Genomic DNA, 72,089 nt, shown 5'->3' on the forward strand with positions numbered 1-72,089 from the left:
GGGCATTGTAGTTTCAAATGAATGTTGTAAATGATCAACCAATACATCTGCTCTATGAGAGTGAAGGTGTCCAGGTATATTGTTTACTGTTGAACATGCTAGTCTCGTGTTCCTCGTGCTTTTGGTTCGTGAATGTGTTTACAGTACGTACCAGGTTTTACCATAATAAATTGCACACTCAGAAAAATATTAATAATCATCAGTAATGTACAATACTTCCGTGGCTCAGGTGGCAGCACATCGTCCTCTCACCGCTGAGTTCCGTGATTCAAATCCCGGTCATTTCATGTGAGATTTATGCCGGACAAAGCGGAGGTAGGACAGGTTTTTCTCCGGGTATTCAGCCTTTCCCTGTCATCTTTCATTTCAGGAACACTCTCCAATATAATTTCATTTCATCTGTCAGTCATTAACCATTACCCCAGAAGAGTGCGACAGGCTTCGGCGGCCGGCACAATTCCTATCCTTGCCGCTAGATGGGGACTTAATTCCATTTCTGATCCGGTCGAATGGCTTGAAACAGGCTATGAGTTCTTAGTTTCATTTCATTAATAATGTAAAATGCAGTGTGTACTTGGTGTGCATTTTACTTTTACAATCATGGTTCCAAATATGAATATTTCAAGCTGTTTATTAAGATGGATTGGATATTTTATAATGACTATAAATAATTGTGTGACATGATCGGAAATCTACACAGGCTGTCCCCCTCTCTATTTTCAGTTTCAATGGGCAGAAGTTCCTGAAGAATGCGTCATTTAACACAAATAAACACCACAATTGACTTCTAGGCCTGCCAGTAAAATGTTTCTATTTACGTTTCACCTCACTATAAATACATTTTTACCGTCCGCCCTCTCCCCTACTGTTTATTTTTTCGCTCGGATGTAGTCGTAAGTAAAATATGGCATTGCGATTGGAAATGTTGACCTTCGACAGCGAATTAACAACGGAGTGAACGGGGTGGGTTGAGCGTGTGCATAAATCAAACAGTTGCACACAATAAATTGAAATGTACATTCATATTATTACAGTCCGTCTGGTACCACAGAGGCATGTCACGTAATGTAGTCCATGTACAATTATACTGAATTACGTGTGAATTTGTAACCGTCTGCCATGGCAGTAATATTGGAGTCAGTTGTACAGAGGTCTGACTCGTAAAAATCCAAAAATAGTCCTTCATAGACCGTCCGATATATGAAATGTGTGTACCATTTGAGGGCAATAGGATTAACATAGCATGCTACGTAAATGTGCATGAGGACCTGGCAAGAGACGAACATTTCCTGCACTTCTCTTTACTCCGTGTAGTGTTCTTTCACGGTCCAAACCTCAACAACTTGAGCATGTAGTTTATCATTTTATTTCATGATAACGTCCAATTTTATACATTTTCTTTCTTTCCTTCCTTCTTTCCGTTTACCGTGCAGGGTTTGCTTCTCCCTCGGACTCTGCGGGTGATCTCACCTCTACAGCCTCAAGGGCAGTGTCCTGGAGCGTAGAGTTTGGGTCGGGGATACAACTGGGAAGAAGGACCAGTACATCGCCCAGGCGGCCTCACTTGCTATACTGAACAGGTGCCTTGTCGGGAAATGGGAAGACTGGAAGGAATAAGCCTGGAATAGGGAAGGAAGCGGCCGTGGCCTTAAGTTAGGTACCATCCCGGCATTTGCTTGGAGAAGTGGGAAAGTACGGAAAACCACTTTGAGGATGGCTGAGGTGGGATTCGAAACCCCCACCCCTACACAGTTGGTTGCCGGACAATTGCGGTCACGGACATTTGCGGTCGCCGGACATTTGCGGTCACTGAGATAAACTTGTGCCCACTCACAGAAATTCCCCAGTTGTCACAGGACATTTGCGGTCACTGCAGCAGGGGTTGGGCCTCATTAGCTTAATCTGCAGATCAACATTTTTAATTGAGTGAGAGTGTGTTTGTGTATTTCCTAAATTTCTCATTAAGCTTGAAAAGCGACTTAAGTATGATTATCTTGTACAAAGGAACTAAATTATAACGACGCTTACCTAAAAGCGACAAAAATAATTGACGAAGCTTTAGTTCAGATAATTTTAAACACGCCAACATTATTTCAATACAATAATTATTCCAATCTAAAGCCTGGATAAAGTGTGATGGGAATCAGCATTTTAAAACATATAATTTACTGTCGACCAAGTTATTGTATGTACCGGTACTCGAATTTGGAGGTTGTGCCCCCTGTGGGTCGGGGACGCAGACGAAGAATACATCCACGGTATCCCCTGCCTATCGTAAGAGGCGACTAAATGGGGCCCCGGGCGCTCACAACTTGGGAGCGTGGGATGGCAGGATCGAACCTGCCAGTTGTGGCCAGAAGATCAGCGCCTCAACCGTGTGAGTCACTGAGTCTAATTCTTTCCCATCGCATTTTCTCCGAAAAATATGTTAGCGTGACGTTAGACTACCAGAAATCAGTAAATAAATAATGAAAATCCACAGCCTGATTCCAGTCATTTGACCGGGTCAGGGATGGAATGAACGAAGCTCCCATCTAGCGGTGAGGATAGGAATTGTGCCGGCTGCCGAAGCCTGTCGCACTCCTCTGGGGTAATGATTAATGACTGACAGATGAAATGAAATTATATTGGGGAGTGTTGCTGGAATGAAACATGACAGGGAAATCCGGAGTACCCGGAGAAGAACCTGTCCCGCCTCCACTTCGTCCAGCACAAACCTCACATGGAGTGACCGGGATTTGAACCACGGAACCCAGCGGTGAGAGTCCGGTGCGCTGCCACCTAGCCACGGAGGCCAGTAAATAAATAAATAAATAAATTCATTTAATTAATTACGATGAATTAACTTTTGTTTTTCTAAAAATGAAGGACTGGTGCGGAATAAAACAGTGTTTTTTACCTTGGCCTACCTTTAATTATTCCACGATAAATAAATATTAAACTTATTTTTTGAATTAGCCTCTGATGTTTGTATATAAAAATTCACTTTGTTGAGTATTAGAGTTTAAATATCAAATATACGAGCTTGTGAAAAATGACAAAGCCTTGGAACAAAATCTTTAGGCCTGCAAATAAAATTATTATTTTCTGTGTGTACTTCAAATTTTTTACTCATATTTCGTTTTTATATTAGCTAAATGATTGGCGTCAAGGTATTCGAATCATAGGTTCTGGGTTCGATTCCAGGACGGGTCGGGGATTTTAATCGCATCTGGTTAACGCACTACACTAACAAATACCGCAGAAAATCACCATAGTGAATGCATCCCTCCATACAGGGTTAAAATCAGGAAGGGTCTCCACACAGGGTTGAAATTAGGAAGGGTATCCGGGAAAAAAAAGAGGGCCAAGTCAACATGTGTACAACACCGTTCACACCGCCGGCGATAGGGAAACAACAGATAGGGAATCTGCCACCTGGGCGACTGCACTAAATGCAGATCAGTAGTGACTGATTGATTGATTGATTGATTGATTGATTGATTGATTGATTGATTGATTGATTGATTGATTGATTGATTGATTGATTGATTGATTGATTGATTGATTGATTGATTGATTGATTGATTGATTGATTGATTGATTGATTGATTGATTGATTGATTGATTGATTGATTGATTGATTGATTGATTGATTGATTGATTGATTGATTGATTGATTGATTGATTGATTGATTGATTGATTGATTGATTATTTCGTTTTCGTGATGGTGGTGATTACTGCTTTTGTGAGAAATTAGAACGGTGCCACCATCCTCCTTTAAAAATAAACAGAAAAATTCGAATAGGTGCGACTCCCTTTTAGGGGAAAAAAGAAGGGAAAGGTCACGAAGGACGTGAAAATGAAAGACTGCCTGGGCTTGCTAAACATCGTACCGTGGGATCGGAAGAGAACAAGAGTTGACCAAGAGAGGCCGGATATGAAATAGAATATATTTATTTATCATCTACAGAATTGTATGTTACCAAAAAGATGACTTGTTCTCCTCCTCCAGACACACCCAGGTGACGATTTCATGTTGACCTTCCCTATACTTTCTGTACATAAGGCCAGTTGCCTTATCTATTAGTGAATGTCAAATCCATTACAGCACACACCAGTACTGTAAATACTTACACCAGGAAGTTTCGATATAGAATTGTGTTTGTGTCTGAAGGTATCATTCACTAAACAATGCCGGCGAGAGAAAAATGTTGATCTGCAAGGAGGGAACAGTACATAGCTCAGGCAGGTTAGCGGGGATGCCCGGAGATTAAGCTAATGAGGCCCACCCACTGCTGCAATGACCGCAAATGTCCTGTGACAACTGGGAAATTTCTGTGCGTGCGCACAAGTTTATCTCAGTGACCGCAAATGTCCGTGATTTTGTGATGACCGCAATTGTCCGTGACCGCAAATGTCCGGACACCACACAGTTGACCTCCAGAGGCTGAATGAATCCGCCCCCCCCCCCCCGTTCCATTCCTCATACCTCTTTTCAAATTGTGTGATAGAGCCAGGAATCGAACCCGAGCCTCCGGGGGTGGCAGCTAATCACACTAACCACTACACCACAGTGGTGGACTTTTATACATTTGCCTTCTTCAAAATAATGTGGTACATAGAACTTTATGATAATTTAGTTGCCGGCTGCACTCAACTTCTACCGTACCGTCAGAAATGTTCTCTCAATGCTTATGAAAGAGTTACGCAAAGTCTGTAACCTTGTGAATGCAAAGTATACTACCCTCAACGCAGGGGTAATTTTCAATGCCTTCAAAATATTTTGTTCTTATTTCTCAAACACCGAACGAGTTGGTCGCGCGGTTAGGGTCTCGCAGCTGTGAGGTTGTACTCGGCAGATGGTGGATTCAAATCCCACCGTCGACAGGCCTGAAGACTTTTTTCCGTGGGTTCTAATTTTCACACCAGGGAAATGCTGGGGCTGTACCTTAATTAAGGCCGCGGCTGCCTTGTGTCCAGTCATAGCGCTTTCCTATTCTTGCATCGCCGAAAACCTAGAATGTGCCAGCGCACCGTTAAACCACTAGCAAAATAAAATTTAAAAATATTTCAAACACCAAAGGGATATCGTGTTTTGGACGCGTTTATCTTTTGCACTAAATTCATATATTTTGACATTATATGATATAAAAAATTATAATAATTACATATTTATTTCAAAAATGTTTAGTTTGTTAAATTTATTTCCAACATAAACACAGGGAAAGAGGGAAGTTACACACCGGGCACAATACTCACATCCGCTATACACTACCCAGATTCATCAGTCGGATGATTTTTTTTTCTGCCAGGCCACATAGGTCACCAAGAAATGCTCCAATTTGTGGAAATACCTTTGGTAAACTCCCACAGTTCCAAAGGTTAATTAGGGTACAGCAGGCAGCATAATTCAGGTGTGAAAATGGGAAACCATGGAACACCCTGCAGTTACTAACCAACTCGGGACAAAAAAAAAGAAACGTTTCCTTTGCGGAAAGCTAATGATCATGATTATGTGTTTCAATAAATGAAAATGTTATATCAAGGCGAACTGAAATTCTACGTTAAAGGAACTTAACTTGTAGCCGCAGAATTTCTGGCGATTAAGTCCTACGGTAACAACTAATGTGATGTCACTGACGGTACACACTCTACTTATACAACCCACAGCCACAACATCGTTGGCGAACAAGGCCTACGGTAACAACTAATGTGACGTCACTAACGGTACACACACTACTTATACAAGTCACAGCCACAGCATCGTTGGCGAACAAGGCCTACGGTAACAACTAATGTGACGTCACTAACGGTACACACTGATATGTCTTCAGTTCTGTCACCTATTTTATCGCGTCACATTACAGAAATTTTCGGATGACCCCAGTCGGTATGACATATCCACGTTAAAAGGCTGACTTCGCAAGTTGACGACCCTTTCCAGATCTATATGAAGACCTAATTCTTCAGCATTCATGTCATATTTAATATGAATGAATTACTAAAAGACTAATGGCACACATATCCGTGGCTCGGGCGGCAGCGCACCTGTTTCTTACCTCTGATTATGCTGGCCAAAGCGGAGGCAGGGCAGGCTTTCCTTCTGGTACGGCGGTGTTCCCTCTGTCATCATTCCTTCCAGGAACTTTCTCCAATATCATTTCATTTCATCTGTCAGTCATTAACTATTACCCAAGACGAGTGCGACAGGCTTCTGCAGCCGGCACAGTTCCTACCCTTGCCGCTAGATGGAGCTTCAGTCATTCCATACCAACCCGAAAAATGAAACAGTATGAGGAGTTTCATTTTTCACCTGTATAATCTAGAACCCTGCGTACTTGAAATATGATACATTTTCAATGGTGTTTCCGTTCAAATTGATAAGAGAATTGGTGGTTGTTAACTAACATGCTTTTTTTTTCTGAATGTATATTTGAGACGAAACTCATTGCTAACTTCCTTCATCCTGTTCAAAAAGAATTGAGGTTCTCTAAACTGTCAACGACTAACACGAGGTGACCTACATAGCGGATAGTATTCATTCCGCTCACATTGATCTTCATTCCGTTTTGAAGTTCATCAAGGGCGATTCGAAAAATTAGCTCCAGAGTGTGTTGAAATGATTTGGAGACCGAATACGGCCTTGCCTCAACCCTTTTGTGTCCTGAGTTGTATAGTAACACTAGATATGGCACTTTCCTCGCTATTCCCGTCAACCACCCTTCAATATATGATAGATCCTTCGTTGTGGCGGGGGCAGGACTTTGGAATTCATTTCCAGCTTCATGTAGAGATTACCTGCTGAATACCGCTGATTATTTCGTGTGATTGGTGACGTGTGATTATGGTAGATAGGCTGTTTCTGTTTTGCTGTTTCTTAATTAATAATTATTTTTAATTATTAATAACAATTTAATAATTATTAATTATTAATAATTAATTTATTATTATTATTATTATTATTATTATTATTATTATTATTATTATTATTATTATTATCATTATTATTATTATTATTATTATTATTATTATTATTATTATTATTATTATTATTATTATTATAGTGTAAATGTACATAACATTTAGCTTTTAACTAATGTACATATATAATATTTTATGGACATACTTATATTTCCATTACTTTAGTACGTGTTGTGTTCTCTTTATGCATTGCTTATATTTTTCAGTTTGTATCTTACTTTTTCATTATAATTTTGCCTCTTTCTTTTTACCTTTACTGTCCGGATTTATGTTTATTTTATTTTATTTTATTTTATTTTTAATTTTTTATTTGTTAAGCTTTGCTTTCTTTGTTCGTTATATCTTCTCCCAGTCTTTAATTTTTAGCTTAGTTATCCTTGATTTTATAATAGAACTAGCTGATGTACCCGTGCTTCGCTAAGGAATTCTACATTGTATACAGAATTCTAGGTTAGGTAGTGTACATGTTGTGAGCAAGATTGTCATAAATTGTAGAGCTCTTAACGTTACCCTAGAAACGCGACGGGAGGTCACCAAACATCTTTTCTCATATGAAGACTGAGGGAATTTTCACTGTAATGGTAGACCCAATTTCATGCCATCAGTCACAATCAGGTTGGGATGTTTTCATTATAATGCCTTTTTACATCCTCAGAAAGACTGTCTTAGTGGTTTTCCTAACTGAAATGTACATACAATGACGTCAACAGGAATGGCGCTATTAAAAGCAATGCGTTCATATTACGAAATACTCGTTCAAATGAAACACCACACATTTTCTCACTTTTAACGAACAGGACTACGCTGCCTATCTAACAGTCCAAAGCTCCCGACCTGAAATGACCAAACCGCAGACAGCCGTGATCCGTGAACAATCTTCGGCTTTCTTCGGCGGGGAGAGGATCGAATAGTGGAGACTCCCAGGGCAAAAACTATGCCCAATTACTATTCTGTTTTCTAGGAGTACCCGATGAATCGGAAAATATCAATTCACTACACTGGCGGTGGAAAAATCTCTCTGACTTGAAGGCAAATTTGTCCTGCTAGTTTGGAATAAATTGAATGTAGAATTTAATAAAAGTGAGGAGAAAGAAACTTTCTTAAGAAACGGCTCTTTTCAGAGTTGAATTTTGAGTTATTTAGTGAATATTGTGGTGCTATAATTTGGAAAAGGCCTAAATTGTTATTTTAGACCAGGCCATACTAAGGCTCTGCCTTAAGTATTCACACTGCTCATTCAAAACAGCGCGTCAGAGTAGGGATCGAATAGCTGAAATACTATGATGATCCAGTGTGTTACGTACCAGCTGTATCAGAAAATGTATGAACCAGAGGAATGGCATGCTAAAGAAGAAAGTTTTCTAACTCCGCGGCTATTTCCCGCCAATATTCAGTCAGGCTGTTATACTCGGTACGCAGCAGTAATCCCATCTATCGGAGTTGAGAGGCAGCATAAGAGACAAAGAGCATCACAATAAACAATGGTCAATGTAATGTTATTGTTGATCAATGTTATGCACTTTAGATATTATAGGTCTTCACATTTCGTTTTCTTCGACTCTGAAATACCACTCTTATCATAGTCGGTACGGTAAAACTGAATAAAAGATAAATGATCGGAAATTGTATTCTCTATAACTTTTTATATAGTACTTTTCTATACGACCAATAACATTGGTATTTAAAAATTACATTTTAGGCACCTTCCCCTAAACCACAATTTCATCCAGGATGAATAAAATTGTTTATAGCTTAGACTGTAGCTTTTTATTCCCTGACTCTATATACCGATTTTCATTAAATTCTGTTAACCCATTTTCTCGTGGCTCGGCGTTGATATGGACTTAGCAACAAAAATACAAATTCATGAATATCTGTGTTATCATAGCCGGTACGATAAAAATGTATAAGACATAAATGGTCGTAAATTTAATTCTCTATAACTTTGGTTATGTAGTATTTATCGATACGACAACTAATAATATAAATATTTGAGAATTACATTTAGGCCTTCCCCTAAACTACCATTTTACTCGGCGTAAATAAAATTACTTATAGCTTAAATTATAGTGGCTCATTCTCCTACTTTGTATACCAATTTTTCAACGCAATAGGATCACTAATAACGTAAATATTTAAAAATTAAATTTTAGGACTTCCCCTAAACTACCATTTCACTCAGCGTGAATAAAATTATTCATAGGTTAGATTGTAGCGACGTATTTCTCGACTTTTCATACCAATTTTTATGAAGATAGGACTACTAAAATATAAATATTTTAAAATTAAATTTTAGGCCTTCCCCTAAACTACCATTCTATCAGCGTGAATAAAATTATTTATAGCCTAGATTGTAGCGACTTATTCTCCGACTTTGTATACCGATTTTCATTAAATTCTCTTTGGCCGTTTTCTAGTGATGCGTGTACATACAGACAGACAGACAGACAGACAGACAGACAGACAGACAGACAGACAGACAGACAGACAGACAGACAGACAGACAGACAGACATTACGGAAAAGTAAAAATTGCATTTCCTGGTTACTGTGGACATGATCGATACAGAAATACCATTCTTTTCAAATTCTGAGCAATGCACAGACAAAACTCTTATTTTATATATATAGATAGTTCATTTCTTTTATATATGTTTTATCTTGTAATTTACGTGGTTAAGAGTAAGAGAGGGCCACGATCCCTAACTTCGCCACTGCTAAAGTCAAATAAATAAATAAATGAAATAAATAAGTAGTTCAATTACGTGAACTATCTGATTCCGTCACAGTTTCTTGATGATGTTCACATCTTTAACTGTGAAGTATTTTTCAGCTGATACAGAATATCATTATTGAATGTGGTCGAATGCTTTCTCATAATCAATGAAGCAAATGAAGACAGTTTATCAAGACATTATTAAACTAAAACTTGGATATACATCGGGCACCTAGATCCAAACATAGTTCAACTGATTTCTTCATCTGTTTTTGTTTGTAATACAGAATGTAGAATACCTGAAGTAACTCATCCAAAGTATCAATCTGAAGCCACTACATCGTTTGTAATTCTATTTCTTTGGCAGGCTGTGATGTACTTACGTGAGTTATAAATTAGCAACAGTTGTAAACCGTGCTACTTCCCTTTAAAGCAATCTCTTTTGCGTTCCTAACTTGCTCTGATATTTTTCTTTCTTGCTCTAAGTGAAGGGTAGAGAAGAAAGTTACAAGTAATCTTCTTTTATTTTTTTTGTGTACGCAAGCCTCCTTCTGCTAACGCAAGCCTTTAGATGCGGTTCAGATCGATTTAAAATGCATTTTGTAATCTGAGCTCTATTGTGTGTGTGTGGTTTAAAGACAAGCAGTTTGAGTCTACCTCTCTCAGAGGAGGACAAACAGAGTATGCCTTATCATTCTGTGTATTTCACACACTGTACGATGGACTAAAGTGGATCTTATGATACAGAAGCAATTGAAATGAATAAGAACACTGATTTCAGTCTTCTTCAGAACTCCGAACCAAACGCCATGGCGCAATAGCCCGGAAGATCCATGGCCTAACAAGTGAATGTAGCTCAGCCCGAAGACCTGCAGATTATGAGGTGTCGCGTGGTTAGCACGATGAATCCTCTCGGCCGTTATTCTTTTATTCTTAGCTTCCTAGATCTGGGCCGCCATCTTACCGTCAGATAGCTCCTCAATCACGTAGGCTGAGTGGCCATCGAACCAGTCGTCAGATACAGGTAAAAGTCATTGACCTAGCTGGGAATCGAACCCGGGGCCTCCGGATAAAAGTCAGGCACACTACCCATACACCGCCGTTCAGAACTCAGAAGAAACGAAATTTTAATTTTAAATTGTTAGTAGATAAACAAATAAAAAGTTGCAAAGTTATATGCTTGAATAACTGAATTTCGAAATAGAGTATACAGAATCAAGCTTGGTCCGATGCCCACTATATCAGCACTACCTCGATTACGACAAAATGTTGACTTACCTTGACTTGACGTTTTCGTCAAGCAATCGAGAACAAACAATGATGTTGCGAGGTAATGTTAGGCCAAGAACAGCTAACTTGGCTGTAGGAGGTGTACTGAAGTTCATTTTACCACTTTCTTCCTATTTCGGATCTTTCGCCATGTTTGGTGTACAACGGAAGAAGCTGAAAGGCACTGATATGCTACAGGTGTAGACGTCGAGAATATTCTCCCTCAGCTGCCAAGGAACTTTGTGAACGTGGATTACGACACTATTCACACAGTGGAACCGATGTCTAATTGATGGAAGTGTATATTTACAATTAGTTGCTTCCTAGCCGACGCGTTTAAGGTTTGATTGTTTCATCTGGAAGGATGTGGTTCAATTCCGCACGACGAAGCCGAAAAATCATGAAATGAGACTTTTACGTTTAGAGAAATACATGGTTCTTAGATTCTCTCAGCCTACACCAGAAATGTCTAACAGGTGGCAGAGCATAGAGCTTAGAACTCAATTCAACTTACACAGAAACTGTCTGGATTAGATGAGTTAATAATCAATTATCATAGTCATTATCATAGGCTAGTAACATTGGCATTTTATTGTACCGCTGAAGAACACTGTTTTTCTTATAAGTATTATTAGGTTGTTATTAAATTTTTATAATTATAAAGTAAATATACATGATATTTAGCTTTTAACTCATGTACATATATCAATGTTTATTGCCACACTTGTATTTCCGTTAATTTATTATGTATTGCGTTCTGTTTATGCACTGCTTTTCAGTTTGTATGTTGTATGTAACTTTTTCATTATGAAATTTTCTCAATCTATTTTTTTTTTTACTTTTATGTTCTGGATTTCTTGTTATCTTGTTTTATTTGTAGAACTTTGCTTTCATTCTTCTTTATATGTTCTCCATATGTGTTATTTACTTTAGTTATCGTTCATTTTATAATAAATAAATAAATAAATAAATAAATAAATAAATAAATAAATAAATAAATAAATAAATAAATAAATAAATAAATAAAATAAATAGTGATAAAATATTGAAGTAAAATCAATGGAAATGTTAAAATTAACTGCTTATGATGTTGGGGTGAAGGGGCGTAGTGTTACTGACGAAATCTTTATCACTCTTTCCTCTCACAGAAACTCCTACAGTATTCCTGAAGCATTGCCAGTACATGTGGTATTTTCGAAGTGAGAAGTCTTGAACTTGTGATTCGTATTACACTGAATATTATGATCTCTAGGCTGTAATCACGATATGAACAGTCGTGCAGAATTACAAGTTTCTCTTTACGCCGAAAGAACGAACTTTCGTGATGTATCAGCTTTTAAAATGACAAAACGTCATGACAACCAACTAGCGTTAAATTTAAAAAAGAAAAACAATAAACATGTGTTAACTCTGTAAATTGTCCATATTCTACAGGAATTTATACAACTCTCACAGCATAACTGTTGTGCAGGATAGAATATAGCCTACTTCTTATTCGCTTTTTGCTGCCTACAAATCCGGGTTCTACCGATGAATTTATATAAAATCAAGAGGACGTATGTAGTTGCAATAATACGAATCCATAAATGTGTCCCGAAGTAGAGCTGTTGATGGGTTATAGTTCCTTATATTCTTATATCGGATTGGTTATTGGAGCCATCAGCTAAATAGTCTCAGAATTAAACTCCGTGAATTGTCATTGTCAGTATTCATATTATTATTATAGACAAACTATTACCCAAAACCGTTTTATATAGTTTTTCATAGTTTAGACATTTGGAATAAATAATTTTTTTACTTTAGTTGGCTCTTAAGGGATAAAATAAGACAAATCTGCTAAAATATTTTTGGTGGCGACAAAATTTTCTCCATAGGGACTTTTCAGGGTTCTGTGGGTAGATTTAGACATTAACCTTTTTTCTGTTTAGTTTGAACTTAAGAGGCAAACTACGACATACATGTAAAATCAATAGTTTTGGAAATAGTTTCAGAGGGAGGCGTTACTAGTATTACTTTTGGGATGTATTACATATGACACGTCCGGGACTATAGCTTTCAATAGGAAACAACATACAAATTAGAATCATACACAAGTTACACTAATTGTCTGACGTATCATATATGATACATGGGATCGCCAGAGGTTAACAGTCGATGAGCGGTATTATTATTATTATTAATAATAATAATAATAATAATAATAATAATAATAATAATAATAATAACATTGTCATTATCACAAAATGTAAGTTTTACTTTGCGGTATATTGATGACAGGTCAATATTTATTTCCATCAATTTCAATGAAATGTTAATTACTACCTATGGGGCTATAAATTATATCAAAATATTCCCCTTCCCCATCATCTCCGTCTCTCTGTCGTATTAACTGCGATATAATACCCACCCGCTGGAGAGCGTAACTGGCTCGGAACATCTGCGGATAAATTTAGAAATGAATAGATATTTAATACCGCACAGTAGATTTGAAAATATAAGTTTTGCTTATGTGGATAGAATTGATCTTCGGTTCGGAGGTCGAGTGTTAATGATAAAAGCTGTGTCTCTTCTTCCTCTTAAAGAATACATTCCTGAAGAACGACTATTATCATTATTACTTGTATGACTTCTCAGTACAATGGTAAGGTAAGGTAAGGTAAGGGTGTATTCTGCCCGAAGGCAGGTCGAACCTCCGCAGAGGTGTGCATGAGCCGGAGTTTACGTACGGTAGAGTGGCCAGTTCCTTTCCGCTCCTCCATTTCCTTACTCCCCACCAACAGCGGGTGGCAACCCATCCACTTCTAGACCAGGCCCAATGTTGCTTAACTTCGAAGATCCCACGGGATCCGGTGTGTCAACGTGGCTACTGCTCAATACAATGAATACAAGGTAAAATCAGTAACTACAATTTAAACTGTTAGAGCCTCCGTGGCTCAGACGGCAGCACGTCGGCCTCTCACCGCCGGGTTCCGTGGTTCAAATCCCGGTCACTCCATGTGAGATTTGTGCTGGAAAAAGCGGAGGCGGTAAATGTATTTCTCCGGGTACTCCGGTTTTCCTTGTCATCTTTCATTCCAGCAACACTCTCCATTATCATTTCATTTCATCTGTCAGTCATTAATCATTGCCCCAGAGGAGTGCGACAGACGTCGGCAGTCGACACAATTCCTATCCTCGCCGCAAGATGGGGGCTTCATTCATTCTATCCCTGAGCCGTTCAGTGACTGGAAAACAGGTCGTAGTTTTTCATTTTCAGTTTCAAATTTACATTCTGGATATATTCAGTTATTTAAGGTGTTAAGGGGAGTCGTAACTGTAATGTTGATATTTTGTACAAAAAAGTCGGTTTCTATTTTAACCTAAAAAATCCCCCTCTTTCAGTCCTATTATCAGCTTTTCCCTAATAAGGGGAGTCGTGACTGTAATGTTGAGATTTTTGACAAAAAAGTCAGTTTCTATTTTAACATAAAATCCCCCTCTTTCAGTCCTATTATCAGTTTTTTCCTAATAAGGGGAGTCGTGACTGTAATGTTGAGATTTTTGACAAAAAAGTCAGTTTCTATTTTAACATAAAATCCCCCTCTTTCAGTCCTTTTATCAGTTTTTTCCTAATAAGGGGAGTCGTGACTGTAATGTTGAGATTTTTGGCAAAAGAGTCAGTTTCTATTTTAACATAAAATCCCCCTCTTTCAGTCCTATTATCAGTTTTCCCCTAAGGCCGTCTTTACAGCCCCAAATGCCGTATTTAAAGAGAAGCGGTAGGGCGTATATACAACAAGCCCACGCCCCTCTCTCTGAAACTGTGAGACAAAATTAGCCTCAAAGTTCTTTCGATGTACCGTTTCAATAATCCCTCTTGTAGTGGACCTACGCTAAGCAAAAGAGGAGAAAAACAACTGAGGGAGTAAGTTAGAGTCGAGGTCAGTTTTAAACCAAGTATGTCTCTTAAAACTTTCAATTGTTTTCTTTGAGCCTAAAACTTTTTCAGCATTTTACCATGCGTAAAATTCTCCTTGCGACAGTGTTCTTATAAGATTTGCCTAAAATTTTCAGAGAATATTTCAATATGAAAAGGGATTAGATATAGTTCTTCATTTTATGATCACTTGAATTCTATTACCTTCATATTTTTGCTCCTAAATTACCACGAAACTAAATTTTTGTTTATTGAATGAATAATTGAACAAATGATTTCTCTAATAGTTTATATCTGACAGGAAAACCCGAAGTTAGTGTTAAATATATGAGTATTTTCGACAAGTCTCCTAAATTATAGCCTATAAAAATGCGAACTGTGGCTCATGGAGTATTTTATATTCAAGATAAAAAATATTCCTTAAACTTTACAATAAGTTAACTCATTCATCCTCAAATTTTATGTGGGGCTATTTCTTTTTAATATGTGCCTGTATTTTAAATGTCATTGTCATTAGTGGTCAATTGAAGAGGTTCAGCATTTCAGTAGTGACTCCCCTTAAGAATACGAAGTGTTTGGGATCCCCTGAGAAAGCATTTAGGTCACACTGTTGGCTGATGTGCCGAACAGATTATCTATCAGCGCTACATTCACAACGTCAGAAGAAATGTTCTTCCATTTGAACAGGATTTGCCTATATTTTCCAGGGTTACTTCATGTACGATTGAGGGGCGGCTGGAAAAGGCAGCTGTTCTCCAGGTTAGGGCTAGTCTCACTAAATAAGGACAATCTATATACTACTGTAAACGAGTTTACTAAGAACAGCATTGGCAAATCCTTCCATCCGTTCTACAGAACCGATTTGCTTCGTATTTTATATTCTCTCCGGAATCCCCTGACGGTGAATCATGAGGCACTGATAGCTATGTTCAGTCAACTTGATGTAATTAAATCAGATCATTAAACGATCACTGCAAAAATTGCAGGCGAAGGCTTACCCTAACCCGCAATACATTCTGTACTCAGCAGGTTACTAAGCGAAACTGTCATTAATCCTTAGTAATGTTATTGCATGCAGCCTAGTTTGATTACTACTTGTCAAGCTATGGAGTATACACTTTCTCTGTGCTGCATACTCTTTGATTCTATGACCTTTCTCAGCTTCTAAATATACTCAACAGATGGCAGAACTTTCCTAATAACTGCTAACAGAAAACATCGACGTACGCACAAACGGGAAGGTATCAAGTCGACTAGCCCAGGGTCAGCCAACTGCGTGTACGTGTGATGTCAGGTAACACGTCGCACACTCTGCTCGGGCAGCTAAACGAAGTAATTAGTACTGTAACTGAGAAGTGAAGGCTAGAGGGGTGAGGGGAAACACAACGTCATTCGCAGGGTGAGGCCCAAGGGCTGCAGGTACAATGCGGTATGTGTAGTACATATTTCTCTCTACATACTTTATTGTAACGTAACTTTGTTATGAAGTAGCATAAGAGTTATAAAGCAACTTCATTTCTACATATACAAACTAAACATTTAGCTGTAGCATTCCTATCATTTTCAACAAATAAATATAGATCTTCCCATAAGGATAAAAAGATAGGAGGGTAGGTAGCTTGTCGCACCGTGATGTGCCCGGTTCATCCATACGTACTGTACTACTACCACCACCACTACGTATGGCAACGTGTTTACTACAAAGCGAGGCTGTCTCTTCGTATCACTCTACGACAGCGTCTCCCCACCTTCTGCTACCATATGTCACATGTGCTCTCCGACGTCACACCACACGCCAGCCAGTTGGCTGACCCTGGACTAGCCTGTATGATTATTACCAGTAATAAAGCGCAGGGACAAACTCTTGAAAAGTGGGTGTTTACCTACCCGGACCAGAATTCAGTCATGGCCAATTGTCTGTTGCACTATATTGGGCAAAATTATTTGAAAATATTAAGATCCAGAAACGTCCGAGTGGTCGAAACACAGTGAATAGTGTATGGAAAGAACTGTTATAAACTGCATTACGAATGAGTCATTTATTATATATATTAAATGTTCATAAAATTATTTAAAATGGCAGGCATAACAATATGACTACAACAGGTATATCAAGACGGGTTATTTGATCTATTTATAAGGAAAGCTGTGGAGCAGAATGGACCTACTAGTTGGGTATAAAATGACTCTGAGTGGGGTGAGCCCCTCGGAATAATAGGCAGTATTAAACGTCAAAGTTTATTAGAACAAAGATCTAACGAGTATCCCAGAAGCGACATGCATTTCTTACCGCCTTGAGAGGAGCTCCCTGGATAAGGGTGACGCGAGCAGAAGAGGACTCCTCTAGGTTGTTCAAAAGAAGGAGTTCGTTCTGTGATGCAAGGAAAACCACGAAGGTGTAAAAATATGAATGCTTAGAAGAAAGAATATATGGGGGCACAACACAAGCATAGGGTCATTTGAAAAGACAGTACGAAAATTATTGTAAACGCCACATTTTGCCATAAGGTTGCGAAGAATATTTGGCATTTCGTTTCTTTTACAGGGAGACCCTCAGACGTTCGGGTCACCAATTTTATTGATACTTCGTGTATTATTAGCAGATGTTAGATCAAATTAAGTAAAAAAAAAACCTGTTCCTTGTTACCAATCGCAAAAAAATAGAAATAAAATTTGACCAAGTAAAAGGCATTATTATTTTTATCATTATTAATATTACTAGCATTTGTACCCGTTCTTCGCACGGGATTTGCAGTGAATTACATGTTTCCTTCAGGAATTTATGCGATGTAACATGGCTCTATTCACACGTTTTATACGACATGTTAAAATGATATTTTCGTACGAAAGCTCGGGGCAGTAACGCGAAATATGATGAAACTGAACGAAGTCGGGAGAGAATGACGATGATTCCCGAATTTATTTTACGGCACAGTTACTGGTCTGAAGTTGTGCGAAGTTCTCCACGGTTGCATATTGTATCTCTGACCACTGGCGTGGCGCTCTGACATTGATGATCTCTCCCTTAATATCTATCCTATCACATATAGTAAAATGGCTCTTTAGTTTCTCTCGTACCGAGCTCGATAGCTGCAGTCGCTTAAGTGCGGCCAGTATCCAGTATTCGGGATATAGTAGGTTCGAACCCCACTGTCGGCAGCCCTGAAGATGGTTTTCCATGGTTTCCCATTTTCACACCAGGCAAATGCTGGGGCTGTACCTTAATTAAGGCTACGGCCGCTTCCTTCCCAGTCCTAGCCCGTTCCTGTCCCATCGTCGCCATAAGACGTATTTGTGTCGGTGCGACGTAAAGCCAATAGCAAAAAAAGTTTTTCTCGTTGCCCACCTCGAAGTGTCCCACGCGACTTGGATTAAAAATCAATTTTTTCGTAATCATCTGCGTCATTATCCGTCGTACGATAAATAAGTACATCACATAAAGGAAATAACATATTCTCAAACATTTGTTCTATAGTCTTTTTGATAGACCTAATGTTAACTAAAATGTTTGAGAATAATCTTCCTACATGTATCAACTCCATTTAATTACCATGACATCATATGCACCTGACAACACAATCCTCAGTGAGTAGAATCCAAATACGCAGTTTGGTTGGAATAAGTCGAACAGTTTTCCACTTTTAGGAATATACATACAAATCGACAGACAGACACCAATCGGAAAAGTTCTATCTCACGTTACCTCGGTGTTCAGGTACATTAGGTGGGGGTAATTTTAAAGCCGAGGGAAATAGGATGAATCTTCTCATTTTCTCCTTTTATGGATCCTTCAAATAACTGCAGGTCTGCGACGATGTCCGTCACTGGCTCCAGAGCATGAAGTCTGTAGAAAATAGTAATATTCTCCGTCGTTTGTAGAGTAAGCGAAAACATGTGCGAAACAAAAATGATTTAAATTGGTTTTCAAACGCATGCATATCGAAACCTGCGCTTGGATGAGTACACTATAAACACGAAGTTTGGTCGAGATATAGTCAATAGTGTAAGAAAAACTTGAAAAAAGCTCTTCTTCTCCTCCTATAAACCCCTGTTTATTCATTGATTTGTAAATTATATGAATATCTAAACCTGCTCCTGGATGAGTAGACTCTAAATGTAAAGTTTGGTCGAGATCTATTCAGCCAATCTACCCGTGATAGTGGAGCAAACAAACAGACACGAAAGCTAAAAAGTACTGATAAGACCTTGAATTGACCTGAAAGGGATAAATATATCAAAATTTCGCAAAGTAAATTGCATTAGAGACAACGGTCATCCTAGAATTTTATTTATAAGATTATTATTATTACTATTATTATTATTATTATTATTATTATTATTATTATTATTATTATTATTATTATTATTATTATTACTTCTTCGTTATGCCCGGCTGAGGAGCGCGACTGTAGTTGTTTACCTGATGGCGCTGCCTTTCTCTCTCGTAATCTGCAGGCCTTCGGACTGAACAGCGGTCGCTTGGTGGGCCATGGCCGTTCGGGCTGTTGCGTCAGTACGAAGGTGGGGGGGTTGCCTTTTTTATTCTACCAAAACCTCATCATCTTCTCGCTGTGGCTTTTCTTGCGACTTTCTTGTTGGTGGTAATTCTTGCATGGTGCGCAAAAACTGTGATTTTCGACTAATTTTCTTAACTTATATCTAATACCAATGCCATTTGTGATGCCTATTTCCTGAAGATCTTTCCCAACTTCGAGCAGCCAATTTTTTTAAACTTACAATGATAGGGCAATGCTGAGAATTATTTTGGTCCATGTCTGATTATTCATTCTGAGAATATGTCCGTAAAATTTCAACTTCTTTTCGCAAATGTGTCTCAGATTTTCTCTGAGATTTTATATAAGTCATGAGATTTCCTTGCCATCCAAATTTCCCATGTACAGACTGGTCCAAACATTTACCTTAAGATTTTTCTTTCCTTTCTTTTCTACATCTTCAATGTGTTATTATTATTAAATTATTCATCTTGTCCACTAGCCTGGCCTTCATCACTTCCCCTACGACTATTCCACTGGTCTTGGTAACTCTCCACTGCAGACACAGCGAGCGACCTCCTCAGTCCAGGCCGGTGGGAATCAGTATTCCATTGAAACATGAGTGTGGACTTAACTGACCGCCTGTATTGCGAACAGTGTTTAACTTTACAAGGAAACAATCTACTCAATAGTCATAAAAATACCGGACGAGTAGGCCGTGCGGTTAGGGGCAAGCGGCAGTGAGCTTGCATTCGGGAGATAGTGGGTTCGAATCCCACTGTCGGCAGCCCTGAAGATGGTTTCCCGTGGTTTCCCATTTTCGCACCTGGAAATGCTGGGGGTGTACCTTAATTAAGGCCACAGCTGCTTCCTTCCAACTCCTAGGCTTTTCCTATCCCATCGTCGCCATAAGACCTATCTGTGTCGGTGCGAAATAAAGCCACTAGCAAAGAAAGTCATAAAATGGTCTTGTCAAGACTAAACTCCTCTGAATATGAAGTTCAGGGGATAAAGTAATACGAAATACTGTCATTTATGGAGTTTCTAATTAACTTTTGAAAACTTTAAGGACGCACAAATGACCAGACCAATGCGGTTGTGGTGATATTAAATTCAGGTAGAATTAGTGAAGAACCAAGCAGTACAAAATACACACAGCCCAGATAGACAGAGCAGCTGTACCTCACACAGACAACAAGGCGCCTGAGGCTGTAGGCAACTGTTCTAACATGCATCTCAGTTTGAAATCCCCTATTTGCACTGTTTCCATCACCGCCGGTATAAACAATACTGTCTCACAGACGCAACCGAGATCACACGCTCCGTCACTTGACTGAGGCGTTTAGCTTTGCCTGTCATCGAAGCGTGTACCGCAGGATCTGTTGTTCCACTAGCTTTTCCAGGATGAAGTTCAGACATATGCACATCTGAATACAACAGGAAAACCATTATGGAATACAAAGCTAATGCTTTCCACTGTACCATTAACATCGTGTACTTACAATGCATTACACACTTCACGAATGAACGTACGAATTATTATTATTATTAATAATAATTAATAAAAATAATACTCGCCAATCTGAACACACGAAATGGGACATGTAATTAAGGAGTTTATTTTTTAATGCATGAAATGGTTAACTCCAGAAAACACGTTTTCCTTATATTCACTGTATTTCAATACTAATACTGACTAAAATCCACAAGTTCGAATCGCACTGTCGGCAACCCTGAAGATGGTTTTCCGTGGTTTCCCATTTTCACACCAGGCAAATTAATTAAGCCCACGGCTGCTTCCTCCCCACTCCCAGGCCTTTCCTATCCCATCGTCGCCATAAGACCTATCTGTGTCGGTGCGACGTAAAGTAAAATGGAAAAAAAATCCACAAATCTTGGATGCCTTGAAACGTGTCCTGTCATTCTGTCTCTTCTTCTGCTCAAATTTAGCCAATTCGTTCTCTTCTCACGATTCCATTCGGTATTCTTCTTTAACACCACATTTTAAAAGCTCATATTCTCTCCTTTATGAGATAGAAGAGATAGTAACATGTGTTATGAACAGGAATTAAAGCGTTTTGGAGATGATGTATGCATTTACGGATGGCTTAGTGTCACGATGTCTATCCTCTACTTACATGCCTTCGTGAACTTACTAAGAAGCTAGCGAGAAGCAATTCTATCTGGATCCACGCAGATAGTAAAGTATCTAAGTCTATCAATATTTACGGCCAATTATTGTTTGTTCCTTGCGAATGGTGCCATTACAACAACTGTCACAATAAATTGTTCTTGGAGGTCGTTGATAAATTAATTCGAAGCTCTGTCAAAGAAATGTTATTTTTGCCTGATGATATTCCCAATGTCCGCCTCTGTGGTGTAGTGGTTAGCGTGATTAGCTGCCACCCCCCGGAGGCCCGGGTTCGATTGCCGGCTCTGCCACGAAATTTGAAAAGTGGTATGAGGGCTGGAACGGGGTCCACTCAGCCTCGGGAGGTCAATTGAGTAGAGGTGGGTTCGATTCCAACCTCAGCCATCCTGGAAGTGGTTTTCCGTGGTTTCCCACCTCTCCTCCAGGCGAATGCCGGGATGGTACCTAACTTAAGGCCACGGCCGCTTCCTTCCCTCTTCCTTGCCTATCCCTTCCAATCTTCCCATCCCTCCACAAGGGCCCTGTTCAGCATAGCAGGTGAGGCCGCCTGGGCGAGATACTGGTCATACTCCCCAGTTGTATCCCCCGACAAAGAGTCTGAAGCTCCAGGACACTGCCCTTGAGGCGGTAGAGGTGGGATCCCTCGCTAAGTCCGAGGGAAAAACCGAACCTGGAGGGTAAACAGATTAAGAAAGAAAGAAGAAAGAAAGATATTCCCAATTGTATGCTGTATTGCAAAAAGAATGTGAGAGACCTTGGATTAATTCGAGCTACGTGGGAATCCTTTCTACAGCACTATAACATATATATATCTCCTTAATTAAAGCAAATAATCCATATATCAATGTCCTACGCCCACGTCAGAAAGAACTCCAAACTTTGTGTAAACATCTTAGTCTTCCTCAGCCTGAAGATTTATCGAAAAGAAGCTTAGCAAAGATTTAAGAACCAACGAATTTGAAACATTTTGCCTGGATGTGGTCGGGGTGTTGAAGTCCTTGCATATGTATCTGAGTCTTAACAAGTGGATTTCTAACAAATCTGGGTTATCTACATCTGAATCGATCATCTGCCTTAAAATGAACTCAAACGTGGCGGCTGACTAGACCATTCTAAGCAGATTCTTAGAGGTACCCGATGCAGACACTACACCGATAACGAATCACTTGGACATGTCTTAGGATTCTGTGATAGAGGAACATTATTACGTAATTCACGCCATAACATGGTGAGGTCTAAGATCGCTAATGCTTTGCGACAGAAAAGATAGCAAGTGCACGAAGAAATCCCATGCGTTTCGTCAGATGGGTCTATTAGAAGAGTTCATATTACATATTCTAATGCCTCTAGGCATGGCATAATAATTTACCGTTCTGTCCGATCCGAGGTTGATCTTCAACAAGTTGAGGAGGTGGATCAGGAAAAGAAAGCTATCTATGAACCTACTGTTAATTATTTCAAACCTGGCGAGTTGGTTGTGCGGTTAGGGACGTGGAGCTGTGAGATCCGGGAGATAGTGGATTCTAGCCCCACTACCGGCAGCCCTGAAGATAGTTTTCCGTGTTTTCCCATTTCCACACCAATGAAATGCTGCGCTGTACCTTAATTAAGGCCACTTCCTTCCCATTCTTAGGCATTCTCTATCCCAACGTCGCCATAAGACCTGCCTGTGTCAGTGTGATGTAAAGCCAAATCTAAAAATAAAATAAAAATTCGAATACAGATAAAAGCTCGAATGCGTTCATGTAATTGATCTACTGATAGGAGCACGAGATTCTATATCTGGTTTTCCTGAGGAATTTCTAAAAAAATCACATTCCAACTTCCGTATCAGATGAGACGGTCACTGAAGAAGAGCTGTCAAATTCTGACTCACCATCTTAATCCACACATATACTGTAGGTGTTGTTTAAAATTTTACAGGCTATTATTATATTTTAATATTGTAATTATACTTGAAATATAAATTATTATTATCATGTGGATATACTGAGTCCTTTGGGACTACCTCCAATGGAAGGCTATTTTGTTTCATTATATTTTTTTACAATTTGTTTTACGTCACACCGTCACAGATAGGTCTTATGATGACGACGGGATTGGAAAGACCTAGGAGTGGGGAGGAAGTGGCCTTGGCCTTAATTGAGGTACATCCCCAGCATTTGCCTTGTGTAAAAATGAGAAACCACGAAAAACCATCTTCAGGGCTGCCGACAGTGGGGTTCAAACCCATTATCTCCCGAATACTGGATATTGGTCGCACTTAAGTGACTGCAGCTATCGAGCTCGGTAGGCTATTTTGTAAATATAAAAGTATGTTGCTAAAGAGCAGTACCCTTCAGTTCATTTAATAATAATAATAATAATAATAATAATAATAATAATAATAATAATAATAATAATAATATTGTTTGGGTCCAATCCATAGATGGTTTGATGCACTCCTCCATACCACCTTGACCTGTGCTAACCTTTTTATTTCTGCTCTGCTACTTCCTATATATAATAATGTTTTTTACATTTTCATTCTTTGGCCTACCCCTGCCGTTATTAACACCTACACTTCCCTAAAATAAAACTAACTGAACCAGTCTTGGATGTCTTTTGTCCTATCATTATATTTCTTCAAGTCAAATTTAGTTAAATCGTTTTCCCTTTACCAATTAGATTCAGTGTCTCTCCATCTGTGATTCGAACTATTCATACTACCTTCAGCATTCTTCTTTAACACGACATTTCAAAATATTCTATTCTCTTCCTTTATGGGATAGTTATTTTAATCTAACCAACTACACAACATGTCCATACTATTCCAAGCAAGTTGACTTTGAAACAAAGTCATCTGCTGTAACACACGTTTTTTTTTTCTCTGATTAGTGTTAAGAGAGAATCGTTGCCCAGGAAATACATTCCTCTTAGAACAATAACCACCACCACCTATACTGGTGAACTGATATTGAACCCAGGACCCTACATTGTTCCAGACTTGTCAACTTACTGAGCCTTAGAGTCTAATCGTGCTCTAAGACTTACGCTATAGCAATAAATCACACTAAAATGTTATCTCCCTCTTGACAGAACAAGGAGCAAAGAAAATCCATATGAGTTGTAAATATATTGGTAAATAGGTTTTCATACTTCTTTGTAATTTTAATGGAATTCCACATATTTTTATGCCGACACTTGACAGATCACCAACGATATACTAATGGCAATATAAAGACCTCTTTGATGGATGAATTGAGCTTTGTTTGCTGATAATGTTCAAATAGTTTAAACCTTTCCTTCTAGTAGGGCTGCGAGAAACACAGCTCCTTCTACTTCGTCTTGCCCGCTGGCTGGCAACATGCCACTATCCAAAGAGCTGCAAATTATATGTGCATGCGATATCAGTGTAAATAATGTTAGTCGTTCGTCTCTGCCAAGGCCTGCGCCTTGTCGCTATCAGCTGCAACACTCTACACACACATATCAGTCTTATATACAGCGAGAAGGAATTAATGCTATATGTCTGCTGCCCTGAAATATTATCTTAGAAAAGAGATGTAGGAGATACAGGAATGAATCTATTGCAAAAATGTAGACACTCTTTCTAATATTTGTGTATAATTTGTTTACGGACCATTATCTAAGATGTAGATATACAGCATTCGTAGACATTGAGGATTTTAAAATGAAGTTCCTGTATGTTTTTAGGGAAGCGAATATAAAGAAACAAATATTCCTCATAGTTTTACATCCCTGATATGCTTTGGACCACTGAAGGATTGCTGCTCAACTTGTAGGCCTGCATATTACGAGATGACGTGTAGTCAGCGCTACGAATCCTCTCAACCATTGTCCTCGACTTTCTAGACCAGAGCACCTATCTCTAGAGCCCTGTGGGGATGTGGATTCCACTACGTTAGTGTCTTGGCGGATGCAAACTGTATATCAATGCGGATAAATTTGTGGATAATTTATAAATAATGACGTTTATTGATTTTTACTCAGGTAAACTTTTATGTTTGCTTGTGGTTAGGTGACCCTTGACAGTGGTACGGGAGAATGGTGATATAGCCTATAAGGAACCCAAAATTATTCAATAGACATTCAACATATTTTGCCCTTAAATTGTTTACTATTTTACCAGCATGTATAACTTTTGGATTCATCATCAAACATTTTGCCTTCCTTACAAACGCCTGATTTTGATCCAACGTCTATTCTGTTGTTGGGTTCACCCTGAATTAACATTGAATTGCCTCCTTTCGATTTGGTCTAAATAACCACTTTTGCAGCCGGATTCCTCTGCCTTTTTGTGGCCTTTTCAGGTGTCACTTCATCAACCTTGGTTCCATTTTTTCCCAATATAATTGTAATAGCTACACAGTTCTATGATAAAAACCAAAAGTTTTCCTTACAAGAGAACTAAAACACCTTAAATGTAGTCACCATGAATCAGCTGCTCTTTCCCGCACAATTGCTGCGATTGCTCTGCCCTCTAGCGTTATAGGAGATGGCCGGTATTGCAACTCATAACCACACGCGGACGGCCGTATTTGCAACTAACTCCAATTGTTGATGAAGTAAATAAGCTGGTTGGAGGCCGAGTTTGGAGCTACCAGTTTTCTACCTTATGTAAAAGTGGACAGAGAACGCATTCAGCACAAAAAGTGGATTTCAATTCTTTTGGGAGATGGCCGGTTATGCAAATAGACGACTCAATAGGTCGGTACTTGTCGCAAGAGAAAATCCCTCATAATCCTATGACTGTAGGGGTTCTTGTGTCAGGCATCAGGCCTATTGTATTATGTTAACAGATCTACCCGTTTCAATACCTTGGGTTTAATATACTGAAGGTAAATAGTTACAATACCCGCGCATAACCATTTGCGGATGCGGATAACCATTCGCGATGTGGATGCGGGTGCGGATAATATTTTGTATAGCCGCGCAGGGCTCTAACAATCTCGCCGTCAGACAGTTCTCCGAGCCAGCCTATAGCTCCAGGTAAAATTCTTTTCCTGGTCGAGAATAGAAACTAGGGCCTCCAGATAAGAGGCAAGCTCGTTTTTCCAAGGCGCGGAGCCGCCTGAAAACAATCTTAAGTTATATATGACATTTTTTCTTGATCTGTTATTTATGATTCTATTATGATAGAAGGTACAGTTTCTGAGATATATGGCTGATGAGTAATTGATTGTCAGCTGGATTGATACGGAGAACGAAGTCACCTGTCATTACCTTGTCATTTGAGATATTTAGCCTAAATGGGCAGCCGCGGAATATGGCTTCCAAGATAATGGAAAAGCATAATATTTCAATATACTATAACCCGACACCAGGCGCGTAGTGAGATTTCCTCTCACCTATGAAATGAATGAAGAAAATCACCTGTATAGTGCATACTTAGATTTAATTGGTTACTTGAAGCTTTCTGTATTTATTTTCATAATGATTACTATATTTTACAACATTTTAGTTAGAAATGTAGGATATTCTGGTTTGATTAACAATGCCAGAAATACAAACGTAACAAGGCGCAAGGTGAGGGAAAATCTCACTGAACTGCAAGGATTACAACAATGCACCGCAAACGAAAATAACGAACCTTCACCAAAAAGCAACAGTTCCAGATTTAAGCGCAAAACAATGAACTTGGAATACTTGGAAGGAGAGACTCGAGCGCAAAACCACTGCACAGTGGGATATGACGAAATCAAAGAGTGAGATATTCCCTCACCACGCGCCCGTTGCCGGGTTAATAATAATAATGCCGACCCCGCGGTGTAGGGGTAGCGTGCCTGCCTCTTACTCGGAAGCCACGGGTTCGATTCCCGGTCAGACCTGAGATTTTTACCTGGATCTGAGGTCTGGTTCGAGGTCCACCTCGGCCTACGTGATTACAATTGAGGAGCTGTCTGACGGTGAGATGGCGGCCCCGGTCTAGAAAGGCAAGAAAAATGACCGGGAGGATTCGTCGTGCTGACCACACGACACCTCATAATCTGCAGCACTTCGGACTGGGTAGTGGTGGCTTGGTGGACCATGGCCCTTCGGGGCTGTTGCGCATTGCGTTTGGTTTTTATTACTGTTATTATTATTATTAATATTGTGATACGCCCCACCGACTACTTCTATGGCTTTGGAGGATGCCGAAGTACAGTAATCTTCCGCGAACTCAGGTATAGTGTTCTAGACATAAGTTATCCCAAAAATTAATATTATGAATAACAACGGAAAGAACAAAGCACGTGGTTCTCAAGTTCAAGTTGAATTCAATGAGTGACTTCCCCACATAATTGTGGGTTGTAAAATGTAATGAAATGAATCAGTCTTGCAGTTTCTCATTATCTACTGGTGTGTGAAGCAGCAGGGTGTGGCCAGATATTCGTCACCCAGACAGCGGCAACCTCACTGTTTTATTTAGAAGCCTGTCTTTGTTTTCGTGAAGCAGTAACTAAGTATGTTTCAACATTCTTCTCTCCAGCGTATCTTTTGTGAGGAGTGTGCCGAAGAATTTACACCACGTAGCTCAAGCAGCTCGTGGAGACAGCGGGTACAGGTCGGTCCATGATACGATAGACCTGTGTCATAGCTGTCGAAGTAGAGAAAGGTCTTCAGAACGCAACTGTACAACTATAAATTACTATATCAGTTTCAAAATCATCGCCAAATGATTCTTTTATTGCTTAATATTCACGATATCTTGTTGTCGCTTACTGCAAGCAGTACTTTTGAGCTAGAATATTGACATAAGTTGGCGTGATCAATGGTTTATGCCATAGGAATTAAATTAGATGTACTTATTCACTTAATTACTTATCCTAACTTACCTTTCTTCTTCCCAATTTGTTAATGTTATGCCTAATGGTTATTTGGCACAGTTATACGGACCGATGACCTTCCTCGTGCCAAAATCATGTTGACGAATGAATTCACTATTGGGTGTTTCGGTGGTGTTTAATAGCGTATTGTATGGTTTGTTGTTAGATATTTGTGGCGGACACAAGCACCCAGTCCCCGAGTCAGTAAAATTGACCATACAGCTTGAATATCAGGTCTTTCTGTTTTTGTGTATGAGCTAACTTTCCACCTACGGGGTTGGGAATTGCAAAAATTGTGCAAGGTTTAAGATATTCTTTCAATGTTATTTTTGAATCTTTTATTCCATTGTTATGGGAAACAACGGAAAACCATCTCAAGGGCTGCCGGCATTGGAGTTCGAACCCACTATCTCCCGGATACAAGCTCACAGCTCCACGCCCCTAACCACACGGCCAACTATTTGTTGAAATCAGTTTAGGGTTACGTGTGAAGTACAGTTTGGCACTGGATTAATTTTTTTGCTATTTGCTTTACGTCGCACCGACACAGATAGGTCATATGGCGACGATGGGACAGGAAAGGCCTAGGAGTGGGAAGGAAGCGGTCGTGGCCTTCAGTAAGGTACAGTCCCAGCATTTGCCTGGTGCGAAAATGGGGAAACAACGGAAAACCATCTTAAGGGCTGCCGGCATTGGAGTTCGAACCCACTATCTCCCGAATACAAGCTAACAGCTGCACGCCCCTAACCACACGGCCAACTCGCGCGGTCTGGATTAATTTATTCTTGTCCTTGTCTGTAGGCTTGTCTCTCTCTTTGACGTTTCACGTCTTCTTCCTCTTCTTATTCTTCTTCTCCCTCTACAACTTTTTCCCACATCTTGTGGGGTCACAAGAATGAACTATGTCGTATATGTGGATTTGGCCCTGTATTACGGCCGGCTGCTCTTACTGACGCCTATGTTTCTGTGGTGGTCGGTACAGTGGCGGGTTGTTTGAAAAGGAAGAGGATAGTGTTGAGACAAATACAAAAAACCAGTTCTCGAGCCAGAAGAATTAATCACACGCAATTAATACCCCAGACCCGAGCGGGAATCGAACCCGGATTCTTCTCAATTGAAGGGCTCAACATTGCTGGGAATGTATAGTATTAAAATATCATGAAAACTACTTTTTATGAACAATAACTTAGTCTTTTAGGCGTTACTAGCAAAAATGCGATCAGTTAATGTTGAGGATGTAGTTGCAGCTCTCGTAAGCAAGTCCATATTGCACATGTAACATTTGTAACATTATAATATTTTAGATACGACGTTATTTATAATGGCAAAAGATGACCCATGCTGAGAAAGAACAACATTTTTACAGTTCCCAGAGGAAAGTTTTCTACAAAGATGCCTAATTACCAAAGCCATAATGAACGAGGTACTATAATGAATTGAAAATAGGTTAGAGTTTCCCATAGACTGACACTTATAAGTGTCTACAGTGCAACAGTTGCTTGAAGTGGCGTGTGCTGGGATCAAGACGTGGGCTTCAGTAGTGATAAAAGACCGCTTCTGGCCCAGGGGCTACTGGGCTAGATGGCCGCCATCTTGCCCCTTCGCTCCTGCTCCAGCTCTCGGTGGGTTAGTTACATAAGAGCCCATGTATAGCGGCCATCTTGCCCATTAGCCCCTGGGCCAGAAGCGGTCTTTTATCACTACTGGCTTCCACTAGACTTAGGTTATCCCTTTTCGATAGTTGATTTAGTGATCGTCAAGCCTGAAGCGTTTTGAGCTGTAGCCAACAGCCTGCTGTGCTGTCAGTGCTCTTTCATACGCTACTGCCCTGTTCACTGCTACTGTCAATAATCAACACCTGATCAGTGGAGGTGGTAGCCTAAAGTTTTAGCAATTTAAAGTCCGGCTTTGTTTCGAAATGGATAGAATGCTTGCCTTTGGTCTGATGGACCCGGTTCAATTCTCAGAATCAAACCCCTCGTAATCTTAATTCCCCTGGCTTGGGGACTGGGTATTTATCACGTCTTCGCCATTCATTTCATCTTCATTAGGTCGCCATCAAGCCTATACAGATATCGTGCAGTTTTTATTATTATTATTATTATTATTATTATTATTATTATTATTATTATTATTATTATTATTATTATTATTATTATTATATTAAAATGTTGAATTTTACAGCATTACCAGTGGGGCGTACTCATCGCACTGGTTTATTAGCTTCCTCGGGAGATCAGTGGTGGTGTCCTACCCATGATCACAAGTTCGATTCCAACCAAACAAAGAGAACACTACACGCGAAAGCACTGCATTTCATTTTAGCAGATCTACCTATTAAAAGAAATCTATATTACTCCTATAACAGTAGCCATGCAGTGCCTTTCTACAAGGGACCGTAGAATCAAAAGGGAGTGAAATACCAGCACTCTGTTATCTGTATAATATTAAGTCAGAAGTATGAGTTGAGGAAGTATATAATGTGTCAGTTCGAAAACGTTCGGAGAACTTCGAGCCTTTGAGATATCTTCGTTAGTAGTGGCGATCTGACGGACCGAAGCCTAGCACACTTATCTCCCTGGTCCGCGCACCTATCGGGCATTCATCAGCAAGCCGGGAGCACTGCCTGGGCTGCAATATCTTTTTCCGATGCCTTGCGCTCAGAAATACGAGCGACATTTTATCCCACTGCGTTCAAGTTGAGAGAATGGAACAATGTTGCAGGTGCTTACAACATAATCTGCTTTAGATTCCCATCGTTTTAATTTAAGTTAGAGCTTCACCAATAGCCTCTTGTAGCCCTCAGTATACGCCACTGGTTGCTTGTATAGTTCTTAGATATTATACTTCAAACACTTTTCATGTAATCGTAGGCAAATGTGTTCATGAGTGCAAGACAAAAGTGTGTAGAATTTCTTCAGTAAACACATTCCCGAAAAATTCAAGACGTATCTATTATCACACTCTCCCCGTTCCGTAGGATCCTTAGATTCCACCCATGTAAGAATGTGTTGAAGGTTGTGATAAAATCGTCCGTTCTTTTATTTTTCAAGCATAGTCGCATATTTTCGAATTAAATCTATATAAATAAAGATGTAGGGGGTCCGCTGTCTATAATTTCATTTGTTTTGCCGATTTTTCAGATATATATCCGTTTTAGGTTAACTAAAGACCGAATCGGTGGTTATTATTTTTCGTGTGTGTTTGTCTGTTTGTTCCACCATCACGGTAAAACGGCTGGGTAGATCTCAAACAAACTTAATATTTAGAGTATACTCAGCCCGAGAAGGTTTTAATGTTAATATAATTTAAGAATCTCTAAACATACTTGCGGTTTATAGGAACACCAGAACAGTTTTCTTCCATTTTCTCTTATACTATTGATTTTCTGTAAAAATCCGTGGACTAAACGTGAAACATCCTTTCATTACAAACAACTTTTATCATGTACATAATTACGCGCACTCTTCAAATGACGGAGAAATTTACTACTTTCTGCGGATATCATGCTCTGCATTGAGTGACCGACAGACCGACCGACAACGAACCTACAGGTTACCATGGCAACGTCTCTGACTGCTTGCCAGCAGGGAAGTACTGTATTGCCATTTTCGTCATCATTCTTGTAAATTCGTGGTTGTTCCTTGGGTAGAAAGCAAGAGAGACGTCATTCGGTCATTCTGCGGGATATTGGCGGATTACCAATGGAGGTTACAATCGTCTTCGAATAGCACTAAGGGGCGTTGTTAATATTTGAACAGTACCGCGGAGTGTAGCCCATTATTTCACACCGTAATGTGTTTTCTGGCATTTTCTATAACTTTTACTGTATTTATATTCTACTTCTGTTTTACGCTGTAATTTCTTGCTTCTGCCTTGCCTGTTTAGGTTTAAGTAATAACACCATAAGTCATCATTCTATCTGTTTATCTAAGAATCCTTGCACCTAAATTTCTCCTTTGTTACAGCCTTCTTATATCCGTAACTCATATCATCACAATTTATTGAGGGGCATTTTATTTTCAAATACATCCACTTGTTATTTACATATTTGTCTTACCCGGCTCTCCTCAGTTATTATCCTACTCGTATTTCCAATTAATGTTGATTTTCCCGACTGTACTATTTTCTTCCTTAATTTCTCCGTATGTATGCGAATGCTCATTCCGAAACCTAAACACCCTTTCCTTTGAGGAAAAATTCCAAGATGTTCAAAGGTATAATATTTTGGCCGCAAAAAATATTGCATTACGGAGTCTATTTTAACGACGATGCATATATTAGTTTCGGGGTAATTGGTGGCTAAACGGTAAGTCGTATTACAAAACAGATAGCCGTTCAATTTGGAGAGATCTATATGTTTGGTTCTATGACGTATTGTCGTGTCTCGATTGTTGATACGTTAGATAGCGCTGCATTTTAGATAATAATCAAATCTCTGCAGCTCAATTGTGGCTGACATCAGGAAATGGCAGTTGCCAAGTGAGCTTGCCGTTATAGTAGAAACTCCGAAACTCGATTGTGATTGGCAGTAGGAAATGTGGCCTTTCATTATCAACAAAACGTCCCCAATGCCTACCTTACATCGGAAACAACGTATGGTGTCCTCCCTGTTTTTTTTTCTTGGATAGCGCTAAGAGACATGCTATTTTAATGTAATCTTATTCCCCGCCTTTACAATAATTTACGGAGAAATCCGTATACAGTGTAGAATACCGTAGCGAAACAGTATATAAGAGCGTTTGTCTCGTATTCATTATAATAATGTTTTTGTTACCTCCTAAGGCTTACGTTTACGTCTTCGAAGCCTCCGCTAACTTAAAATGAAGTCAACTATGTGTGACAAAAAAGTATAGAAACAAAAGATGCTGACTGCCAGACGATTCTAGAAATCTCACGGCAAGGTGAGATTTAACAACTGTTTCGTAACAAGTGTTCGAAATGTGTTCGTGAAACAGGGGATTATCAACCGAAGTGTTCGATTAATAATGACTATCAGTTAACATTTGTTAACTTAAATTTAACACGAGTTGAAGAAACCGGAGAGTTGTGTCCGAAATGTTGCCCCCTTTTTTTTGTTAATTTAAATTCAACACGAGTTGAATAAACCGGCGAGTTGTGACTGAAATGTTGCCATTTTTTGTTAATTTAAATTTAACACGAGTTGAAGAAACCGGGGGGTTGTGGCAGAAATGTTGCCATTTTTTGTTCATTTAAATTTAACACGTGTTGAAGAAACCGGCGAGTTGTGGCTGAAATGTTGCCATTTTTGTTAATTTAAATTTAACACGAGTTGAAGAAACCGGGGAGTTGTGGTTGAAATGTTACCATTTTTTGTTAATTTAAATTTAACACGAGTTGAAGAAACCGGGGGGTTGTGGCTGAAATGTTGCCATTTTTTGTTAATTTAAATTTAACACGAGTTGAAGAAACGGGGGGTTTGTGGCTGAAATGTTGCCTGTTAATTTAAATTTAACACGAGTTGAAGAAACCGGGGGGTTGTGGCAGAAATGTTGCCATTTTTTGTTCATTTAAATTTAACACGTGTTGAAGAAACCGGCGAGTTGTGGCTGAAATGTTGCCATTTTTGTTAATTTAAATTTAACACGAGTTGAAGAAACCGGGGAGTTGTGGTTGAAATGTTACCATTTTTTGTTAATTTAAATTTAACACGTGTTGAAGAAACCGGGGGGTTGTGGCTGAAATGTTGCCATTTTTTGTTAATTTAAATTTAACACGAGTTGAAGAAACCGGGGGGTTGTGGCTGAAATGTTGCCATTTTTTGTTAATTTAAATTTAACACGAGTTGAAGAAACCGGGGGGTTGTGGCTGAAATGTTGCCATTTTTTAAATTTAAATTTAACACGAATTGAAGAAACCGGGGGGTGGTCGCTGAAATGTTGCCATTTTTTGTTAATTTAAATTTAACACGGGTTGAAAAAACGGGGGGGGGGGTTGTGGCAGAAATGTTGCCCCCTGTTTTTGGTTAATTTAAATTCAACACGAGTTGAAGAAACCGGGGGGTTGTGGCTCAAATGTTGCCATTTTTTTTGTTAATTTAACATTTAACATTTTTACCCTAACAATCGAGTTTTCAATGTTAACCTTTAAAATCCCCCAATCCTACCTCCTTTTTCAAATCCCTTAATCAGTTTTCTCTAACGACATTTCAAAGTTCTAAATGCCGGATATAAAGGATAGCGGCATGGCGTGCTTCTTTCACTCACGTTAGCAGACAACAGTAGCTTCAGAGTTCTTTCGGAATAATATTTCAATAATCCCGCTGGAATATATTCATCTTGTAGCATGCCTATGCTGTGAGTAAGATGAGAAAGGCATTTGAGGGAGTAATTTACTGTCCAGGGCAGTTTTAAAGCAACTTTGTTTCTTAAAACTTGTAATTGATTTTATATACCGTGAAACTTTTTTAGCTCTCTGTCATGCGGAAATGCTTCTTGCGACAGAGTTCTTATCATATTCACTTGAAATTTTCAGTTAATGTTTCAATATATGCAAAGATTAAAAAAGTTCAGAATTTTATTACCAGCTGAATATTACTTTCATATTTCAGCTCGTAAGAATTGCACGAAACTATATTTGTGTCTATTAAATGAATAATGAAAAACTGAAAAAATTATATTATGTCTCCAACAGTTTATACCTGGCTTCAAAACCCGGAGTTGTTCTTAAAAATATTAGTATTTTTTACAAGTCTGCCAAATTATAGCCCATAAAAATGAAGACGTCCGCCTCTGTGGTATAGTGGTTAACGTGATTAGTTGCCACCCCCGGAGGTCGGATTCGATTTCCGGCTCTGGCACGAAATTTTGAAAAGTGGTACGAGCGCTGGAACGAATCTACTCACCCTCGGGAGGTCGACTGAGTAGAGGTGGGTTCGATTCCCAACTCAGCTATCCTCGAAGTGTTTTCCGCGGTTTCCCAATTCTCCTTCGGGCTGGTATCTAGCTTAAGGTCATAGCCGTCTCCTTCCCTCTTCCTTGTCTATCCCTTCCAATCTTCCCATCCTCCAACAAGGCCCCTGTTCAGCATAGCAAGTGAGGCCACCTGGGCGAGGAACTGGTCCGCCTCCACCGTTGTATCCCCCGACCCAAGGTCTTCCGCTCCAGGACACTGCCCTTGAAGGTGGTAGAGGTGGGATCCCTAAATGAGTCCAAGGGGAAAAAACAAACCCTACAGGTTAAACGGATTAAGAAAGAGAAAAAGAAGAAGGAGAGAAGGATGGATGAAAACTGTGCCGCTAGGAGCACTCTCCATTCAACATGTCTAAATAAATATTTATTAATCAGTTTGTGACGAATTAATTTATCAACTTCAAATTTTGTGTGGGGTTGTATCTTATTATTAATATGTGAACGTGTTTAAAATTTCATTGCGATAAGTGATAAACAGTAGAACAATATTTCAGTGATGATCCCCCTTAAGTTACGTTCCACCAGCTGACCTGCAATACTGGTGGCAGTAAGAATAATTCTGTTCAAGCAGCCTCATCAGCGTTCCTGTTTTGCCTCTAGAGTGCAGTGAGTGATGAATGGTGTGCAGGCCAGCACATCCATCACCAAATCCAGATTAGGAAGGCCCTAGTGTCAACCTCCCCAGCCGCCAAGTCGCACGCTCCTGTAGCTCCCACACTCTGCTCTCTACCACTGGACTGAAACAAGCAGCCTTTGATGTAAACGTAAGCCAGCAGAGTATTTTTCCGTTTGTACGAGTATTGCAGGGAAAACAGCCTACTGTAGAATAGGCTGGAAAATTATCTGTCAATATTTATTTTGAGATTGACTGCGATTTGATTGACAAGGTGCGCTGAATAAAGGGAAGAATTGAAACCGGACGTTCGGGGGTTTTCCATGTAGCTAGGCCTACTATTGCAGCAGTGCTGACAACTGTGTAATAACCTTAATAATAATTAGGGCTTACATTTCTGTGATATTTCGTCTTGATATCATTAAAAACTTAAGTGGACCGGGCGAGTTGGCCGTGCGCGGCTGTGAGCTTGCATCCGGGAGATAGTAGGTTCGAATCCCACTATCGGCAGCCCTGAAGATGGTTTTCCGTGGTTTCCCATTTTCACACCAGGCAAATGCTGGGGCTGTACCTTAATTAATACCACGGCCGCTTCCTTCCAACTCCTAGGCCTTTCCTATTCCATCGTCGCCATAAGACCTATCTGTGTCGGTGCGACGTAAAGCCCCTAGCAAAAAAAAAAAAAACTTAAGTGAGTCCAGCACATTTGACCGACCAAAAATGCGATTTTTCAAGTTTTTTTTTATTATTTTTTTTAAATTGATCATTTCTCTTTACAACAGTCCAAAATTATTTGTTACTTTCAGAGTTATGACCGAAAATGTGAAGCCCTGTCTCCCAAGCAGGCCAATTATCGGCAAGTTTGTCGCTCGTTTTCCGAAAATATTTTGTTTTCTAGAACCGTTTCCTTGATATTTCTGATAGTTTTTAAGATATTAAGATGGCATTTTGCATGCATCTATATTTCTTGCTAGTTGCTTTACGTCGCACCGACACTGATACGTCTTAAGGCGACGATGGGACAGGAAAGGGCTAGGAGTGGGAAGGAAGCGGCCGTGGCCTTAATTACGGTATAGCCCCAGCATTTGCCCGGCGTGAAAATGGGAAACCACGGAAAACCATTTTCATGGCTGCCGACAGTGGGGTTTAAACCTACTATCTCTCGAATACTGGACACTGGCCGCACTTAAGCGACTGCAGCTATCGAGCTCGGTCATCTATATTTCGTAGAGAAGAAGATATATTGGAATTATTGAGCTAGCTTCATTGGTTAAGATTTTTAAAATTTCAAATTAAAATTAAAGAAAAAATTTACTACTTGAAAATACTTCACTAAAAATGATGTATCTAAAACATTGCTAATCATAATAAAACAAGAATCATAGAAGAATGTTCATGTGTTTGAAAATTTTCAGTGAAATGGCAAAATAATGGCCACGATATACTGCCATTTTGAATAATTATTTGTACTGTATATAATGGCATAGGTGTGTATGATTCCAAAATATATAGGCATTTAGTATTAATTAAGTATTAATTAAGTATTAAGTATTAATTAAGTATTAATTTCCATTGCTTCCGATAAAAGTATAACACGTCCCATTTGTCTATGTTCAAAGGTGTAGGATCCCCTTAAGTTGAAATGCATATAATTCTATCTTTGTGAACACTATGACACTATTTATATTGGCCATAACAACGGCATTTTACATTTATATCATTAAGTCATGTTTTGCCAAATAAACAGTATAAACGCGTGATTCTGTTCATATTCTAATGGTTTATAGCGTTCTCCAAGTATTACTGACAAGTTTTTAAATGGATAATGTCAAGCGATTTTATATATGTTTGGTTATTATTGAAATGTTTTGTGCTTAAATGAAGTTTGAAGGTAAAATATTTCCTGAGAAGTAAGTTGTCAAAATGGAAAAAAAACAATAAAGTTAAGTATGTCATCAGTTTGTTACTGATCTGCTCTCTGAATAAAACAAAATTAAGTATTTTATGGACAATACCTAATTTCCTTAGCGTCATATTTTAAAGCTGTTAAAGTTTTATTTTTTCATTTTTAAAGCATAAATGCCTGAAATTTTCCAGAGTTGTTAGGTCATAAAATTCCGAATAATAATGTATGTGTATGTTGTGTCCTCAGTCCTAAGGCTGGTTGGATCCTCAACAGCTCTGCCATCAGCTGTCATAGATGGCCTAGGCATCACTAAAGAGGCGTACTAGGGAAATGAGGAGTGAGGTAGTTTCCCGTTGCTTTCCTCACCGAGCCAGAGTTGCTATTACATATCAGTCTGCCAATCCCACTGAAATGCATGCACCAACCGACCCTATGAACAAAATTTTCACACCATTCGTAGCAGGGACTGGCTGCATAAGGAATGGCATTACTAGCATCGCTCATATCTCAGTCACTTTCATATTGTCAAAGCCAAGGATAAGACAGAGACAGATCAATGAAAGTAACGAAATTGCTCTAGCCTATACCAGAAGACATAGTGCACTATAAACACTAGGTCCTGCCAGCAAAGGCATCGAATAATAATAGTAAAAATAATTTTATTGATTTTATACCCCAGTAACTTTTGGAAGACGCTGAGGTTCGAAATTTAATTTCGCGAAAGTTCCCGTACTTGCGGCCGAACCTACAATCACGAAGCTGGCGTATTTTATCACCTTCAAAGACTACAGGACACGTCGGGTATCGACCTTAGCAATTTGGGCTCAGAAGTTCAGCGTTCTATCGTCTGAGCCACTCAACCAGACTCGCTGTAATTTTAGATTTGTTGTGCGATCATCATCCTCATCATCATCATCATCATCATCAACGTAGATTTCACCCAGCAAGTAGGCGAAGCGGTTATGGTCGCAAAGTTGTAAGCTTGCATTCAGGAGTCTGTGGGTTCGAACCCCACCGTGGGCAGCCGTGCAGATGGTTTTCCGTAGTTTCCCATTTTCTCTGCAGGTAAATTTTGGGGTTGAATCTTAAGGCCATAGCCGCTTCCTTTCCAGTCCTGTCCCTTTTCCCATCCCATCATCACGAAAGTCTGTGCGATTTACAAAAGAATTCGGCATTTACTCGCTAGCGAGTATTACAATATTGTTTGTCGAGCACATCAAGTGTTGTTGATTACGCGTTATTAGATAGCTGAAAAGATCAATCTGTCACAATGCTGGTACGTCGCCGTCCTTGTTGTCATTTTATTTGTAGTTGTTGTTGTTGTTGTTGTTGTTGTTGTTGCAAAACACTGCCGTTGGTTTTTCTCTAATTTTCCCTTTCCTTTCTGGATATCTTTATCGGACCCTTGCCTCCGTCAATGTTGTTCAATATGTCTTTGTGTTCCCGCAGCATTCGCAACGTGTGTACTTTTGCTACAAGATCCTAAAGTACAAAAATACTTTAAACATATCGAAGAGTTGTAGAAGCCAAATTAGCGAAGATAAGTCCGATCCTTCTCACTCTAACAAAACGTGGATGTTTCCTGACAATATGTCGTATTTATTACATTATTATTATTATTATTATTATTATTATTATTATTATTATTATTATTATTATTATTCATCTGTTTACCCTCCAGGTTCGGTTTTTCCCTCGGACTTAGCGAGGGATCCCACCTCTACCGCCTCAAGGGCAGTGTCCTGGAGCTTCAGACTCTTGGTCGGGGGATACAACTGGGGAGTATGACCAGTACCTCGCCCAGGCGGCCTCACCTGCTATGCTGAACAGGGGCCTTGTGGAGGGATGGGAAGATTGGAAGGGATAGGCAAGGAAGAGGGAAGGAAGCGGCCGTGGCCTTAAGTTAGGTACCATCCCGGCATTCGCCTGGAGGAGAAGTGGGAAACCACGGAAAACCACTTCCAGGATGGCTGAGGTGGGAATCGAACCCACCTCTACTCAGTTGACCTCCCGAGGCTGAATGGACCCCGTTCCAGCCCTCGTACCACGTTTCAAATTTCGTGGCAGAGCCGGGAATCGAACCCGGGCCTCCGGGGGTGGCAGCTAATCACGCTAACCACTACACCACAGAGGCGGACATTATTATTATTATTATTATTATTATTATTATTATTATTATTATTCTTAAATTATAGTAACATTTTAATTCTGAGGAAAAGTTATTTAAATTATATGATGTGGGATATCAATGTTTCATTTAATCTAATATTTCGTTTAAAATATATTTTCTTACATATTCCAGAATATAGCAACACTATCAAAGACGCTGGTGCTTGACATTCTTGGCATTTTACTCTAAGTCTACTTCTAGGACAGAGCTGATAGTACTTTCCCAGCCCAGATATTTTAAGTTTCATTTGTAGGCAGGCCATTGTTGTGCTATGTTAGGGAAGGTCAAGGATTTTAACTGGAACTGAAGGTTGGGTCAGAGTCCACTCAGCCTACGTGGGAACATTTCCAAGAAGTATCTGACGGTCAGACCTGGCGAAGAATGCCAAGAATAATGTCCGAGAGAAATCATCGCGCTAACCACGCGTCATCTTCTAATCTGCGGGCCTTCAGACTGAGCTGCGGTCACTTCGTAAGCCAAGGCCGATCAGGACTATTCTTCACGGAGTGTATTTTTCTTTCATATGGAGGAATCTGGAAGAAAGTTCACGGTAATATATCAGGAGCATATGGAGGATTTTTATAATGTATTGATATCTATGTTTTCGTATATATTTGTACTTGGGTGCGGGGTTGGAGAGGCAAGCTCCAGGATTAGAAATGGGCTACCATTTGCCAGGGATGAGAGTAATAACACTGGCTCAATATGCTATTTTTTTTTTTTGCCAAGTAACTCTGGTTTCCTTCCAGGAGGATGATTGGATAGTATGATTTCAATACCACGTAGCGGTGAGAACAGCACGTTTGTGGCGCGAATTACTTTGTTTTCAGGACGATTGGTAACCTTTCATCAGTTTTCAATGAGATTTATTACAATGCAGTGTGTTTCTGAAGTGAAATACCGTCCACAGGGAAGCAGCGTTTTTACAATGGAGGAAATGGCTGATATCCTCGTAGAAGGGCGAGTATTATTTACACAGATATTTTAGGTCACTCAAAACCTAATTTGATACTAAGCTAGAGATGTTGGTTTAAGTATGAGATGAGTTTTTAGTGGGCTTCTGGATGCTCAACTTCCGGCACACTAAGCAAGGACTTTCGGTAAAACTTTTGTTATGCTTTATTTACAACCTCAATGATAGATTTTCTTGGATATATTCCTCATCCAAACAAAAAAATCAGATTGCCTGGGTTTATATTGAATTAAAATCTAACATGAAGATATGTATATTTGCCGATTCCATTATTCATGTAAGGCAATGTACGGAAGTTCACCTTTCGGTAACCAAGATTATTCCTTACAATGTTATATGAGATTTTCTTCAACGTTTTTGGAAAAAAAGTTTGCATTACATAATGTTTCGCCAGAAAATTGGCAGGTATGTTGAAAGATGAGTATGATACCGCTATTCAAAGCTAGTGATTTTAAATGACACAACATGTGGGAGTAAAAGATTTAACACACATTCTTCCACCTAAATAAATGGCAAGAGCATTCCACTAGTACCTATAAATAGCGCTCTTGACGCTAACTTCCCATTGGAAATGGAATTCGTCTTTGAAATGTCTCTCAGAGAAGAATGTTTTCTTTCTTGTTAACAGCGACACCAGAAAGTGTTGGAGGAGGGTTTGTTTGCGAGTGACAAAAAGCTTAAAGCTAATGAAGTTTCTATTTCGTCGTAGTTATTTCGAGAGCAATCAGACCGGCTGAGATCGGGTTTCGAGCTGGAGTTGCTCTTCACGATGCCTTCATTTGTAATCCTCATTTGACTGCCGGAGAAAACTAATTAAGAGTTCTTTTAGTGCATCACTGAGGCTTGTAACTGGAGTACTTAATCACAAAGTTAAAAAGAAAGGAGATTTTTTCAGATGTGTCTTCAAGAATACTGGTACGTGATTTGGCATAATTCGAACATTCTAATACATGCATTTCAACATTCTATTTTATGTATTTCCATTTTTGGAGGCTTTGCGAAGATAACATAAAATGAGCAAGTTATTCTGAGCCCAGAGTAACAATAAATATAAAGTAACACTCTAATTTTCTATAAAACAGAAATTCCACAGCCTGTTTCCAGTCATTCTACTGAGTCAGGAATGAAATGAATGGAGCCCCATCTAGGAGCGAGGATAGGAATTTTGCCAGCTGCGGAAGCCTGTCGCACTCTTCTGGGACAATAATTAATGACTGACAGATGAAACGATATTGGAGAGTGTTGTTTGAATTAAAGATGACAGAGAAAACCGGAGTACCCGAAAAAAAACCTGTTCCGCCTCTGCTTTGTCTAGCACAAGTCTCACGTGGAGTGACCGGGATTTGAATCACGGAACCCAGCGGTGAGAGGCCGGCACGACCGGGCGAGATGGCCGTGCGGTTAGGGGCGCGCGGCTGTGAGCTTGCATCCGGGAGATAGTGGGTTCGAATCCCACTGTCGGCAGCCCTCCAGATGGTTTTCCATTGTTTCCCATTTTCACACCAGGCAAATGCTGGGGCTGTACCTTAATTAAGGCCACGTCCGCTTCCTTCCAACTCCTAGGCCTTTCCTATCCCATCGTCGCCATAATACCTATCTGTATCGGTGCGATGTAAAGCCACTAGCAAAAAAAAAGAGGCCGGCACTCTGCCGGCTGAGCCACGGAGGCACGTCTAATTTTCTACACGGTGCTTCAAAATTACCTTAGTAAAATTATAATTTTTACAGGATTTGGTGCACTTGTCTCTGAAAAATGATAAGAGACTGAGTTTTTGGTCTGGTGTAGCAAACCATGTAGTTCTCTTCTTTTCTTACATGTTGCTTTACCTCGCACCGATACAGTTAGGTCTTATGGCGACGATGGAACAGGAAAGGACTAGGAGTGAGAAGGAAGCAGCTGTGGCCTTGGTTAATGTACAGTCCCACCATTCGCCAGCTGTGAAAATGGGGAAACCACGGAAAACCATCTTCAGGGCTTCCGACAGTGGGGTTCGAACCCACTATCTCCCGAATACTGGATACTGGCCTCACTTAAGCGACTGCAGCTATCGAGCTCGGTACCATGTAGTGTTAATTTATAAATAGATAAATATTTATCAAAAACTTCACTCTTGACATTTAAAGAATTCAAAACGGCAGCAGTTACCCTTGTTCACGCAACATTAGTACCGTGGGTCGCTGCTTGCATCGCAAATTTGTTTATTTCTCGCGGACATCGTGATAGCGCGGTGCACAAGGTTGCCAACCTGTCTACTTGGTGTGGTGTAGTGCGTCTGACCTATGCGCCGCGAGTGCCCCCCTGGATATACTAAATATCCCATTTTCCTTGCCGACAAGAATGCATTCTATGTGGGCTATTAGATGTAAGCTGAATTAGACCCCTGGACCTTAAATGAACTGCTTTCCTTGCCGCGAGGCAGTAGCGCATTCTATGCTGATTGGTAGTGAAAAGCTGAACTAAGCACTTTTTTTAAGAGCCCCTGGACCTTGTAAATGGCCCATATGGCTGTGTGCGTGCAGTGGATGTATAATTAATATCACTGGTTTTTCATCTTCATATAAGAACAACTTAAATGATATAGTGCAGTTGTATCAGCGTCACGACTTGGTGTTGAGCAGCAGAGTGTGGGAAAAGTGTGGACGTGATGTTAATTTATATTAATGAATAACAACCGTAATCGTGTATTTTTTTCTTTTACTGGTTATATTCATATTTTTCGTTTCTTCTGCGCGGATTGGTAACGGAATATATTTCTCATCATTGATGAGAATGACGTCATATCTGATTACATGGTGGCGGGTGAAAATGTACTTCTGCGGCGGGCTGGTGTGTCCCTGCACACCGCAATGAACACATGTTCTTTAGAAGAAATTCCACGTGAGATTTGCGTCATTTATATTTTATTGTAACGTTATAAAGCTTGCGTGAACCATAGTGAATTTTTACCTTGAAAAACAGTACACTTTATGAAAGACTGTTATTCCTGTTAGTAACTTTTAAATAGCTCATATAACTTATCTTAGAATGTAGCTGCAGTGTGAGAGTGGAATCAACGGTGATGTTAGGAGGCGAATCAGAGTAACATGGTAAGAGCGGAGAGAAGTCACAGGTGAACGCAGAATGTTAATTCACCTGGAGTCAAAGATCTACCAAATTATTTTACGTCCATTTGCATTATATAGCTCGGAATACTGGGACGCGACCAAAACTAAAGAAAGTCGACTTCATGCAATGGAAATTCACATGTTTCGTTGGACAATGGGTGTCTCCCTCCAGGATCACATCCAGAGGGACACTTTCAGGCAGTAGATTGGTATCGCCTCATTGAAGATAAAATGCGTGAAAGGCAATTACGATGTTTGGGCCACGTCCTACGGGCAGCACCTACCGTAGAACAGTTGCCAATACATCCTATCACCTTGCCGTAGACGACCAATGACCAAGTGGCAGACTTAAGCAACAATGGCAAGAAACTATATACAAGAACTTGAGAACCTGCGGCTTTCTTCTAAGTGATGTCCGGGACCGAACGAAATGGTGATCGAAGTTTGAAAAGGTGGACCCTGCCGCTATGGAACAACACTAAGGTGATGATGATGATGATGATGATGATGATGATGACTCCCTCATTTCATCAAGGCGAATGTTTTTGACATTTCAGGAAGAACTAGAGGGATGTTGAACATGCTGCATAGTAATCCATATTGGTGCCCTACAACTGCGTATCATTATATCTGGAAATCACTCAGTGCCATATTGGGGTTGAAGGGAGGACTGTCCAGTACCTCCCACCGGAGCGTCATAGTAATGCACGCGAGCTGTTGGCTGCATGTGGTCTGGCATTTTCGCACAGCAACTCGGCGCCTATTAAGCGAAATTCATGTCGTTTTCTTCAAGTTACTATCTGCTGTCAATAATTGCATAAACAGTGCATAAATTCTGTATGAAATTAAAACACTGAGACATAAGATGTACGAGTGCCCTAAAATTTCCAAAACCTCCTCGCTTAAAGAGTGATGGCTCATTTATAGAACAATTCAAGAACTTTTTATATGTATAAATGATACGAGTAAAGAGCTAGAATCAGAGATCAGGTTTTTAGGGATGATGTTGTGGGCTACTATCTAGAGCAGGGCCTCACAAACGCCCAAAATCTCACGCGTGCAAACTGAGGCGCAGAGTTCCTGTGCACAGTGCATCGGTCCAATTCGGCTCGGCTCGGACCAACGCTTCGTCTCTGGGCTACTCGGCTAAGCTCGACTCAACTCGGCTCGGATTTGGAGCGCTACGGAGCAAGTGAGGAAGAGGGAGACAGGCGGAGCGAGCGAAACAGGCGTGGGGAAAAAGAGAGACAGTGCTATTGCTCCAAATCGAGGAGTGGGGGTCTGCACTCTGGTCAATCAAGCGAAGTCGTCTTTTGCACCGTGCACAGTGCAATGCACTGGTGCATGCATCCTGAGAGGCCCCGGTCTAGAGTAATAAATAAGTTACAAGATTGCGAGAAACTGCAAAAAGACCTCGACAATATTGTGAGATGGACAACAGGCAATTGCTTTGATGATAAACGAGGTTAAGTAAGGTTGTGAGTTTCACTAATAGGAAATGTCCTCTCAGTTTTAAATATTGCGTTGATGCTGTGAACATTCCTTATAGAGATCACTGTAAGTGCCTAGGTGTTCATGTACGGATTTTTTTTCATTGGAGTCATCACATTAATGGGATTGTTAATAAAGGGTACAGTTCTCTGCACATGGTTATGAGGGGATTCAGGGGTTGTGGTAAGAATGTAAAGAAGAGGGCATATATCATAAGTCTCTGGTAAGACCCCAACTTGAGTATGGTTCCAGTTACGGAAAATATGTAGTAAAATGACTGCTATTTGTTTCACATCAGAAAACAACACTTTGTAGCACTCCTTTGTAAACCAGCGATCAGGCATCACATTCATCACTAGTGCATGCGGGACAGTTATACGTAGAAAGTACGGGGCTGGAGGGCTACCTGATACATTCACACTTCCAGACACAAAATGTGATTGGTTGAAAATGATTTATCTTCTCAGAGACGTGTGTGTACATTACTCTCGTGTGCTTTCTTTACAAACATAATATAAGGTAGGTAGTATTAATTTTTTATAGTTTATAGCGAAGAAACACTTCATTCTAATTATTTCTTAAATTTCGTTGGTTACAATGTCCTAAGATCCGCCTCTGTGGTGTAGCGGTTAGTGTGATTAGCTGCCAACCTCGGCGGCCCTGGTTCGATTCCCGGCTCTGCCACGAAATTTGAAAAGTGGTACGAGGGATGGAGCGGGGTCTACTCAGCCTCGGGAGGTCAACTGAGTAGAGGTGGGTTCGATTCCCACCTCAGCCATCCTCGAAAAGGTTTTCCGTGGTTTCCCACTTCTCCTCCAGGCAAATTCCGGGATGGTACCTAACTTAAGGCCACGGCCTCTTCCTTTCCTCTTCCTTGTCTATCCCTTCCAACTTTCCCATACCCCACCTAGGCCCCTGTTCAACATAGCAGGTGAGGCCGCCCGGACGAGGTACTGGTCATCCTCCCCAGTTGTATCCCCGACCCAATGTCTCACGCTCCAGGACACTGCCCTTGAGGCAGTAGAGGTGGGATCCCTCGCTGAATCCGAAGGAAAACCAACCCTGGAGGGTAAGCAGATCAAGAAAGAAAGACAATGTCCTAAGAAGTAAAAATCTATTCGAAGTTAATCATAATTATTACTAGCAAGCACTTATATATAATTCAGCAATGCAAATTTATTTCGCAAGTAGTAGCACAGTCTAACGTATAGCGACCATGAGAGCCTTTATTAGTATAGCCTACTCTGTTCTGCGGTTACGTAGGAGTTTTGTGTAAATAGCAGAAGTTCTATTAGGACGTGCAACATGCTTATATAAGAAATTGTCATTGAAAATTCGGTGTACACTCCACAATATATTAGCGACTCGCCTCATTAAGTTCGCATTCTAACCTATTACCTGAATCCTCCGTGACACAGGCAGCAGCGCGTCGGCCTCTCACCGCTGGGTTCCGTGGTTCAAATCCCGGTCACTCATTGTGAGATTTGTGCTGGACAAAGCGGAGCCGGGGCAGTTTTTTCTCCGGGTACTCCGGTTTTCCTCGTCATCTTTCATTCCAGCAACACTTTCTACTATCATTTTATTTTATCTGTCAGTCCTTAATCATTGCCCGAGAGGAGTGTGACAAGTCTAGGCAGCCGCAGATGGGGCTTTATTTATTCCATCCCTGACCCGATCAAGGACTGGAAAACAGGTTGTAGGTTTTCATTTTTCTAACCTATTACCACGTAAAATTCCCAGCTCTATAAATCTTGTATGCATTACTCTATTGAGCATGTTGAAATAATTATTGTGGTTAAATTCATGAAAACTTAGTATGGTGTTTCTCAGGTATTTTTCTCTTATAATAGCAAATTACGTGAAAATGTAGAACGCTCTCGCGTAAACAACAACACATTCATTCGCAGCCAAGCGCTGGTACTGAGTACTCCTGCAAGAACCAAGCTCCGGCAAGTGAGAGACCAGCACCCTGAACGCTAGCCTCACTGCCGCCTCCTGCGATATCTACGGTACCCCGTACCAATCAAGCTCCAGAGCCCAGCTACCAGCGAGCCCCTAGCTCACATAAATCAGGCCACCTGCAACACAACCTGCTTTAAGTGAATTTTCATGAAAATCGATTAAAAAATTGAAATTTTGATTCTGACGTTATAAAATACCCCAGGCCTTCTTCTATCCAAATATTGCATCGCCGAACCTCAATCGCCATTTTTAAAGTCCCCGCAGCGATTTAAATGTCTCGCGGAGCCCACTTCTTCACTCCATGCATCACTTAGTTTTCATTTACATTTTCGTTGCATTGTGTTTAAATGCAAGAAGCGAGGTTCTACCAGTGGAAAGGACCATAGAAAGAAGAAGAAGATTGCTAAAGCATCAGGAGAGCAGGAGAAAAAGAAATCTGAGGGCCCCACATATGTACCAGGAGGATTTTAGTGTGTGTAGTGCATGCAGATCTTTAATTGCTGTTTTCTCATACTTCAAATTTTCAGTACCTTCCTGCATATAAAATGTCCCTTGCGTTACAGTTTTTGAGATACGCAGTTAAAACTTGGTACATTAGTTCACAGATATATGATGAATTAAAATTGCGAACAGTTTTCTTCTGGGAAGAAATTTACTATTATTCTTTTTCAAATTACTAGTTTTTTGCTGATATTTAAGGAAAAAATTATGAATGCATAAATTTAAAAAATTGTAGTGGATTATCTATCATTAGCACATTCAAACCAAAGGCAATTTTAAAAAGTGCATGTTTGATGAATATGTTGAAAAAATATGGAGTTTCAAAAATCAAAATTGCAATACGAGGAACTTTTTCTATGGCGTCCCATAAAAATGAAGTAATTTGACCATATCTTCTGAACCATTAAAGCTACTGAATTGAAAACTTATAAACGGTCTTCTGATGTCATATTACATCTTTGGTATAAATTTGAAAATTATTGCCATGATAGTTTAGGACTTTTCAATTTCACTCATGGGTTACCTTAAACCAACAATCGCCAACTGCCAACCAAGAATAGGCAGAACTTACGATCACGCAGGTATAGAGCAATTTGTCAGAGCCCTCAGTGTGGTCACGAGTTCGAAGCTTGTCCCGTTGCGACACGGTAAAGCTACACCTGCTTCGACCGTGCCCACTGAGTGAGAACCTAACAGCGCGCCGGTCCTCGTACAGAGTTTGACCGTTACAGCGTTTTCACAACACCCCAGAAAACCCCACCCCCCTAAATAACCTACCCAGTCGGGACCATCCTGGTGGACTGAGTAGCCAGGACATCGACACTCCCCGACCTCCCAGCCATGTCCAGCTACCTTAAACCCAATTCACCTTTTCACCAATTCATATATATCCCCCGTAACGGACCTGAAACCAAGTACTATCCTATAATTATTCCCCTGAAATTCAACCCATACCTCAACATGCAACAGCAACTCCATGATAGACAACTTGCATTCACAGCCATCATCACAATCAGACAAAAGAAGTTAATACAGGAAATTGATAATGGATACATCTTCATTTTTGTTCATAATGAAGATGGCTATGACGAAATTGTTCATTAATTAGAAACTCAACAATGTCTTCTTCAAAGTCTGCGTAAACCAAGACCCCGACACAGAGGATGTAGCTACTCAAACTAAACCCACAACCAAACACAGAGCATCAAAACCACACTTCCACCACACAAATTCATCAAGTACACACAAACACACAAAAACCAAGAACACACAGCAATGCAGACAGAGGACACGGTCACAAAACACTGACACTCCAGTCACATCCCCTCTCTCCCCACAACCTTACTCCGAACCCGGGACTGGTATCTCATCAGTCTCACAACCGGGCACGCGCCTCCAACAATATACAGACACTCCCCACATCTCTCCCCTCTCCACTGAATCAGAAACCGAACCCGGTACTGAGACGCCATCAATCTCTCAACCTGGCGCGGAAACACAGACCAAATACACCCAGACTGGGAGGAGACGTAAAAAATCTGCTCCCAAGTCCAAAAAAACACCTATACATAACACCACCACAACAGAGACTCGAACCCGCAACCCCCCCCCCCAGCCCAGCACTAATCATACAATGCTTTAATGTTCTGAACCCACCCGCTGCAACAGGTGTGGCGGCCCTCAACGTCACCCTGATTGTAAGGTGCCGCGGGACCAGGCACACCCACACGCACACCCAAAACTTCCCCCATTGTTAAACGTAAAAAGCCTGCCACCTTCGAACCCCGGTCACTTCACCCAAGAGTACACAAACCAGCTAACCAAGACACCTCCACTCTCCTTAAGATATTCTTGTTTAACTACTATCGGCTCAAAGTCAGCCCCCTCACCCCACCATGACTAACAGACAATTAATCATAACCTAAATCCGCACCCGTCATGAAACCCCATCCAAGCAAACATGAAATAGCCCCAACTTCCCAATTAAAATCACTGGAACACATGGAAACCGAGGCGGGTGCACCGCAAACCAACTACCCAATTACTATGCTGTTTTTCAAAATTTAACACCGCGCACCCACACTATAAGTTAACATTCAGTATGTTAAGTGTGAGTCACTGCTAATACGACGTCGGTAAACAGCCATTGCAAACTTTCAAAAGCAAATCGGGAGTGGTCATCTCCTGGATGAATGACCACCAGGACTACCACAGCCTACATACTCGTAGTTTAACACTGAATGAGATAAACGACCTGGTCACACAAATACACGTAACTTTTAATACACACATATAAAGAAAAAGACTGAAACTACAACAATAAACAACTGTTGATAAGCAATGTTGGGCGTGGTCATCCACTGGATGTTCGACCACGCACCCACACACAACCGTTATAGGGACCGTGCGTAACGACAAATGTTCGACCGCAGCGCCCCTAGCGGAAGAGACGATTATTCATCGGTAGGAGAAACACCAGAATAACATCAGCTGTCGTTGTTTATTTATTGAAATGTGTTGTGAATACGTATAATTTGAATTAATCAGCTATGTCGAATGCTGTCATTCTTGTGGGTTTTCAGAAAATTAGGTGGAGTTCTCAGTATTTTAGGAATTCTACTTTGAGGAAAGGAAAAGAGCTTAATGATAGCCATCACATATATCAGGTGGAAAAAAAAATTCAAAAGAAGTATCTGGCTTATGTTTGAGAGAGACAAATGTTAGTCGAACCCCATATAATATTAACATCAAGATAAGAATTTAAAAAATCTTACTTTAGATCCTTTGCTTACGTGAACGAATCCGATCCACGAAATGTCACGGTATTATTTGTCCCAAATAGAAGATAATAATTGTTTTTACTCAAATAAAGTGTAAAATCTGCGGTAAATTAAGAAAAAGTACGAAATATTTTACTCGAAGAGAGTAATGTGGATACATACCTTAGTACCTTACAACTATTTTTTCTGCTACGTCGCAGCCCTTCCGTATGTGTTTTGTTTGTCTAACACTTTCGTGTGTAAAATCGTCAGAGTTTCTGAATCACATTTTGAATTATCACTGGGCAAATATAAATTACAAAATAGTACATTTACATTTCCCTGGTCATATGAAAATGGTAAATTATCAGTCTGAATACCTATACTACAAACAGTTAGGGGAGATTGTGATTCAGGAACAGAATTCATGTTTTCTTGCATTTCACTTTGTCTCCCTTTCCTCCTCTTGTACCTGACTGTCAGATTCCTCTGTATTTCGTCCTTATTAGTTCTTCGTGGTAACATATGCAAAACAGGTTTATATCCAGGGCTATCAGGGTCTCTGGTAGGTGTTCCATCAGTAAAGTGTCGGATGCAGATTCTGGAATTACTGGTAGGAACCCACAGTAACCCACAGTAACCCACAGTTTTCCATCAAGTGTTGAACGTTTTAAATATGTTACCCATGCTCCCCTTCTGATTTATGGGCATCTGCGGCTGGAAAAGGAAAAATTTCGTTCCTGGTGGGCTGTTTTAGTAGGTTTAATTACAACCGTTCACGGAACAGTTCACGTGATATTTACTGCGTTTACTGGTGCGGTACTATGAGTATCGTTCATGCTTAGAGAATATGCTGAAAGAACCTAATCAAAATGTAGGCTACTTCAGTAAGCAATGTGAACAGCCAACAACTTACAGCTAGTAAAATAAAAAACACTATTCAACAACTCGATGGTGAAAAATGCTCCAATCGCTCCTACCAGTTACTTCAGATAAAGCCACCAGATGGCAGCACTCGCTATACGCACGGTCCCTATAACCAACGAATTTGGTATAATGCACACATAATCACACACAACCGACTCACACGCACTACAGGCCGACAGAGGAGCTCGGAAGAGACACTGGTATCGGCAAGTCACAAACCACCCATCTCTTCGGAGATAGGTGGAACATACAGATACCAGGGATCTCGCGTAAACACACGTGTGTGTATGAAGGAAATCATCATAGTTATGTGTTTTCCTTTTTTTAACTGAACTATTTTGATGATGAACCGTCAGGAAGGTACAGCTTCTTCTGCTTATTGAATTTAACTCTATTTTTGAATAAAAGCGTTGAATAATTTATTATTATTTAAAATATGAATTTCAGTAACAGTGCTTGCACATGAAAGCAGTAATTACCCCGCAATAGGTATGGCACGCGCATAAATTTAAACTTCATATCGCCCGCATATTCTGTTATTTCACATTTTGACCATCATGTAGTGAGGTGTACAAGAGAATGCTTTTAATGCAGGAATGCAAAAGTAAGGCTTACCAAGATACCAAACAATAAATATCAATTTGATATTTTGGAAAAGTACTATCGCGTGGAGCAGATGACCCTTGCTTTACGAATGCACTAGCAATGCCCGTGGCTTTTTAATTTTTCTTTCACTTTGCTCTGTTCTTAGGTTGAGCTTCGATTTCAACCTAGCTCTTTCCCTTCATGACAGGCTCTTCGTTTTAACCTTTCCTCTCTGACCTCCCTTGGTCAACTCTTGTTCTTTTCCAACCCCGACGATATTTGGTTTGTGAGGCCTACGGAGTCTTTCATTATCACGCTCTTCGTGGCCTCTACCTTTCTTTTGCCGATGTTTTCATACTTCCAAGTATAGGAACTCCTCCTCTTTTTTTTTTTTTTTCCTTTCAATCAATGTAAAGGGAGGATAGTTACTCAGTTTTACTTCCTCTTAAAACGGTAATCACCACCACCATTATCTATTATTTCATAGAAGACATACGATCACAATTCTACCTATATCAACGGAAGCAAGCACGGCACTAGCAAACATCAGGGAAAGGAAAAAAAGTGGAATTGACCTAGACTTCTACACCTCACCAGCGATGACGGACGATAGATGAACTAGAGAGTGCAACACACAGCGCCACGTGATAACACGACTCTCCATACATGGGTTTCACCACAAGGTATGGGTAAACCAAAAGTTCCATGAGCCAGACGAAGATTGTAAGTGCACTTTGTGTGGGCAGAAGTGTAGTAGATACCACATCATAACTTGCACGAAAAGAACCAGGACAATTACAGACTATAGCAAAGACTGAAATATGAAATTTATTTAATGCTCAAACTTGAATGTACATTTCTCTATTAAATTAAATTATTCGCCACCATGTCTTCCTGGGTATGTAATACCCCTTCCTTCTGGGCTTCCTATCAAGTGCCCCTCGTTCGCTATGTGGTCGTCTGGTGGGCACATAGTAATAATAATAATAGTGATAATAATAATAATCGGCTGTGAGCTTGCATCCGGGAGATAGTAGGTTCGAATCCCACTATCGGCAGCCCTGAAGATGGTTTTCCGTGGTTTCCCATTTTCACACCAGGCAAATGCTGGGGCTGTACCCTAATTAAGGCCACGGCCGCTTCCTTCCAACTCCTAGGCCTTTCCTATCCCATCGTCGCCATAAGACCTATCTGTGTCGGTGCGACGTAAAGCCCCTAGCAATAATAATAATAATAATAATAACAATAATAATAATAATAATAATAATAATAATTTGCCGTTTGGCCCTACTGAGGATCACGAGCTCTTGTCGTCACTTGGGCCTTCGTTTTCCTCCTCTTCCAGTACTCTTCCATGTTTTGACTGTGAGCCATCTTTTTTTTTTCTACTTGCTTTACGTCGCACCGACACAGATATGTCTTATGGCGACGATGGGATAGGAACGGCTTAGGAAGTGGAAGGAAGCGGCCATGGCCTTAATTAAGGTACAGCCCCGGCATTTGCCTGGTATGAAAATGGAAAACCACGGAAAACCATCTTCAGGGCTGCCGACAGTAGGGCTCGAACCCACTATCTCCCGATTACTGGATACTGGCCGCACTTAAGCGACTGCAGCTATCGAGCTCGGTGAGCCATCATTCTATCCTCCGTCCACCAACTGTAAATGTGTTGGTCATTGTGTTCTTCCTATCAGTAAGTGACGTAGGAAAAATTTCCCGCTGGATTGTTTGCCGAAACTGTGGGCGGTCATTTATGGACTCACGCGGGATCCCCAGTTGTTCCAGATCCGCCTTGACCGAAGAGATCCACTTGTTGCTGGATGCCTTCGCTCTACATGTCACCTGTGGATTTTCATTTTCATTAGTAATGTTAGTGATACCGTTCCCAACACAGCCAGTCCCTGTACTGAATGGTGTGAAAGAGTTATACAAAGGATTTGGTTTGTATGGATATCAGCGGACTTGGGCAGAACGATATTATGTAATTCACGAGGAAAATGACGGGAAACTATCTCACATCTCATTTCTCTAGTTCAACTGCTCAGTGGCATATAGACTACCGATGACAGCCGATGGTCGATCTATTGAGGATCAGGCTAACCTTCCGGCTTACGACTTAACATACCCCCCATAATATATGAGAGAATTGAGAAGTTCCTGGGTTACATTCTAGGAAAGAGAAAAGAATGTTGGAACGTTTATTTATTATAAATCCTCTTGAGTTAAATGAAAGTTGTCAGCCATTTCTTCTCTTGAAGTACCCTTTGTTATGGGGAAGGAATTATACCTTCTGGTGTGCAACACGTTTCTGAGATGTTACAAACATTTGTTTGTGCGTCGCGTCCAAACGTTCCCTTGACATATCCATTACAGTTATCTACTCCTGCTCTACACTGCTTTTGTAGCGATGTGAAGAAAATGTCCTTCCAAGGCAGATAAAAAATGCATTGCTCGAACACAAGTGCATCGGAAATTTTCTCACTTCTAAATGATACGTGCACAAAACAAATAATTGTCAAATTTAAGATTAACCGTTTCATAAAATGAAATGGCGTATGGCTTTTAGTGCCAGGAATATCCGAGGACATGTTCGGCTCGCCAGATGCAGGTCTTTTGATTTGACTCCCGTAGGCGACCTGCGCGTCGTGATGAGGATGCAATGATGAAGACGACGACACATACACCCAGGCCCCGTACCAGCGAAATTAACCAATTATGGTTAAAATTCCCGACCCTGACGGGAATCAAACTCGGGACCCCGGTGACCAAAGGCCAGCAACCGTTTCATGGATTCTGGGTGATATCATTCCCAGTGATTATTCTACTTCCTGGGTTGAATGTCACAAATATCTCCCAGTATTCATTTATTTGTTTATTTAATACTCTAATCCAATGTTACTTGGTATTCGTCCCACTAACTACTTTTACGGTTTTCGGAGACACCGCGGTACCTGAGTTTTGTCCCACAGGAGTTCTTTTACGAGTCTACCGACACGAGGCTGACGTACTTTTTCACCTTCAAATTCCGCCGGACTGAGCCCGAATCGAGCCTGCCAATTTGTGGTGAGCCACTGAGCCCAGCGATTTATTTATTTATTTATTTATTTATTTATTTATTTATTTATTTATTTATTTATTTATTTATTTATTTATTTATTTATTTATTTATTTATTTATTTATTTATTTATTTATTTATTTATTTATTTATTTATTTATTTATTTATTTATTTATTTATTTATTTATTTATTTATTTATTTATTTATTTATTTATTTATTTATTTTTATTTATTTATTTATTTATTTATTTATTTATTTATTTATTTATTTATTTATTTATTTTGCACTACAGAGTTTCTAATCCCAATTACAGTGGTAATTGTTTGCACGTGTTTAGTTTTCAATGTTGCAAACGTCTAATACTAACAAGAAGCAAGTAGATAAACAACATAATTTCATATCTAAACTATTATTTTCTTCTACTTCTAACAGTTATAATTATATTTATGGGATAAGACGTAATGTAGAACGTTTAAAGTACATTTTGTGGTTCAAAACAACATTACAATTTATTTAGAGAATTTTCACGGAGGTGGTGGAATATTGTACACACAGGTCTAGAGGCACACAGAAGTCTAATGAATTATTTTTTTCTGAATTGCACTGTTGTAGACGTTACTTTGTTTTGCCATGTAGCGTAGACTTTGAGATATGAGAACATTATCATTTTAATCCAGCATAGAGTTTTCATCAGTATTTTGGTCAAATGTGACACACGTGTTGCAATATCAACAGCCGTATAGTTCACGCGTATTTTTTCCTTGGTATCAGTTAACATAAACAACGTTTATGCATGACTTCATATTGTAAAATGTAAGCCTCTTATTTTATACAGCACAACCTAGCGAGTTGGTCGTGCTGTTGGGGTCGCGTAGCTGTGAGCTTCCATTTGGGAGATGGTAGGTTCCAATCCCGCGATCGACAACTCTGAAGAGAATTTTCTACAGTTTCCCATTTTTACACCAGGCAAATTCTGTGACTTTACCTAAACTAAGGCTATGGCCAATATCTTCCCATTCCTCTCTCTTTCCAATCCTTGCGCCGCCGAAAACTTTTCATGTGTTGGTGTTATGTAGAACCACTAGCAAAAATATAAAAGCTAGTAATAGTCTATGTTAACTTTTTGTATATTTATATCATTTTTAGGGGCTAATATTAACTATTAGAATAATATATTAGGCCCTAATAGTAGTAAGAAATATAAACAAATTGTTGTACTACTACAGTCAGTAAGTTCGTGGACTGGTGCCTCACGTCGTACACTTACGAAACAGCGTCAGTAAGTTCGTAGACGGGCGCTTATAGTGTAATTAACAATGCGTACACTTATTTACCAGGGTTAGTAAATTCATGGACTGGCGCCTACAGTGTTGGCAACACTGCGTACTCTTATTTAATAGCGTCAATAAGTTCGTGGACTGGCGGCTACAGCTTCCTTCCTTCCTTCCTTCCTTCCTTCCTTATATCCTTTTGTTTCTTCTTATTCTTCTTTCATACCGTCTTTCATTTTCATTCTTTCCTTCCTTCCTTCCTTCCTTCCTTCCTTCCTTCCTTCCTTCCTTCCTTCCATTTCTATCCTTTTCCTCCCTTCCTTCATTCCTTTTCGTCTCCTTTCTTCCCATTCTTCTTTTACTCTATCTTTCAATCTTATTTTCCTCGCGTCAACTTCTTTCCAGTCTTCCTTATTTCCCTGCCTCTTTTCTTCCTAAGTCATGGAACTGATGACCTGATCATTAAGCAAAGGATCACCAGATCTTCACACACCTAAGAGAATTTGTTTTCCTTTAACACATGTGCGGACCTCTATGCTGTTTGATTTACGCTGGTACAGTAATTCCGTACTCTAGGTGGCTATGTTGTGTTGACCTAATGCCCTCAGCTGAATACTGAGTTGCATGTGAGTGTGTATGCAGTCGAGTATCGAACTTGGTATTTCAATAAGCGATGAAGCAGACCGCTTACCCAGCCACGCGATGAATTGTTAAAGACAAACTCGTGAATGCCCCGTGCTTTAGCCAATGAAGATAGATCTGCTGGTCTCCATAGCAACAGTAATAGCGTGGAATGGCTTTTGCTAGTAGTATATGAGCACCCTCGTTCACCTCTCGTGGTGTCAACTGAAATAGTAAAGGGAAAAATTTGAAGGCATGCCCGGAACAAGGGTTAACCCTAAAAATTAAAATATTTAAGTGCACTCATCTATCTTCGGACACGAGACGATTTTTTCGTGATATTGGAATATCCTTCAGCGATCATTAGGTCAAACACAAAGGGTGAAAGTTCTTGTGTTTCTTGATTTACTTCGTGTGTAATGTCAAGAAAGTGCTAAACCACTGGTGCAATACATCTACCTTCTACTGGCAGTAGGGGAACTAATGCACAAACATGATAGCCAACACAGTAAAATGTTCTAAGTCAAAAGTATATTCGTGAATGGCTCTCATAAGAGTCAAAGACAAATACAAAGACACCTCCGTACAGGCCATGAAGGCCCTTGGAGGAATGGAAGGTAAAGGCTCCCACCATTGCTAACCACGGCACGTGAAGGGGTAGAGGGTAGGGAATTAACCTGGTACTCATTTTGGTGCAGGCTGAGTGAACCTCAGGGCCATATGCACCTCCGGAAGTGGAAATCTCGTTTCTTAAATTTTACGCCTTCCTGACGGGGATTCGAACCCACGTCCTTCCGGGCGAACCGAGCACGCCTTTACCGCCTCGGCCAGGCAACCCCTTGTTATAAGAGTAGATAATACATATTTTAGTTTTACAGAACAGAATATTTTAGAAGGATTATACTCTTAAAATCTACTAATTTTAAGCCGGGCTGAGTGGCTCAGACGGTTGAAGCGCTGGCCTTCTGACTCCAACTTAGCAGGTTCCATCCGTGAGCAGTCCGACGGTATTTAAAGGATCTCACATACGTCAGCCTCGTGTCGGTAGATATACTTGCACTTAAATATTATTATTACTATTATTATTATTATTATTATTATTATTATTATTATTATTATGGGTCCCGGGTTCGATTCCCGGCCGGGTCGGGGATTTTAAACGTAATTGGTTAATTCCAATGGCACGGGGGCTGGGTGTATGTGTTGTCTTCATCATCATTTCATCCTCATCACGACGCGCAGGTCGCCTACGGGAGTCAAATAGAAAGACCTGCACCTGTTGAGCCGAACCCTTCCTGGGATATCCCGGCACTAAAAGCCATACGACATTTCATTTCATTTTATTTATTATTATTATTATTATTATTATTATTATTATTATTATTATTATTATTATTATTTAGAATCGAATCAGGAATTCACTAGATCAGTACTGCAGTGCTTGAACAGCTTTTACGTTGGTATTCGATACTGAGAACATAAACAGAAAAGGTGGCGGCGGTAGGAGAGGGAAATATGGATGAAAATGTTAAAATTAGTGGAAATTATTTCAACATGTAGGGTAATCCAGAAAATTGGATTTAGTGATTAGTTCTGAGCTAGTGGTGAATATAAATATTATTTTAAGCATCGGCCATACCTTATTACCAATACTGTTTTATTTGGGCTAATTAAATTGTGTAATAAAATATGTAAATTTATACTTTATTCGACCCATTTTAGGCCAAGGTCAAAAATATTTACAAAAGGTATGCTTTTTGTTACCATCCATGCATTTAAGGGCCATTTATTAACAATACAAAGGAATCTGAAGAATAATTCTGAGAGTGTAGTATTTATATTATGGGTCGTTTACGACCCCAGCATTCAGTTTGACATTTACCGCGTTATATATCACTTCCAAGGCACTGAGATAAACTTTTTCGATAATTCGTCTCTACTCAAATAGAATAATAAAAGTGACGTGTTAGCATTTTTTTCTAACTGGAATTAATTTCAAAACTCTTTCTTCCAGTAACCTCAAAATAGATATTATACGGTCCTTCTCTAAGCCTACCTGCCTGAGACAATTACTTTAAAATAATTATGTCCATTATTTAATGTTCCTTTTGTATTACTGAGTTATCATTAATGTGGAAATATGTATATATAAAGTATAAATTTACATATTTTATTACACAATTTAATTAGCCCAAATAAAACAGTATTGGTAATAAGGTATGGCCGATGCTTAAAATAATATTTATATTCACCACTAGCTCAGAACTAATCACTAAATCCAATTTTCTGGATTACCCTACATGTTGAAATAATTTCCACTAATTTTAACATTTTCATCCATATTTCCCTCTCCTACCGCCGCCACCTTTTCTGTTTATGTTCTCAGTATCGAATACCAACGTAAAAGCTGTTCAAGCACTGCAGTACTGATCTAGTGAATTCCTGATTCGATTCTAAATAATAATAATAATAATAATAATAATAATAATAATAATAATAATAATAAATAAAATGAAATGAAATGTCGTATGGCTTTTAGAGAAATTAAATCCAAGCAGTGTGGGTCGTATCTGTTAGAGCATCAGCCCAGAGGCTGGTTGGATCTTCAAATAGCACCACCAAAGGCTATGCAGTTATCCGGAAACCTCAAAACTCAATAGCAGAGCCCAAGTGAGGCGTACTAAGCAAGAAGAGGAGTGAGGTAGTTTGCCATTGCTTTCCTCACTGGACCAGAATGTGTCACTGCAGCACGACTGACCCTATGAGCAATACCTTTCATGACAGTCAGAAACACACTAGTTGTGCTCTGAATGTCATTACTCAGCACCACTCATACCCCAGCAGCTTCCATATCGTCACAGCCATGGATGAGACTGAGAATTCGGTGGAAGCTACACTTTGCTCTGAAGATAGTAGGTTCGAACCCCACTGTCGGCAGCCCTGAAAATGGTTTTCCGTGGTTTCCCATTTTCACACCAGATAAATGCTGGGGTTGTACCTTAATTAAGGCCACAGCCGCTTCCTTCCCACTCCTAGCCCTTTCCTGTCCCATCGTCGCCATAAGACCTATCTGTGTCGGTGCGACGTAAAGCAACTAGCAACACTTTACTCTGGCCTGTGCCAAGAGACGGATACCAAAGTACTGCATCCATCAAGAAATGGCAACATGCGGAGTGGGATGTGTATGACAGAAAATTTCTTTCAGCTGAATTCAGAAAAATCAATATTCCTCCATTTTAATAATTATTTTTTTCAGTGCATGTCTTCATTTCGATTCCACAAAGGATGCATCAGCTAAAGTAAAGTTAAAAGGATCATACTGTATGTGTGGTAATGAAACAATCTTGAATCCTTGAACATTGTCACCGCTCTGAGTTGCTCGGACGGTAGAGCGCTGTCATTCTAACATAAAATTGCGGATTCAATCTTGTCTCAGTCCTCTGGTATTTGAAAATGCTCTAATGCTCTGGTACGTAAAAGAATTCTTTAGGCACCTGAGCAAAAATCCTGTTTCTTCCTGCCAACGTGCTTCACTATACCAAGTACATATATCTAACTTTATTAATGAACGTGGGCTTTCGTGCATCATTGTATTAAAATAAATATAAATGGATTAAAATCACTTATGTATATTTTGTCTTTTTTGCGAAAACCAAATGGTCGCCTCTGTGGTGTAGTGGATAGTGTGATTAGCTGCCACCCCCGGACGCCCGGGTTCGATTCCCGGCTCTGCAACGAAATTTGAAAAGTGGTACAAGGGCTGAAACGGGGTACACTCAGCCTCGGGAGGTGAACTGAGCAGAGATGGGTTCGATTTCCACCTCAGCCATCCTGGAAGTGGTTTTCCGTGGTTTTCCACTTCTCCTCCAGGCATATGCCGGGATGGTACTTAACTTAAGGCCACGGCCACTTCCTTCCCTCTTCCTTGTCTATCCCTTCCAATCTTCTCATCACCGCGCAAGGCCCCTATTCAGCTTAACAGGTGAGGCCGCCTGGACGAGGTACTGGTCATCCTCCCAAGTTGTATCCCCCGACCCAATGTCTCACGCTCCAGGACACTGCCCTTGCGGTGGTAGAGGTGGGATTCCTCGCTGAGTCCGATGGAAAAGCCAACCCTGGAGGGTAAACAGATTAAGAAGAAGAAAACCAAATTATGATGAATATGTTTCTCGCTGATGGCCATCCATCAACGGTTTTGGATGACCTCCAATCGTAAGACAAATTTATTTCAAAACTGACCCCTCAACGATAGATTCAGAAACTAGTTACGAATGTAAATTTGATTGTATTCTTGGTTTTATGCAGTATTTTATGGGTCTAGTGACTTTCATTCAACGCTGGCATGGCTGAAAAGTGGGACACTAACTTTTGGGGACACCTTTTTCATGTGAGAGTTGCGGTCGTAAGTCTGAATGCACTACTTTAGCCAGCTAGAAACTTTTACAATATGCAGCTGATTTGTAATGATATCATAAGGGTCGTACTGCGATGATGAAGCAAGTAAATACAGAGTAGACAGTAAAATGCTTTTAAGGGTTTATATCTCTCTGCGTCTGGCAGTGCACGCGCTATAAAGTCGTCACTGGGTACACTCCGTTCAGATGAAACTCCTCCTCGGACCACCACTGCACCTTATGACTGGGCGTTTCTGATCAAAGGGGATAGACTGCCAAGGATTATTTATCTTTATAAAAAAACAAACAAAAGACCCATAATGCAACATTCCATATGTGCCTTGGCCTACAAAGGGACCCAATTATTTTGTGCACGTAAGACGACTATCATTAGAAGGAAGAAAAATACGTAGAGGTATCATTTACTGATGCACATGTGTTCAAGCAATGCATTTGGTATCTGCCTTGGAAGAATATTTTCTTCACTTCGCTACAAAAGCAGTGCAGAACAGGAGTAGATAACTCTAATGGATTTGTCGAGGGAACGTTTGGACGCGACACACAAACAAATGTTTGTAACATCTCAGAAACCTGTTCCACACCTGAAGGTATCATTCTTTCCCGATAACAAAGGGTACTTCAAGAGAAGAAATGGCTGACAACTTTCATTTAAGCCATAAGACCTATCTGTGTCGGTGCGACGTAAAGCCCCTAGCAAAAAAAAAAAAAAAAAAAAAAAAAAAAAAAAAAAAAAAAAAAAAAAAAAAAACAAACTTTCATTTAACGCACGAGAATTTATAATAAATAAACGTTCCAACATTCTTTTTTCTTTACTACAAAGACTGACCCAGGGCTTTCTAAATTTTCTCTCATATTATGGATATGTATGATAAGTCTTAAGCCGGAAGGTTAGTCTGATCCTCAATGGATCGACCATCAGCTGTTACAGGTAGCCTACATGCCAGTGAGGAGGTGAACTAGGGAAATGAGATGTGAGAGAGTTTCCCGTCATTTTCCTCACGAATTACATCTCGTTCTGCCCAGATTACTAGGTGACGCTTGGTCGACACGGCGAATTCCCTTGGCCTTTATTATTGGCTTTCTAGACCGGGGTCGTTATCTCAGCGTCACATAGCTCCACACTGGATCTATCGTAGGCTATGTGGACCTCGAATCAGCCCTATGATCGACGTACAATCTCCGATCTGTCTGGAAAACGAAGCCTAGACCTCCTGGCCAAAGACAGGCGGGCCCAGTTTATTTATCCTTATGGATCGGGAAATGAAGTTTAGCAGTAATAATTTCTACGCAGAATCTTATCCTTAACACAAAACCTTTATTTTTTGGTCACGTTTCTATTTTGAATGGGCATTATGTAGTTAGTGTAATTGGGTGAAACGTTTGGATTCTACCCAAGTTGGCCGAATACCAGTGTCATTAGCCCTGGTTTTCCGAGGTTTCCATTTGTTTGTGTTTTTGCTATTTTCTTTACGTTGTACCGACACAGATAGGTCTTATGGAAACGATGGAATAGAAAAGGTGTAGAAATGGGAAGGAAGCGGGAAACCCACTATCTCACGGATGCAAGCTCCCACCCGCGCGCCCGTAACTGTACAGCCAACTCGCCCGGTGATTCCCTTTTTCACACCAGGCAAATGCTGGGGCTATATCTTAATTAAGGCAACGGTCGTTTTCTCTCCGCTCCCAACCCTTTCCTATCCCATCGTCGCTATAAGGCCTATCTGTGTCGCTACGACATAAAGCACATTGTAAAAGAATGAAAGCCTTCTATGCTCAAGGTTGCTGGATCGAATTCCAGTTATTTCTGCCCATTGTACATGTTATCAGGCCCTTCCTCTGTGGGAGGGCGGGGGGGGGGGTAGATTAGGTTAACAGATCCGGTGCACGAAGTGTTCCTCTTCCGATTGTCGTTAAGCGCTAATTTCAACGTTTGGTTCCCTGTGGAGCAGTACAATACTCTTGACCAGTGTTGCCAACTTAGCGGATTTTCCGCTAAATTTGGCTGAATTAGAAGACTGTCGGCGGAGAAATATATCATTTAGCGGACAGCGGATATTTTGGCGGAATTCTACATTTATTACAGCGGAATTTAGTGTTTTATCCTTTTTACGTTTATTTTAAATGTGTACTCCAGTCTGTCTCCGAGCTATTCCGTATTTCTTGTCAGGAGCTAGCAGTCACATGAGGAAAACATGTTACTTGGATTTGATGTTATGAGATCATGGTATCATAAATTTGTAATGCGTGGGGAAAGGTTACTTCTCTCTTAGCTGACGAATGACGACAGATAATGTGCTTGTGCTTGTTTTAAGGGGCCTAACATCGAAGACAGATAATGAAACTGTGAGAGAGTAGCATTTATATTTATGCTATGAAGGAAGACCGTTTAATGAACTGGCCCCTGTTTTGTGTGTGGCCCTTGAGGTAGGGGATTCACCTAGCTTGCAACCGGCAGTAAAACGCCTCTAAGTTTTACTTCGCCGGCTCGCAGGCAGGGCGTTAATCCCGGTGAAACTCACAGATCAGGTGAGTACAGACATTTACTTTTATTATTATTATTATTATTATTATTATTATTATTATTATTATTGTTCATTTTTATTGCTCATTATTTGTGATCGGATTTTTTGGCGGAATTTCAGTGGATTTTTAGTAGTATTTAGCGGATCTTGAAAATATAAGTTGGCAACCCTGCTCTTGACTCCACAGGATCTTAGTGTGTGCAGGGCTATCGCTCAGTGGTGGTTGAGTTGTTTGAAGGGGACGTACAGATAGGCAACCACACCCTTACACTGCATACTGCGCTACCGAGCTCGATAGCTGCAGTCGCTTAAGTGCGGCCAGTATTCAGTATACGGGAGATAGTGGGTTCGAGCCCCACTGTCGGCAGCCCTGAAGATGGTTTGCCGTGGTTCACTATTTTCACAACAGGCAAATGCTGGGGCTGTACCTTAATTAAGGCCACGGCCGCTTCCTTCCCACTCCTAGCCCTTTCCTGTCCCATCGTCGCTATAAGGACTATCTGTGTCGATGCGACGTAAAGGCATACCGCGCTCGTTCCATTTGGAGCTGTTTAGTAGTAATGAAATTTCGATTTAGAATATTTTAGAATATCCGAATTGAAAGAGAGAGAGAGAATTTGTGTGTTGCTATCACCTTGCATTCGGAGGATGGTGGGTTAAATCCCCTCTACTGTCGACATCTCTGAAGGTGATTTTCCGTGATTTCCATTTTTCACAGCCGCAAGTGCTGTGGCTGCAACGTAATTAAGGCCATACCTATTTGCATCAATGCAACATAAACCAAACTGTAAAATAATGCATGTTTGGTAGCAAGAGAGACACCAGCACCGTGCTCCCGTGTTTCTGATCCATAAGGTGACCAGGCACAATGTATTTTAACGTTTTGTAATTGTTGTTCTCCTCACTGTAACCTTGTTATTATTATTATTATTAATATTATTATTATTATTATTATTATTATTATTATTATTATTATTAATACCTACCTGTGCTGGTGCGACGTAAAGGCGTACAAAGGGTGTAGGAGTGGGAAGGAAGTGGGAAACCACGGAAAGCCATCCTCAGGGCTGCCGACTGTAGAATTCGAACCCACTCACTCCCGGGTCTTATTATTGTCTGCTCTGTGATGTAACGTTTAGTGTGAATACATACCAGCCCCGGAGGCCCGGGTTCGATTCCCGGCTCTGCCACGAAATCTGAAAAGTGATACGACGGCTGGAACGGTGTCCACTCAGCCTCGGCAGGTTAACTGAGTGGAGGTGGGTTTGATTCCCACCTCAGCCATCCTCGAAGTGGCTTTCCGTGGTTTCTCACTTCTCCTCCAGGAGAATGCCGGGTTGGTACCTAATTTTTTTTTTGTTTTTTTTGCTAGTTGCTTTACGTCGCACCGACACAGATAGGTCTTATGACGACTATGGGACAGGAAAGGGCTAGAAGTGGGAAGGAAGCGGTCGTGGCCTTAATTAAGGTACAGCCCCAGCATTTGCCTGGTGTGAAAATGGGAAACCACGGAAAACCATTTTCAGGGCTGCCGACAGTGGGGTTCGAACCTACTGTCTGCCGAATACTGGATACTGGCCGCACTTAAGCGACTGCAGCTATCGAGCTCGGTAGGTACCTAACTTAAGGCCACGACTGCAACCTTTACTCTTCCTTGCCTGCCCCTTCCAAACTTCCCTCCCTCCACAAGGCCCCTGTACACCATAGTAGGTGAAGCTGCCTAGGGGAGGTACTGGTCGCCCTTCCCAGTTATATCCACCCGACCCGAAGTCTCATGATCCAGGACACTGCCCTTGAGGCGGTAGACGTGGGATCCTTCACTAAGTCCGAGGGAAAAACCGACCCTGGAGGGGGAACAGATTAAGAAAGAAAGAAAGAAAGAAAGAAGGAAAGAACGTAATAGTAGTAGTAGTAGTAGTAGTTTTTTTGCTAGTCGCGCCGACACAGGTGAGATGGGAAAGACCTAGGAGTTGGAAGGAAACGTCAGTGGCCTTAATTAAGGTACAGCCCCAGCATTTGCCTGGTATGAAAATGAGAAAGCACGGAAAACCATCTTCTAGTCTGCCGACAGTGGAATTCGAACCCACTGTCTCCTGGATGCAAGCCCACAGCCGCGCGCAACTGACCGCACGGCCAACTTGCCCGGTAGTAGTAGTAGTAGTAGTAGTAGTAGTAGTAGTAGTAGTAGTAGTCTATAATTCTCATGTTATGAGGCAGTCATCTTCCAAAAACCATGACAGTAGCGAATGTTGCGTAAGACCAATGAGTAGCGATTATCACGTTACAACTTTTGAATTTATGTTGATATTTTCCAGTGCTTATATGCAAGAGACGCCTGTCTGTGTACCTACTGCCATATTAAGGAACCTCCCTGCCATGGGAAATGTCTATCAAATGTCACAAATTTCAGATCTGTTACAATATAACTTAATATTCGATTATCACATATTGACATAAATATGTCTTATACCGGGGGTTGACCTGAAAATTTGCGTGATGGAAGTGAAATCCTAGTAATCGTGCAGGCTGTGATGTAAAGCACGGATGGATGACCGGACAATGTGATTTAGCAACCGCGCAGGTTGTCTTGTAACTGGTGGCCATCTGAGATTAGCAGCCGTGACCCTATGACATATATGATTTTCTTAAATGGAAAAGTGGTATCTTTTTATTGTAATTATAATTAGTAACTAGCTGCTGAAACCCTCGTTGACAAGTCGGTCTTAGTATAATAATTAAATATACTGCCAGGCTGAGTAGCTCAGGCAGTACAGTGCTGTTCTTCTGAGCTGAATGTTCGATCATTCCGGTTGTATCTGAATATGCTCAAATACGCCATCCTCGTTCGGGTAGATTTATCTACACATTAAAAACTCTCATGGGACATAATTTAGGCACCTCGGTGGCTCTGAAACCCGCAAATTTAGTTAGTGGGACGCAAAAGAAAAAACACTGAAAAGGTTTCAAGAGTAATGCCATCTACCGGAAGCGAATTGCAGCAATAGGAAGAGGAAACAAATAACAATAGTAAGACAATTATATGCTAGTTAACTTGGAAGTCTGTGAGAAAGGAAATAATGGCTAATATCTCCGTTATTATTTATCGTACTCCTGAAGCGCAGAAGATCTGAATATAAAACACATTTTCACTAATTTTATCGATGAAGCTAATGTTAAAGAAGAAATTCTATATTTCCTGCTTTGGTTCCCCTTTAATATAGACACACTATTGTATGCTAATCAAATAACACACAGCGTAGTACATAACCCTGCTATGTCTGAACTCAAACACAGAGTGTCCAAAAATTATATTCATCCGTCATCCCATGATGTCATAACAAAGCAATAAAACAAACAAAAAACAAATAATATAGGCAAGCAACTCAATGTTGAAAACATCCTAGGGATATGAACTACGAATTTTAGATGAGATTATATTCTTTATTTATTCCTAAAAATTACAATCCTTTCCTTAATCATCGTTATCCGCTCGATCAGATTAGCAGTTTGCCTTTTTTTTTACCACTACGAGAGCTAATGTGAGTCAATGCAGAGTTTCACTTAAGCGCCACTGCGAGAGCTAATGTGAGTCAATGCAGAGTTTCACTTATGCACCACTACGAGAGCTAATGTGAGTCACTAATGTGAGTCAATGCAGAGTTTCACTTAGGCACCACTACGAGAGCTAATGTCAGTCAATGCAGAGTTTCACTTAAGCACCACTACGAGCATTAATGTGAGTCAATGCAGAGTTTCATTTAAGCACCACTACGAGCGCTAATGTGAGTCAATGCAGAGTTTCACTTAAGCACTAGTACGAGCGCTAATGTGAGTCAATGCAGAGTTTCATTTAAGCACCACCACGAGCGCTAATGTGAGTCAATGCAGAGTTTCACTTAAGCACCACTACGAGCGTTAATGTGAGTCAATGCAGAGTTTCACTTAAGCACCACTACGAACGCTAATGTGAATCAATGCAGAGTTTCACTTAAACCCTTATAACTACATTCGGTGTGGACTTTTTCAAAAATCAAACGAACGCCGGAGTGCATTGAACCAAGGAATACATTACAAAGATAATTATGTAACTAAGTTAATTTGGCTACGATGTGAATCAAAAAGAAAACGAGTAATGGAACAAGCGATTTTAGGCTGTTTTGCCGGAACTGCATTTGGATCGGAAGTGATTTTCAAAAGTTAATTATTTAGTTTGACACAGATATCCAGGACTCACAATTTGAAACATTTCCAGGGCCTTTAGCCGTTCAACCTTCGGCACAATTCAGGAAATTGCTTAATTTTACGTTTTTGTAGTATAGGGATCCCTACATTTTTTTCTCAGAGATCTATTCTTCTTCTTCTGCTTCTTCTACTACTTAACCTGTTTACTCTCCAGGGTTGGTTTTCCCTCGAACTCAACGAGAGATCCCACCTTTACCGCCCCAAGGGCAGTGTCCTGGAGCATGAGACTTTGGGTCGGGTGATACAACTGGGGAGAATGACCAGTACCTCGCACAGGCGGCCTCACCTGCTATGCTGAACAGGGGCCTTGTTGGGGGATGGGAAGATTAGAAGGCATAGACAAGGAAAAGGGAAGAAAGTGGCCGTGGCCTTAAGTTAGGTACCATCCCGGCATTTGCTTGGAGGAGAAGTGGAAAACCACGGAAAACCACTTCCAGGATGGATGAAGTGGGAATCAAACCCACCTCTATTCATTTGACCTCCCGAGGCTGAGTGGATCCAGTTCCAGCCCTCGTACCACTTTTCAAATTTCGTGGCACAGCCGGGAATCGAACTCGGGCCTCCGGGGGTGGCAGCTACTCACACTAACCACTACACCACAGAGGCGGACTGAAATGTTTTCAATATTAAAATCGAACCGAATCTACAGTACCTTCTAATTTGGTATGAAGAATCCAAGGTAAAAACTATCATATTTCTGTTACTAACGCTGATATTTTTTGGCTAAGAATAAATACTCGAAAGACAAAACTAATGGTGGTCTATAGAAATTACCAAACCAACTCAAGCCATCATAACTTTAAAAGGTACAGCTATCGAGCAAATCATGGAACTTCTTCTCTTATTCTTATTATTTTTCTGCTGCTGCTTTACCCACACCGGTTAGGTCGCGGGTGTGACTAGGTGGCACATGTGGATTTGGCTCTGTTTTACGGACGGATTCCCTTTTTGACGCCAACCCAACGTGGAGGGATGTAACCACCATTGCGTGTTTCTGTGGTGGTTGATAGTCTGCTTGGCTGAATTTGAAGAGGAGAGTGTTCGATGAAACACAAACACCCAATTCCCGAGTCATAAGAATGAATAAGATGCAATGAAAATCCCTGGGCCTCGGCCGTGACTCGAACCCGAAACCCTCTGAACCAAAGGCCTCGACGCTGACAATAGTTGTATTTATTTGTGATCTATCACCAGTTATCAGTGTTTTGGATGCGTAAAATGCCTCTCGCAGTGTAGTAATATTAAATTAATTTTTTTTTTTTTTTTTTTTTACAGATTTTGTGTTGTGTTTGTTCTAGGATAAATATTATGTTGAATGAGAAGCTATTAATAATTAATTTGTAGCAATCATTTATTTTGGAAGGATACTTCGGGTTAATGTTCATATCAGGAGGGGTTCGGATGTGGGAGAGCGAGGGTTGTCGACCATAAAAACATAACAAGTTTGAAAACCCCTCCTGTAGGGTAATTATATCCAAATTAGTCGTCATTGCATGTGTCAACGGTTTAATGGCCTTCCTTTTTTGGAGCATTTCTTGCGTAAACAAAAGGTGATGCATTCCGGTAGGTGACCGGGCATCTGTAACAAACAGTGTGACGGCAGAGTTATACATTTGTGGTAATGAATTCTCCTGGTTGTTACAATGACAAATGAGCATAAGAACTACGCTGATAACGGGAGATAAACAAGTTACACTTTTCTTGCTTGCATGACAACTGCAGTCGACAAATGTGTACATTTCCTGCCTAACTTAATTGAAACGGAACATTCCTCGCATGCAATATAATTGTCTTGTTTTGTATATCAGCTTTATCAGGAAGCACGCTTTATTATTTCTTTCTTTCTTTCTTTCTTTCTTTCTTTCTTTCTTTCTTTCTTAATCTGTTTACCCTCCAGGGTTGGTTTTTCCCTCGGACTCAGCGAGGGATCCCACCTCTACGCCTCAAGGGCAGTGTCCTGGAGCGTGAGACGTTGGGTCGGGGGATACAACTGTAGAGAATGACCAGTACCTCGCCCAGGTGGCCTCACCTGCTATGCTGAACAGGGGCCGTAGTGGGGATAGGAAGATTGGAAGGGATAGACAAGGAAGAGGGAAGGAAGCTTCAGACTCTGGATCGGGGATACAACTGGAGAATGCCCAGTACCTCTCCCAGGCGGCCTTACCTGCTATGCTGAGCAGGGGCCTTGCGGGAAATGGGAAGATTGGAAGGGATAGACAAGGAAGAGGGAAGGAAGCGGCCGTAGCCTTAAGCTAGGCATTTGCATGGAGGAGGAGTGGGAAACCATGGAAAACCACTTCCAGGATGGCTGAGGTGGGAGTCGAACTCAGTTGACCTCCCGAGGCTGAGTGGACTCCGTTCTAGCCCTCGTACCGCTTTTCAAAATTCGTTGCAGAGCCGGAAATCGAATCCGGACACGCTTTATTACTTAAAAATATTATTCCGCCACCAAGGAGAGGTCAAAATGTTCCTAGATATGTTTTAAAAATTATTGTTTGCATCATCATTAATACCCCACAGTCATTTAATTACATACAGAATTAAGCCAGTCATTATGATATAATATTCTATTTTTATTTCTCAGCAGATTGAAATTCAAAACCTCTTCTCATTACCATTGTCACCTCTTAAATTCGTAAAATTAGGCATTGTAACAAATTACCGAAAATGTGGTTAAGTGAAGACATGAGCAGGAACCTAACTTCGTCAGTTGTAAAGACATTAATTGTTAATAACGTCATAAAATATTGGAATATCCAAAAGTGTTTCGTTACAAGCACCATTCACGTTTCGGGCAGTACTGATCCTTGAGGAGATGGAGGAAACTTCTCTTACTCGTGAAAGTGGAGATAATGTTGACAATGAAAGAGATGAAATTAGTATAATTCGATCACGTGGTGTCCAATAACAACCGGTCCCATGGTGTAGGACTAACGAGCGAGCCTACCTCTTAACCAGGTGCCCCGCGTTCGATTCCTGGCCAGGACAGGGATTTTTACCTTATCCTACGTGATTGCAATTGAGGAGCTGTCTGACGGTGAGATGCCAGGCCCGGTCTAGAAAGCCAAGAATAACGGCTGAGGAAATTCGTCGTGCTGACCAATGGCAACTCGTAATCTGCAGGTCTTTGGACTGAGCATCGGTCATTTGATGAGCCATGGCCCTTCGGGGCTATTGCACCTTGGAGTTTTCGTTTCGTTCGTATTTGTGCGCTATAATAAGCTATGTTTCTTTCGAGTCATCTTGCAGCTAAATAATATTATTCATTTTACGTCCCATTATCTAAATTGTCCGGTTTACAGGAGCACTGAGGTGCCAAAGTTATTTCTCAGTAATTATTCTACGTAGTCCGCCTCTGTGGTGTAGTGGTTAGTGTGATTAGCTGCCACCCCCGGAGGCCCGGGCTCGATTCCCCGCTCTGCTACGAAATTCGAAAAGTGATGCGAGGGCTGGAACAGGGTCCACTCAACCTCGGGAGGTCAAATGAGTAGAAATGGGTTCGATTCCCACCTCAGCCATCCTGGAAGTGGTTTTCCGTTGTTCTCACTTCTCCAGGCAAATGCCGGGATGGTAACTAAAGGCCACGGCCACTTCCTTCTCTCTTCCTTGTCTATCCCTTCCAATGTTCTCATCCCCGCGCCCCCCCACAAGGCCCCCGTTCACCATAGCAGGTGAAGCCACCTGGGCGAGGTACTGGTTATTCTCACCAGTTATTTC

The sequence above is a fragment of the Anabrus simplex genome, chromosome 8, assembly GCF_040414725.1.
Source record: "Anabrus simplex isolate iqAnaSimp1 chromosome 8, ASM4041472v1, whole genome shotgun sequence".
NCBI classification, from domain to species: Eukaryota; Metazoa; Arthropoda; class Insecta; order Orthoptera; family Tettigoniidae; genus Anabrus; species Anabrus simplex.